General features: G+C 47.8%; 1 long non-coding RNA gene across 1 annotated transcript; it reads right to left on the bottom strand.

Moving 5' to 3' along the window:
- Window positions 1-47,300: 47,300 nt before the first annotated feature.
- On the bottom strand, window positions 47,301-63,264 carry LOC144331552 (uncharacterized). The gene is made up of 3 exons (XR_013398828.1): window positions 62,272-63,264; window positions 59,242-59,356; window positions 47,301-49,928 (listed from the first exon to the last, which is right to left on the bottom strand). It is a non-coding gene; the product is annotated as an uncharacterized LOC144331552 (long non-coding RNA).
- Window positions 63,265-72,089: the final 8,825 nt, after the last annotated feature.

The following is a 72,089-nucleotide window of genomic DNA, read 5'->3' as shown; positions in this document are numbered from 1 at the left end:
AGTCCCTTCACTGCGCTTGGCCTGCAGGACCAGAAGGCCTCGGCTATCTAAGGACTGTGGTGGAAAGGTCCTGGCTGGCTCCTAGGAGGCCTCCCTCCACCTTCCAAGGCTCCTGCTGCCTCTGAAGTAGCCAGAGGCCTCGCTTATCTCATTTCCTTGAAGTTATGTTGAGTTGAGCTCTGTGAGCCTTTCAAATTGAAGTCACATCTCACAATTATTTGGTAGAAAAACACAATTGTCCCCTGTTTGAAGATACAGATTTTTTTCCCAGAGTTATTTGGTTTCACGTCACAGGCCCCAGGTTTCATTCCTTTTTGCTTTGTAGCTAAATTCGTCTTTGTGGTTCTTTCTCTGTCTTTCCCTCTTTCTGTCTTCGTCTCTCTCAGTGTGTCTCCTTCTCTCTTAATCTCTCTCCCAGTCTTTACTCTCCTCTCTCCCTCTTTTTCTTTCTCCCTCCCTCCTTCTCTTTCTCTTGCCTTTCTTTCTCTCATTCTGTATTTCTATCAGCCGTTATCTCTCTCCACCTTCTCAGTCTTTTGTCTCTGTCTTGGCCTCTCACTCTCGCTCTTTCTCAGTCTCTGTCTCTGAATTTCTCTGTCTATCTCTCTTGCTAAGTTTGGGTGGTGCAGACAACAAGGCACTAAGTAGGACCTCAGGGTTCTGTCTCCTCCCACCACCATAATCCCATTTCCTTCCCCTCCCTCCAGCGCTGGGGAGGAGGAAGGAATGTGGTCCTGCAGGATCCAGGCTCTGGCAGTCCTTTCTGTGAAGGTCACGGGGAGAAGAGGAAGTGGCAACTTTCTTTAATATGAAAACAAGAACATTTTCCAACTAAACCATACACCTTGTACCCCAAATGGGAAGGACTGAAAGCCTTAGAAAACCACAGGCTGCCCTTTCCCCCAAAGAAAACAAACCACGTTCCATGAGTTAATGGAAGTTGACCTGCCACATACACTCACCCCATGCCCCTGCAATTCTCTCCTGGACATACCTAAGAGGAAAGCATTTTGACCAGGCACGGTGGCTCATGCCTGTAATCCTAGCACTTTGGGAGGCCAAGGCGGGTGGATGATGTGGTCAGGAGTTCAAGACCAGCCTGGCCAAGATGGTGAAACCCAGTCTCTACTAAAAATACAAAAATTAGCCAGGTGCAGTGGCAGGTGCCTGTAATCCCAGCTACTCAAGAGGCTGAGGCAGGAGAATCTCTTGAACCCGGGGGGGTGGAGGTTTCAGTGAGCCAACATCGCACCACTGCACTCCAGCCTGGGTGACAGAGTGAGACTCCGTCTCAAAAAAAAAAAAAAAAAAAAAAAAAAAAAAAAAAAAAAAAATAGAAAGCATTTATATGGTCATCAAAACATCAAAAGACATAATCAAGAAGGCTCACAGGGGCATTACTCACAATCGCCTCAAATCAGAAACTACTCAAATGTCCATGAACTATAAGATGAATAAATGCATTGAATAAATAATAATCATAGTAAACAGATCAATCAATCCTATTTGATGGAATATTCTCCAGTAATGAGAATAAGCAGCCTAAAACTTTACACAAATACTTCTGCCATTAAAGCCACGAGCCCTACTCCTGCCCTCCCAGCCATGAGGCTGGGTCGTCTGGGTAGAGTTAGGGTCTCAGGTCTCCAGGCTGTGACCAGATGGAGCATGAGCTCTGGGTGAAAATCTCCCATCAGCCCCATTTGTTCCTTCCCTGGTGGGGAAGGGACTACCTGGGGGAGAAGAAGTGCCAGGTAGGTGCCAGCTATGCAAAGACCCAGAGGGAGAACATTCAGAGAAGATGGAATGGCAGGTGCCAAGACCCTGAGGTAGGATGGAGTTTACAGAAAGAAGGCCAGTGTGGCTGGAGCAGAGTGGGGTAAGCAGGGAAGATTATGCAGTTCTTAGAGAAATGAAGGCTTTATTTTCAGAGAAGTGGGGACCTACTGGATGGGTTTTGGTTTCTTCTGTATTGAGGTATGATTAACAGACAATAAAATGCACCAGTCTTAAGTGTACAGATCAACACATTTTACACATATCTACACTCATGAAAGCACCACCAGAGCGAGACAGAACATCTTCAGCCCCCTCAAGGGCTCCCTATGCCCCCTCTTAGTCAAAAGCCCCCTCTAGTATGACCACTATTCCAATATCTATCATCGAAGGTTTGCTCTGCCTGTTTTTGAACTTCCTATAAATGGAAACATGTGGCTATGTGCTCTCTTACATCTGGCTTCTTCCTTTCAACATTGTATCTGTAAGTCACCCATTTTACCACATGTAGCAGCATGTACATCATGGAAGTGTGCATGTCATATCTTTTAATTGCTATGTAAATATCCCGTTGTGTGAATATATCCCAATGTATTTATCCAATCTCCTGTTGATAGGCAGTTGGGTTGTTCCCAGTTGGGGGCCATAGTGAAAGACGTGGCTACGAGTATTCTTGGATAAGTCTGCTGGTGGTCACGGTGCCGTCTCTGTGGGGTATATAGCCAGGAGTGGAACTGCTAGATCATAGAGTAGATTTATGGTGACCTTAGATTCCGCCAAAGAGTATTCCTGGGTGGTTTGAGAATTTGATGGAGAGTTCCCAGTGGGAGCCTGGTATGACCTGATTTATATTTAGGGAAGATCAGCTTGGCGCTTTGTAGAGAAGAGCTGTAAGGGGGTCAGAGTGGAGGTGAGGAGACCAGCTAGGAAGTGATGAAAGGGTCTGGGTAAGCCATGACGGAGCCACAGCTGTGGTTGGTAGCAATGAAAGGAAGAAAAGATGTCACCTGCCCTTCAGTGGGAAGGACCCAGGGATAAGCTGACTTGTCCACAAGGTCGAGCACAAAACCAGTCCTTGAACCCAGGGATTCTAGCATAACCAAGCATTCCTCCCCACAGATCTCTCTTGGGTTCAGGGCCCTGTCTCCTCTCTAAAACTCTTTTAACTATGGGATGGCAGCCCCCATGGCTCACAGAGCTGGTATAGGAAGCTTCAGGGAGAATAAAAGACCTACTGAAGACAAGCAAACCTCTCTTTCCCCCGAAGCCTGGAAGTCACTTGAATGTCCACTTGTTTTTACACATATTTTTCTTTTGAGACAAAATCTCGCTCCCTCACCCAGAATGGAATACAGTGGCGCTATCTTGGCTCACTGCAGCCTCGACCTCCTGGATTCAAGAAATTCTCCCACCTCAGCCTCCTGAGTAGCTGAGATTACAGGTGCCTGCCACTACACCTGGCTAATTTTTGTATTTTCAGTAGAGATAGGATTTCGCCATGTTGGCCAGGCTGGTTTTGAACTCCTGATCTCAGGTGATCCACCTGCCTCAGCCTCCATAAGTGCTGCAATTACAGGCACGAGGCACTGCACCCAGCTTTACATATTTATTGATAGCCCCTGCTCTGTTCCCAAAATGCCCCATCTCCTCTTGGCTGCCCTGGGCTCTCTCTGGGGTTGGGATCCCAGTAGCAAACACCCATAGTTTCCTTAAGTGCTGTTCACACTCTGCACCAAGGGCACGTGCTGCACACTGGGAAGGGAGGCCATCTCCTGGGCTCTTTTCTGGCACCTGTGAGCAGCCAGGTATAGTGTGGGCAGCGTAGTCCTCCTCCACCCTTAATGCACAGAGCCTGGGAGTCCAACAACATGTGGGCTTTCTCTAGGGCCTGGTCAAAATCCTCCTAACATTGGGACCGATCTGGAAATGAACTGCCCTTACTGCTCACTATGTAGTAGTGATGTCTTTCTATGTAGCTTTGTTCTTTCTTATCCTTTGGGGGTCCTCTGGAGGTGTCAGTGCAGGGTATGACCAGGGCTTTCTATGATAGGGCCAGAAATCCCATTCTAACTGGTGTAAACAGTAACACAATAAATGTGTTGGTTTATATACCCGGGAAACCGGGGTGTTGACTTCAGGAATAGCAGGCTCCAGGTCCTCAGAAATATCAGAAAGCTCCTACTCTCTCCATTTTCCTCTCTTCTTTTATCTCTTTAGGCTGCACTTTCAAGCTACTTTTCTCCATGTGATAAAAGGCATGGCCACCAACAGTACAAGCATGTCTTGCCTGCTTATTAATACTGTTGAAAAGGGAAGGGCTTCTTTCCCAAGCAGTTCCCAGGAGTAGCTTCCCTTAGTCTAACCTGGGTTGTGTGCTCAGCCTGAGCCAATCACTGTGGCCAAGGGCACCGATGTGCTGAGTTGCCACCCGGGAGCCAGAGGGTGCACTAAGAGAGAAGGAGGGGTTCCCCCAAAGGAAACTGGAGGCTGTTTCCAGACAAAGGAGAAGTGGCAAATGAACAGCCCCACACAACAGATTTTAAAAATTAAAAAAAAATAAAAATAAAAATATGGTGTGAAATGATGTGGTTAGAAAAATATAAAATAAAATAATATCGAGTGGTCTTATGCTTTCCTTTCGGGAAAGTTGCTGGTAAATCATTCGAGGCAGCTTAAGAAGAATGGATGGATCAATAAATAGATGAAAAAGGGAACAGATATGTATTGGTCAGAATATTTTAAGCTACTTGAGAGCCAGAGGGATACATTTTCCAGGGCCTAGCCCAGGGCTTGGCACAGTATTAGATCTAGGGCAACTAATGCCTGCCATTCACATGGAAGACAAGATCAGGAGATAGCGGTTCTCTGTCCTGCTGAGTCCAGACCAGCCTCAGAATCCTTCTCAACACAGCACTCCAGATGAAATTAACTGCCATCCTTTTCAAATGCATCACCTCCCCTCAGAACCTGCCGCAGTCCCCTAGCAAGAGGTCAACAAAAGCTTATTGATATGGACGAGGTATCCACCGTGGGCCACACCCTGTGACAGGCACATTTGAACACTAACAGCTTTATAATGGAAAGCTATCTGCCGCTGCATCCCTTTCCCTGTCAATCTTATCTTTGCCTAAGTTCTGATAAGTGTTGACAGCATCTATTTCCACAGTGTGTTTGCACACGTTTAAAATGGCAACTGTCTCTGTATCCTCAGAGTCCTAGGGAAGACCTTACAGCCATGGTGTGGTGGTACATGTGCAACAACCAGCTCTCAAAAAAAATTTTAATAAAAAGTCCTATTTATAGCATCTGCCAATTTCCATGATGTACATGCTCCTACCATGGTCAGTTTCAGGCTATCAACCTGATCTCGCTAAAAGCAGAGTTGAGAAAAGATGAACACAATTGGCTCTTGAGACCTGGCATGAGCTGGCTCCAGCGTGACAAAGTCTTCGAGTACATTTTGTTTGCCACATGACTCTAGAACCACATCAGAATTTTCTTCGAGGTTGTGTTACCAACAGTCACTCAGGAACACTTGCTGACAATCCAAGACAGAAACCTAAATTCTCTTGTAGAACTTAGAGCCACTTCCAAAATCAAGATAAATGCTACTTTAGGCTCTAGAGTGAAATGTGCAGAAAGAGATGTCACCTGACATTGTAAAATTTACTCCCAGGTATTGCCTGCCTTCAGCACGCCACTTGGTTCCGCTCTTATTCTGTCATGCACATTCAATCCGCTCATTGACAAAAGCAACTTTCAAAGCTTTCCCTCAACATTTTATTACAGAAAAGGTTTAGCATTTATAAAAAGAGTATACAACTAGGCTGGACACGGTGGCTCACACCTGTAATCCCGGCACTTTGGGAGGCTAAGGTGGGTGGATGACTTGAGGTCAGGAGTTTGAGACCAGCCTGCCTAACATGGTGAAATCTTGTCTCTACAAAAAATACAAAAATTAGCCGGGTGTGGTGGCCCACGCCTGTAATCCCAGCTACTCGGGAGGCTGAGGCACAAGAATTGCTTGAACCCAGGAGGCGGAGGTTGCACTGAGCCAAGGTCGTGCCACTACACTCCAGCTGGGGCGACACAGTGATACTCCGTCTCAATAAATAAAATAAAATAAAATAAAACAAAATAAAAAGTAGTGTACGACTATTGTGACCCAATTTAATTCTTATCAATCCATGACCAATCTTTCTGTATCTATACTTGACCCACTTTTCACCTCCTATATTACCTTAAAACAAATCCCAAACATCATTCATCTGTAAAGATTTCACTAAAAAGCAATAATATTTTAATCTGAAAAACTCACATAAACTGAGGTATTTTGCAACTTTTCAGTATAATAAAAAAAAGAAAAAAGTAAGCTGAGGTATAATCAACTGAGGAGGAGTAAATTGTCAGCTCTCTCTGACTTCGTGGAATTTTTATTTTTATTTTTGAGACACAGTCTCACTCTGTCACCTAGGCTGGAATGCAGTGACGTGATTTCTGCTCACTGCAACCTCTGCCTCCTGGTTTCAAGCAACTCTTATGCCTCAGTCTCCCGAGTAGCTGGGATTACAGGTATGCGCCACCACACCTAGTTAATTTTTTTGTATCTTTAGTAGATAAGGAACTTTGACATGTTGTATAGGCTAGTCTCGAACTCCTGGCCTCAAGTGATCTGCCCACCTTGGCCAAGGCAGGAGGATTGTTTGATTGAGTCCAGGAATGAGAGATCAGCCTAGGCAACATACGGAGACCCCATCTCAACAAAAATTTTAAAAATTAGCTGGGTGCGGTGGTGTATGCCTGTGGTCCCAGCTACTTAGGAGGCTGAGGCAGGAGGATCGCTTGGGCCCAGGAAGGTGAGGCTGCAGTGAGCCATGATCACACCACTGCACTCCAGCCTGGGCGAGAGAGTGAGACCTTGTTTCCAAAAAAAAAAAAAGGGAAAAGAAAACTGGGGATCATTTGTCAACACTTAGTACTTGGGAGATTTTTCTATAAAAATCCTGTGGAGGCCAACCCAACAGATTCTCTCCCCAGCTTTAAGCAGGGCTGACTGGAGACTCAACCCCCTACTCCCTCCCAAGACACCTCTGGCCAATGAGGAACGGATGTTGGTGGAATAAATACTCCAGGTTCCTTGCCCCTCAGGCAGGCTGCTGTGAAGAATGTCCCTGCCGTCTCCCAGGGCCCCTGCAGTACTGAGTCCTGCTTGTCCACGGTGCTAACTGCCCATCAATACTCTGAACAGGTTTGTCTCCCTTCCCCACTCCCCAGGGCGGGGCTTCCAGTAATGAGTTTCCAAACAGTCTTCTGAACTCCATCCTTCTCTACTTCTGGGAGAATTCAACCCAAGATCTGGTCCGCCAGCTCTCAGCCCAGGTCCTCCCAGTTACCAGCTCTACCCTTGGTGGGGCACGTTCATCCGGAGCGCTGCTGTGAGCCAGTCATTGTGCAAGGGCGCCGTGCTGCAAAGATCAAAGAAGCCTCTGCATTCTGGAAAATATTGGGTCAAATAGCATGTCATTTTAGAAAAGCTCTCAAGTATGGCATTTCCTGAGCACTGCAATTACAGCCTCTTTCTATGTTGGCTTTAAATGCCCGTGTAAGCAGCTATTTACTCTCTGGCTCAGGGCACCACTAAAGGGTTCGTTCTAAATATATCATGGCAAACTCATAACCCTCAGGCTGCCTGAATGTACATTTGTGAGAGTCAGCCACCGTGCTTGTGGTTGAGTGCGTCTACATAAAACTGTGCCCCGAGTGCAGTTCAAAGCCAAGCAGAGCCTCTTCCCTACTTTCCCCTTTGCAGCCCCCCTTCCCAGGAGAAGTCATGAGGAATTTCTATGGAGAGAAAAAAGCAGCAGGACTTTGAGATTCATTGTTAGACTGGCTCCAAGGGCAAGAGCTTCCTAGAGTTTAACAACAGGCCTGGCACTTAAAATATGTGCCAACAAATATTTGTCAAATTCTGAACTATATTGGTGGATTGCTTTCCCTACTTCCCTTCCTCCTCCCTTTTCTTTCTCTTTTTTTGTTCCTTCTTTTTCTCTTTCTTCTACTTTCTTCCTTCCTGTCTTTCTTCCCTTCTCTTTGCCTTCCCTCCTTCCTTCCTTTCAAAAGTATGCACATGTCATTGCTTGTAATAGACAAAAAACTGGATTGAACCTTCGTGCCCACAGACAATGGCAGGTTAAGTCCTGTATATCCACCTAATGGAATATTCTGTGGCCTTTTCAAAGAGGGCTCTTTACACTGTGAGGTGGAGGTGCCTCCCAGACATATTGTTAAGTGAAAGAAGCCGCATGCTGAAGAGCATGTCCGGTGCGTTATCACCTGTGAAAAGAGAAAAAAATGCCTGTGAATGCATGAAATACCTCAGGAAAGCTAAAAAAGAAACTAACAAAGCTTGCTCCTGGGGAGAAGCGGAATGTAGGGGTTCGAGGTGAGAAGGAAACTTTACTTTGTATATTTTATTGATTGTACGTATGTATTTTTCAAATGCAACATCGATAAAAAGAAAGATGAAAGAGACTGTTTTCCAGTCTGAGTGCACTCACTGGGGTGTGCATTTTCACAATGGGTTTTGGAATCCTGTGTGCACCCCCAGCAAAGTGCCTGCCTCAGCGTACGTAACAGATAGATCTGCCTCGAGTGAAGCAGGTGGTGTTCTCACCAGTGGTTCCCATCTACCAAGTTCAGGCTGGCAACTTGACCTTCTTTAGGCAGAAACATCACAAATTAGAAGAAAGCATTCTCACAAGAGCACAGTGGACACACCTTCATTCACTCTGGACACATCTGCTAAGCACCTACCGTGTGCCGCACAGTGTTCCAGGCTCTAGGGTATAGCAGAGCCAGATGGGTAAAAACCCTGCCCTTCTTGCTTTCTAGCTGGAGGTAAAAACCTTGCCCTTCTTGCCTTCTAGCTTGCCTTCTAGCTGGAGGAGGAGGGGATGTAAACAATCAACAAGTTAAGTACATCGATGGAGGCTGGGCATGATGGCTCATGCCTGTAATCCCAGCACTTTGGGAGGCCAAGGCGGGTGGATGTCTTGAGCCCAGGAGTTTGAGATCAGCCTGGGCAACATGGCAAAACCCCATCTCTACAAAAAATACAAAACTTAGCTGGGCGTGGTGGCGGGCACCTGTAGTCCTAGCCACTCACTGAGCCTGGGAGGTCGAGGCTGTGGTGAGCCGTGATCATGCCACTGCATGCCAGCCTGAGTGAGAGTGAGACCCTATCTCAAGTAAATAAATAAACAAATAAATAAATAAGAAAGTAAGTAAGTAGATGGAGTATATTAAATCCAGGTGCGGGCTCAGGAGGGGAAACAGCAGGAAAAGTGAATACGAGATGGTGGGGGTGGGGGCAAGGCTGTGACTTCAAGGTGATCAGGGAAGTCCTCACAGAGAAGGCCAAGGCCTGAGGAGGGGTGGCAGTGGCTCTGGAGATATCTGGGGGAGGAGCTGGAAGGATCCGCATGTGCAGGGACGAAGCTCCTCCACCGTTGGTAGCGGGGTCTGGGTGCCCAGGAGCTCCCGGGAACCCCCCTGAGGCCTGGTTTTGTAGGAACTTGGTTTCTTTGAACTTGGATCCATCAGCCCTGTGCTCAGAATTAGGTGGAGTCAAATGCAAAAAGAGATCCAGGGCTGCGTGGCTCACGCTGAGAACGATGCCCCACCGGCCCGACCTCCACTGCAGGCTCAGATTTGGAGGAAATAGGCTCCGGAGACTAAAACAATAATACGTGTTCCAAGAATACTTCAAAATAGTCCTCCTCACAGACTTTCCCAGTGTGGGTTCTCCAGCCCACAAAACACTGTGCCGAGAGAAAGTGGCTTCTAGGGGGCCTTTTGGAGACTGACCGAGGCTCCAACAAGTCCTGAGTAAGAAAACCTAACTCACTCTGTTCATTTGGGTGTTTCCTAAACTTCGTTGATGAAAGAAGCTTTTTTTTTTTTTTTCTAAGTTACTGCTATTAATATTCCTGGACACAAATGTCCATGGACTCCTCTGAGCGACATTGAATTAGGAGGTTTCGGAGGATTTATCCCGGGATAAATCATTTTATGAATCAAAAACAGAAGTCTTTGCTTTCTGTTATTTTCCCTGTAAGAGTCTCTTTCAAGACTGTTACCCAAAAAAGAAAAAAGGAAAAACCAAAAAGAAGGTAAGCCTTAAAAGAACAAGAGCGTGCTATTTCCAGTTCAGTGGGATGCCTGTGTCCATTTACGGACAGTGAGTGGGCATCTCGGCTGTGGACAGACCCCGTGCCCGGCAAGTGGGCAACTGTCCAGCTGTGAGATCACATTCAGCGTAAGGATGTCCCATTCCCCATTGCCCCTAAACCTTCCCTGTTGCCTAAGAATGGGGGAAGGTGGAAGAGAACTTCCTAGAAATGAAGCCTGGAAATTCTTTTCCTAGGTATATGCCTACCAGAAACCAGTGCTTGTGCTGCATGCAAGCTTCCTAAGACACGTACGAGAATACACACAGCAGCACTACTCATCATGTCCCCAAACAGGAAACAACCCAAATGCCCATCAGCAGGAGGAGATGTAAATTATGTGTGTGTGTTCATACGACGGAACGCAACACAATGAGAAAAAGCATAAACTACCGCCACGCACAGCAGCATGAGGAACCTCTGGAAGCTTGCTGTGGGATTCCTTTGTTTGAAGGTCAAGGACGGGCAAGACTGCCCTATGATGACAAAGGTCAGAACCATGGCTATAGGGGGCAGCGCGAGAGACCCTGCTGGAAGCTGAAACTATGCAAAAATCCAGTAAGTTGCCCACTTATAATTCATGCCCTTTACCCTAAGTTATATGCCAATAAAGAAGTCAACAAGTTGAGAAGTAAAAACATAAAAGTAAAGGCTGGAAAAGGGGAAGAGGTAGCCCACAGCTGCCTGCTTTTCTCGCCCTATTAGGGATCCCCTAAATGCCGTCGAGAAGCAAAGGTTGTTTTTTCTCCGGCCTCTGCTACCGTCCCCAATCCAAGCCACCATCACCTTCAGCCCCAGGTAGGTCTCCCCACTACCCCTGCTGCACCCATCCCCCTCCACGTCAGTGTTTACACAGCCATTAGAGAAATCTTTCCAATACACGAATCTGGGGGAATCTGAGGAAGCCACTCGCATGATACATTCTTCAGCATCTTACCTTTGTTCTCAAGCTAAACATCTCAATGCCTTAATAGGGTTTACAGGACCTCTCCAGAGCTGACTGCAGCCTCCTCTGTCACCACCCTTCCTCTTCTTTTCCACACCTCACTCTTCCCTATAGAATCCACTTCAGGTCCCTAAATGGGTCACGTGGGCTCCCTCTCACCTTTGCATAGATCATTTCCCCTGCCAGGAACAGTACTCTTCCCAATGCACCAGCCCACCCCTGCAGCTGCCCATCACTTCTCCCAGGTCACCCTTCACCTCTCAGCTGCAACATCTCTTCCTCCAAGAAGGCTTCCCTGTTTCCACCTGGGTGCTCCTCTAGCAACCTCCTCAGAGCATCCACGGTGCTGTTGTGCAATCACCTGTGTAAGTATCTTCATCTCCTGCCAGATCTAGCCCCAAGAGGGCAGGGGTTGCCTGTCTTGCCCACCATCAGAGCCCCAGCCACTAGCACTCGGTCCAACACAGGGATATGACCAGCATGAGGTAAATGGATGGGTGTGTAGAGCTCCTTGGAAGGTGGCTATGGCAGGTGTGGCAGACTCCATCTACTGGGGTCTGTGTCTTTTTACATTAAAGCTTTCTCTGAAGCCTCAGAAGGCTGCTCTGCCCATGCCCAGGGCACAGTGGAAGGGCCAGGGGAATCAACCTCTGCCCCCCACAACCCTCAGCCCATGACTGATGGGAGTTGGTGTATAAACACCTCAGTTCCCTCTCCTTGGGGGTAATTCTGAGGGAGGGCTCCACTGCTTCCCTGAGTTTCCCCCGCAGTTGAGCTCCCTTTGACTACAGTGGTAACCTGTGTGGGGGCCACGACCCTGGGCCCCCTAAAGGCTTGCTGAAAAATTTTTTGCTGAAAAATCACTGACACGAGGCAGATTGATTAACAATAGAACAGGGGCCAGGTGCTGTGACTCATGCCTGTAATCCCAACACTTTGGGAGGGTAAGGTGGGCTGATCACTTGAGGCCAGGAGTTTGAGACCAGCCTGGCCAACATGGCGGAACCCTGTTTTTACAAAAAATACAAAAAAATTAGCCAGGCGTGGTGGTGTGTGCCTGAAATCCCAGCTACTCAGGAGAGGATCACTTGAACCCGGGTGGCAGAGGCTGCAGTGAGCCGAGATCACACCACTGCACTTCAGCCTGGGCAACAGAGTGAGACTCTATTTCAAAAAAAAAAAAAAGAAGAAAAAATTATTTAACACATATACATGAGAGCCTTCAGAATGAGACCCCAAGCCCATGGCAGCTCAGACGCTTATATACTGGATATACCATCCTGCCAAAGTGGGAGGGGCAATGAGAAATGCTTCTGAGGGGATTTCTAGGGAGAATGACAAGTCTTACAGGGAGGGTAAGGAAAAAACAATTATTCTCATTGGTGGGTCTGGGTCTTAGGCAGATAAAGGGACTTCAGTTTCTTTGAGAGAGACAGTGGGGGTGGGGGGAAGGTCAGAGAGACCTGGAGGCCTCTTCATGTTGTTTCAAATGTTCAATTTCCCAAAAATTTCAAACATTATTTCCAACATTCAGTTGAGCATGTCAAAATGCCGTATTTTGGGGTATAGGTTTCTAAGCCCCAGAACCTACTTCCTAAGACACCTCTTTCCCTTCCTTGTCTCACTCCTATCAATATCTCCGAGGGCCACATCCCAAATAAACATCTTGCCCTTGAATCCTTGCCTCAGGGACCACTTCTGGGGCCCTGTATTCAATAGCAGGACTTCCCTTGTCCATTCCCTATCTGGCCCCAAGCTGCATGTGGGCCTCTTGGCCCAGGCCCCTTGCCAGGACACCCTCTACAGCACACACAGGGCGGGGATCAGATGGACACAGGCCAGTAAGGACCTGGGAAAGGAAAGGCAGTGCCTGCCAAACTGAGAGGAGCAGCCAGGATGCTGGGGATAAAGGAAAATATGTGGCCACAGGGACGTGGTAAAGAGTGGCTGACATAGAAATTAAGGTTGGAAATGCAACACCTTCAACAGAGGCTCGATGTGTGCCTGGAAGGGGCTGGGCTTCTGCCTTGGGTTCTGTAGGTTGAATGAAGCTCACTGCCCGAACTTATGAAATGCAGCAGAAGCCCATGTACCTCCCTCCAGTCCAGCCTCTGAAGGCCCAGGAGTCCTGCAAGGTGCCAGTAAAGCATGAAGCAATGCCCTGGAAAGCACTAGGAGCCCTGAGAGACTTGATAAAGATGTCTAAGAGATAAGGGACCCTGGGTGGACCTTCCCAGGTTCCCAGCTGGAGGATCCAAGCCTCAGACAGCCAGGGGACCACAGCCTCTATTTGAAGATGGGACCAAGGTCTGAACTTGCACATATGGGATCCCAAGTTAAAGATGGTCCCTGGCATCAGAGGTGGATGGGTGGACATGCACGGCTGATAAGGATGAGAGGTGGGCACCAGGAATACCAGCAATGGAGGCTGCGAGTCTGAGAAGCATGAGTCCTTTCTAGGATGCCTTCCCCACACCCACAGGCTATGGGATTTGGGCCCAAACCCTGAATGAAGCCGTAGGAGACCAGAGTGGGATCTATGCTCACCCCACTGGCTCAGCGTCCCTGGTTCAGTCACAGGTCTGCTGACCCTTCAGTTGGGCTACCAGACATCTATTTAAACAACTACAAGTCACATTGAATTAGCCAGATATTTACACTGCCCTGGACCCCAAAAGAAATCCCTAAGTATGGAGAAGAGGTGGGCAGAGAAACTCCCGAGGAGAGTAGAGGGGTGCCTAGGGTGAAAGATTTGAAATGTCTACTTTGAGGTAGCTCTTTGGGCTGCTCTTAACTGGTCTTAGCTTGCACCGATTTGCATGGCTATATTAACTCCATCGATACCGGTGCTGTCCAATACACACGTGACCAGTGGGCATGTGAAATGCAGCTAGTCCAACTGCCATGTGCAGTGAGGGTGGAGCACACACTGACTTCAAAACCTGGAAGGAAAAAAAAGATACAGTATCCTATTAATAGTCTTATATCAATTGCACATTGAAAGGATAATATTTCAGACAGATTGGGTAAAATGAAATATATTATTAAAATTTATCTCATTGTCTTATGTGTTGAATTGCGGTCCCCAAAAAGATATGTTGGAGTGCTGATCCCTAGTATCTCAGAATGCTACCTTATTTGAAAATAGAGTTGTTGCAGATGTAATTAGTCGAGATAAGGTTGATACGGTTTGGTCTGTGTTCCTGCCCAAATATCATGTCTAATTGGCATTCCCAATGTTGGAGGTCAGGCCTGGTGGGAGGTGACTGGATCATGGGGGTGGTTTCTTATGAATGGTTTAGCATCATCCCCTTGGTGCTGTTCTTGTGAGAGTGAGTGAATGAGTTATCACGAGATCTGGCTGTTTAAAAGTGTGTAGCACCTCTCCCCTTCTTCTCTTCCCTCTGGCCACATAAGATGTGCCTGCTTCCCCTTCACTTTCTGCTATAATTGTAAGTTTTCTGAGGCCTCCCCAGAAGCAGAAGCCACCATGCTTCCTCTCCAGCCTGCAGAACTGTGAGCCAATGAGACATCTTGTCTTTATAAATTACCCTCAGGTATTTCTTTACAGCAGTGTGAAGACGGACTCATACAAAGGTCATACTGAAATAGGGTGGGCCCTCAATCCAATATGATTGGTGTTCTTATAAAAAGAAAAGACACAGACACAGCAAAAACATAACCATGTGACGACGGAGACAGAGACTGGAGTGAGGCAGCTGCCAGCCAAGGAATCCCACGATTGCCAGCAAGCACCGTGTGTGCAGGGAGAGGAAGGAAAGGATTCTCCCCTACAGGCATCACACAGGCCACGGCTCTGCGGGCACCCTGATTTTGTCCTTCTGGTCTCCAGAGCTGCGAGACCATAAATGTCTGTTGTCTTAGGCCACCCGCTTTGTGGCATATTGTGACAGCAGCCCTAGGAAAGGAACATACCCTGTTTCGTTTTACTTATTTAACAGGGATACTAGAACCTTGTGAAGTACGCACACCATGATTTCCTCTTTCCAGAGGAGGAAGCCGAGACTCAGAGAGGCCAAATGGTGTGTGTAAAGGTGACAAAGCCCCCAGGCGACAGATACAAATTCAGACACCCCCCTTCAGACCTCAGTGTTCTTTCTGGAACTGCATCCAACCTATTGGTTTCACTTTTATGTAACAAAGTTGTGAGGTGTTTTTCAGTAGCCAAGGACCCTCAGGTCAAGTAACATAAGCATGCCCAGATGGCTTCAGTGTGCAACCTGGGAGAGAAGGGATCCTAAGTGCTGGGATGGAGGATCCAATCAGATCGAGCTCTGGCGTCACCCCGTGGCAGGATCCAGTCATATTACGCCTCCTGGCATCACCTGTTTGCAGGATCCAATCAGATCTCACCTCATTACCCTATGCTTATAAAACCTTCCCCAGCCCCCAACTCGGGGAGATGCTGCTTTGGGAACTATCCCTGGTGGTCTCCTTACTTCTTACAAGTAATAACATCCCCTTGCTAAGTCCTCCTTGGTTGTAGTCATTGGATTGATATCTCTCAAGTGACTGAACCTGCTGGTTGTGTGGGTGACACTTCCATTGCTCATTTGTTTGTTTAACATGATTTATTAAGCACCTACAATTTGCCAGGCACTGCTCTCAGCATTTCAGTTAGACAGATAAACCAAACACAGATCCCTGCCTTGTGGAGCTTACATCGCAGCAGGAAACGACAGACGTTAAATAATAAACATAAGGAATAAGTACTTTTTTTGGTATGTTAGAAAGGCTTCATGCTATAAGAAAATAAGTAGAACAGGGTAAGGGGGATTGGGAGTGAAGGGTGGTCAGTTTGCAGTATGACATAGGGGGATCGGGGTCAGCCCCGTGAGGTGGTGAAGCTCAGCAAAGATGTGAAGGAGCTGAGGGAGTGACCCCTGCTGAAATCTGGGGGGAAAGTGTCCCAGACATAGGGAACAGTCAGTGCTAAGTGGCAGCATGAAGATCTAAGACATGTCCAAGGGAAAACAAAGCAGCTTTTCAGGTGGGTTTTTGTTACTTGTTGGAATTTCTGCATCTAAGTGCTTTCTTCACGTCCCTTCATGAGGCTTGACCAAAGGCCTTTCCCAGAGAAGGGTCCTAGAAGGGTCATGTGGGTTGTCTTGCCTGGGCAGATGTCTCAGCAGCAGTGGAAACCTCTCATCTGTGGCAGAGATTCTGGGGCCCCCACCAAGCCAGGCTTCCCTGGTGGATCACCAGCCTAGTGCATGAGGAGGTCAGGACCAGCCCCACTGAATGGCATTAAACACGCTGCAGCTCTTAAATCTGGAAATGGGCTGAGCAGGGTGGGAGCCAGGGAGAGAGGGGACCATGTTCCTTAACCTGAATAACCTGGAAGTGTAATGACAAGTGTGTTATTATCAGTGGTTAGGGTGACAATAAGAGAAGATGATTTGTTTAAGGCAGTTCCAACCCCAAGTGTGTCAAGTAGGTATGATGTGGGGAGTATTTCTAAAAGATATCCCAACAAGAAAAGTCTGAGATCAAGTTAAATGTTCCTTCTCTCACAGAACAGGATGTAAATCCGATAGTCCCTGGGCTTTAGAGAAAATGATACTGCTGGATATTAAATTGTATAGCATCACTATTTATTATTTATTCCTGTAAGAATGCTATCACCCTTATCAGACGCCTACGTTTTATATTCACAAACTTCCCTGACCAGGGCCAAGAACAGAAACTCAACAGTTAGAGACTCCGCCAAGTGCAGGGGACAGGGCAGTGTTACACGGCGGTCCTCACAGGCATAGGCAGTGTAGTGGGGCATTGGCAAGATTAACTAATTATGACTTCTGGACTTGATAAATAAGATGATCTCCAATTGTCCTGGCCAGAGTGGGCAAGGCCAAGAGGTGGTTTCATTTCTAAGCAGTCAGAGAAGGGAAAAATAGCCTCTCCTCCCACCTCTGCACCACACCTGCATTCTGTTTGCTACTCATCCCTGTCCTTTTTCTGGTCCAGCATTGCTAGACAAGGTGGTGGCTGTGGAGATGACAAGATGGAGCCTTTCTCATGGCTGGATGAAACGAGGTATGGGATGGGGGTCTAGAGTCAGCGTCTTCAACTTCTCACCCCATCCCTAGGGTTCCCCACATGAGTCTAGTTTAATGCAACCCTCACTTTGCACATAGGGAGATGGAGACCCAAAGGGAGCCAGAACCTGCCCATGTCATGCTTAGGTCAAGGCAACCTGACCTCCAAGCTCATGTCCTCCCATTGCCTCACACTCCCTCACTCACTGAGCTCTGTCTCCTTAGGATGGAAAACAACTTTCAGGAAAATAAAACTCATCCAGGCCTCAAAACTTGAGAGAGGCTGGAGAACAGCCCACTTTTTTCATAAGTGGCTAGACCAAGGGACTTCAACTACATTCCAAGGAATCCCCTGAATGCCTTATAGTGGTTTCTGGAGCTGTGACATGGGGCTGTGTTTCCCCACCCCACCTCTACTCCTCCTGGCCTCACCAGATCTCAGTCCTCATCTGTTTTATGTTTTGAGGTTCTACACTGGATATCATTGCTTTTCCATATCTGAAAAGCAAGCTTGGGATAAATGCATGGTTCGGAATGCATGGAATACTCCTCAGCAACAGCACGGATGAATCCAAAATGGGTTATGCTAAATGAAAGATGCCAGGCCTGAAAGACTACATACTGTATGATTCCATCGACACAACGTTCTAGCAAAGACAAAACTAATGGGGACAAAAAGCAGCTCAGCAGTTGCCAGGATTTGGGAAGGAAGGGCTGACCACAAAGCGTCGCGGGGTTCTGTCTTAACAGGGATGTTTCATATCCTGATAGTGGCAGTGGTTACATGACTGTCAGCATTTGTCAAAACTCATAGAACTATGCACTTACCATGTATAAATTACACCTCAATAAAACTCGACTTTAACGAAAAAGCTTGGAGATCACTTCTCGAACATATTTTTATTCTAAGATCTTTATGAACAGTTAAAAAAGGAAGCAAAAGCTATCGGCCTTTGGGTGTGTAGGGTGGGAAGGAGATGGCCACCCTCTGGGGCCTCCTGCATGTCAGACAACCAGCTCATCACTTTAGCTCATCTTTTAAAATGCACACGTTCACACGTACATATAATCATCACAGTAATTCTATGGAGAAGCTGAAACCTGACAGGCTCAGTGTGGCGGATAATATTTTCCAGAACAGCAGGAGATAATATTAAAAATAAATAAAATAACACAATGCAGTGTTTTAAGCCACCAGGTTTTGGGGATGATTTGCTGCACAGCAATAGATAAATGGAACACCAGGTAACCCACCCGAGGCATCTCCGCAGCCAGATAGACGCGGTTCTCTATCCCAGGTCTGCCCCTTCTCTCTGCTCTGCCTTGTTCCTGAATCAGGCAGCGCAATCCAAGCCCCACACACAGCTACAGAAAGAAACTCTAAATGCATCCCTTTCCAGAGCAGTGGGACCCAGCCCCTCTCTGGGAGCCAGGTGCCCGGCCTACAATAGGACAGTCTAAGGAAGATTCTAAAATGCTGAGACCCCCAGGCCTGAGGTAGTGCCTGTCATACAATAGGTGCTCAATAGATCTTTGGGAAATAAAGGAAGCAATTCCAGGCCTGTCCTAGGAGCTGACAGGACAATGAAGCAGACATAGTTCCTTGTTCATGGTGGGGTTGGTGGGGGGTGGGGAGGAGATTGCTCTTTAGGGAGGAGACGGCAATAAGCAAGCAATTCAGATGACTTTAGACACTAAGTGTGGTGAATGAACAGGGCTCTGTGATGGGGAGTGGCTGGATGTATAGGGAGGCCAGGGAAGTCCTCTTTAGGAGATGATACGGGAATGTGTGAATGAGACCTGAAAGACAGAAAGATGCCAGCTTTGGGCAGATGAGAACGTGTCCTCCTGACAAAGGGGTGGCCAAATGAAAAGCTAAAAGAGGTACAAACACACATGTGCACGTGTTCATATTCTAGAGCAGAGCAAATAAAACAAACAATATGAGAACATGGAATAAACTGTAGGGCATCAGTTAGGAGTTCAACTTTGCCACCAGTTCCCCAAGTGACCTTGGAGCGGCTGTTTTCTCACCCTGGGCCTCTGTGTTTCCTGCTATAGGACGACGAGGTTGGGTGTAATCAATGACAGGCTGGACCGGCACACCCCCGCCTGTGACAGCAGACTGTGCGCGTCTCCTCCCAGCTCCATATTCCGTAGTGTCACCTTGGTAGGTGGAAACTGGCCATAGTGGAAGCAGTTATACCATGGCAATTGGCAAATGCCACCAATCTGATTTTTTTTCTTTTTTTGAGAGTTAGTTGATAAATATTTACCAGCACACCACTAGACTAGATGGGTGCTTCTCAAACTCTTTTGCTAATGTTTCCTAGTGGCAGAGAACAGCTGATACATAACCCCAGAGGCCTGGGGTCTCAGCATTTTAGAATCTTCCTTAGACTGTCCTATTGTAGGCCGGGCACAGTGACTGATGCCTGTAATCCCAACTGAGGCAGGCAGATCACTTGAGGTCAGAAGTTCAAGACCAGCCTGGCTGACATGGTGAAATCCCATCTCTACTAAAAATACAAAAATTAGCCAGATGTGGTGGCACACGCTTGTAATCTCAGCTACTCAGGAGGCTGAGGCACGAGAATCCCCTGAACCCGGGAGGCGGAGGTTGCAGTGAGCCAAGATTAGATCACTGCACTTCAGCCTGGGCGACAGAGCGAGACTCTGTCTCAAAATCAAAAAAGAAAGAATCTCCTGTTGTAGTTTTTAAAGCTACAGTTAATTTAACCTTCTGCACCTCAATGTGCCTGCGTATCTTGCTTCCTCATACACTCAAAATATAAAATTTTACTTTCGTAACTTCTGGAAGATGTATCTTGTTGGTCCTATGGGTTTTTAAAATCATGCTCACACACACACACACACACACACGCAGCCCTTCTCAGGTCAGTGTGGCCCTGTGTCATTAGTCCTCCAGGTGGAAGGCCTCCTCCTCTCCCATCCCTCTTCTTTCCTTTCCCCTTCTCCTTTCAAACCCATGGCCCGCCCTGACTTGGAATTGAAATGGGCATTGGGTGAGGAGAAAACCAGAGCTTGCAGCTGATTCATGAGGCCCTGGGACCCGGAACAGAGGTTCACAGGGCCTGCTCTTGACGGTGGGCCCAGGCCTGGTCAGAGATACTTCCCACCCTCTCACGACAGAGCAGCTGCTGGCTCCTTGCAGGTGTCTCCACCGGCCCTGCCAGCACCCAGGGGCGATTTCCCTGCAGACAGAAAGGAATGAGAGTTTCCTTTTCCTGCTCCTTGTCTGAAAGCGAGTGGGCTTAGATCATCACACTGGGAGACTTGAAGCTACCACAGACTTCCTGGCTGACCTTGGACAAACAGTTCTGTTTTTTTTTCTGTGCCTCTTTTTCCACCACCAGCTGCTGCAAACTTCACTGCTGGGGATGGCTGAGTGGATGTCTGAGACCGCCTTGGGAAGGGGCCAACAGTGTTTCCAAACACAGAGCTGGGCCCATGGCCCGTGGTTCCACAGCACCGAGAGAAGGGCAGAGACCCAGCCTCTCCAGGATGCCAGACTCTGGGGTGCTAGAACACTCATTGTGGAAAATTCCAGAAAAAAGTACAAAGCAACAGCATCCCCCAAAGGAGACTTGAGAGCTCTGTGGAGGGGAGGAGGCAGTGTGTGATGGGAACCGGTATGGGGACATGGGGGAGGGGACAATCTGATATTGAAGGGACCCTCTCCTCCGCTTCTCCTCTAAGGTTCTCAAAACACCTCCTGGGTCTGCACTGGCACCTTGGCCCTTTGGGACTGCCCACCCCACAAGTATTCCACCAAATTTCCACTGAGGGCCTCTTCAACACTCAATTCAATGACGATTTTCCAGAACTGAGCTCACTGTCTGCTCCGTCCTGTGTGAAACAACCTCTCACTCTCTTTCACTTAAAACCCTCTAATCTCACGGTGTATTTGTATTTGTATTGTATTCTCCCAAAGCAGAGACCTGAGACAAAGCCCTGCATGTAGCCAGTGTATGTAGGGGGTGATCCTGGGAAGCGGTGGGGAGATGCCAGGAAAGCAAGCCCAGAAAAAAGTGTGTGTTACTGGGCTGGGCACTGCTGTGGACACCCGGGGCTGGAAGCCTGCTGGGACCCTCCGAGGGGCTGTGTAGAATGCACCTGAGAACTGTCCCTCCAAAGGCTGCAGGGCAGGAGCATTGGTCTGGACCCCATGAGTTGAAGGTCACTTCCCAGGGATATTAACTCCTGAGGCAGAAAAACAGAGAGCCACGGGGATGCGTAAGGTGGGAAGCCCTTCGCATGCACAGGAACTGTCCACACCGCATCTGCGGCCAGTGTGGCCCTGAGGATGAGACCAGCCTGTCTTCCGGACATGGCCTCCATGACAGCCAGCTCCTGGGCTTCTCCTCCTGCTCATGGAGCCACACTCTCCACCTGCTTCCAGGGCCTCTTCCCTCCACCCCGCGGCACCGAGCCTCCCTTAACCTGCGACGCTTCTCACCGACACCTGCTTGCCTCCCTCCACACCCAATGTCTTTGGCTTCTCTCCATCACTGCACAGAACACACTCGGTTCACATTTCTTTATGTTTTTTCTCCTCTAGGAAACTTCTTGTCGGCAGGAACAAGTATTGTTCTGTGGGCCTGTGGCCTAACACCGTGTCTGATACATAGCAGGAGCTCAGAAAGCTCAGGAGGAGGGAGGAAGCTCCTCTCTCTGGCCTGTATAATGCCTGTCAATGGTGGCTTTAGGAATCCACCTTCATGGCCCTTAAGAGCCCACATGAAGGCTGCCTACTGGTTTCTACTCGCCCCTGATTTCTGAAGAACACAGGACCCTGGGATGGTGCAAGCTGCCACTTTTTCTCTCAGGAATTCCAACCCGGCAGGTGATCTCCATCTGGCTGGGACATGGCCCCCCGAAAATCCCCCATTCCAGAACTCCACCACCCTGCCCCTCCCCACCCCTTACATTTTCATAAGGCTTGGCAAATGTGCAATTCCGTGTGCCTTCCCAGCAAGTTAGGGCTAGCTGGAACCCTGTACCCCATAAAGCAGTTCTTCCCCATCCCCCCTCTCCCAGCCCCTGGAACCCACCAATCTGCCTTCTGTCTCTATGAATTTTACCTATTCTGGATTTTTTTTTTTTTTTGGAAATAAAGTTGTATGATATGTGACTGGCTTCTTTCACTGAGCATAATGTTTCCAAGGTTCATCCATGTTAGCACGTATCAGTACTTCATTTCTTTTTCATGACTGAATAATGTTCTAGATATACCACAATTAGTTTATCCAATCATCCACTGAGGTACATTTGGGTTATTTCTACCTTTTAGCTATTGTGAATAGTCCTGCTATAAGCACACATGTGGGTGTATTTGTTTGAGCACCAGTTTTCAATTCTTTTGAGTATACAGGCAAGGGTGGAATCACTGGGTCGTATGATAATTCCATGTTTAACTTTTGAGGAACCATCAAACCATTTTCCACTGAGGCTGACCCATGAGGCTGGGTTCCAACCAGCCCTAACCTATATTCCCCCCAGCGATATACAAAGGGTCCAATTTTTCCACACCCTTGCTAACACTTCTTATTTTCCATTTTTTTTTAAACATCATTCTACTGGATGTGAAGTGCTAACTTACTGTGGTTTTGATTTGGATTTCCCTAATAATGAATAATCTTAAGCATCTTTTCACGCGCTTGCTGGCCATTTGTATATCTTCTCTGGAGGAATGTCTATTTGATTAGTTTACCCAAGTCCTTTTCAAAATCAGGCTGTTTGTCCTTTTGTTATTGAGTTGTAAGAGTTCTTTACATATTCTGGGATGGGAGCGGTGGCTCACGCCTGTAATCCCAGCACTTTGGGAGGCCAAGGCAGGCGGATCACGAGATCGGGAGATCAAGACCATCCTGGCTAACATGGTGAAACCCTGTCTCTACTAAAAAAAAAAAAAAAAAAAAAAAAAATTAGCCGGGCATGGTGGTGGGCACCTGTAGTCCCAGCTACTTGGGAGGCTGAGGCAGGAGAATGGCATGAACCTGGGAGGCGGAGGTTGCAGTGAGCCAAGATTGCACCACTGCACTCCAGCCTGGGCGACAGAGCAAGAGAGACTCCATCTCAAAAGAAAAAAGGAAAAAGAAAAAAGATTCTTTACGTATTCTGAATACCAGACTCTTACCAAAAATACGACTTGCAAATACTCTCTCTCATGTTGTTAGCTGTCTTTACAATTTCTAGAAAATGTCCTTTGGTGCACAAAAGTGTTTAATTTTGAAGCCCATTTATCTAGCTTTTCTTTTGTCACACATGTTTTGGTGTCATATCTAAGAATTTATTGCTAAATCCAAGGTCAAAGATTTCCCATGTTTTCTTCTAAGAGTCTTATGGTTGGTTCATTTTGAGTAAATTTTTTGCACATGGTGTGAGGTAGGGGTGCAACTTTATTCTTTTGCATGTAGATATACAACTGAATATTCTCTTTGACTTCCCACATCAACCCACGAAAGAAGCAGTGTTATTAACTCCATTTTACAGATGGGAAAACTGAGGTTTTCCAAGGTAAAAAAGCTACCCAAAACAGCAGAGATAGCACATGGTACCACTGAGATCTGGTCTTGGGCCTAAGTAAGAACCAGCACATCTGACCATTTTGACTGATGCTCTGGAACCTGGCCCTGGCCCTTTCACACCCTGATTTTGGCCTGGCTGTAGGGGGTCAGTGCATGTGCACAGCCGACATCCCTTCTCAGCTGTGCTGCAGCATCTCTCTGCTCTCCCATTGTGGGGTTTTTCCTGAAGCCTTGAGAGGCAGCAAAGTCCACATACAGGCACAGTTCTGGGAGGTGACACCCTTCCAGTGGGAGAATTCTACATGCTTTCTCTGTGGATGGAGCTGCCACGCTCACCTCATGAAGCCTCTCAATGAAGCATCCTCCCCCTCTCAGCCTCTCCACACTGCACCCTTGCCTGCTGGGATCCCCACCCAGATAAACCACCTGCATCTAAGTCCTTGCTCAGCTCTGCTTTTGAGGAATCCAACTAAGGTATCCACCCAAATTTGCGGGAAAGGCCTCTGACACTTGCCAACTCCCCTTCCATCAGAGCACTCCAAGCCTCAGCCTGGCCACAAAACAGAAGTCCTCTGTCGCCCAGCCCAGGCCACAGCTCCTGCTGACCCCATATCTGACCTGGAGGCCAGAAGGAGTAATTTTACCACAGCTCTGAGCTCATCTACAAGAAAGGATGCAAATCCTGTTTGGGCTGATGTTGCCAAAACCCAAACAAGAATTCTGCCTCAAGGCGCTTCTTTTTTCAAGAACACATGCACAGCTGGGCTTCCCCGCAAAATCATAGCTCTCAGCACTCAACATTTGTCCACCCGGCACCCTCCCCGGAAAGGCCTCCTGGCAAAAAGGAAGCCACTAGGAAGGAATAGGGATAAGACAAGTGTCCAGGAGCCTGCATAACTTTTGTTCCAGAGTTTCATTGCCTCACAGTTTTTCCAGATATAAATGACCTTTCCTAATAGAGGGGCTTGGACCAAGAGACTACTCTGAGCTCTGCCTCCAGAAATCAGGAGAGTCCCACAGCAGCCTTCTGATAGCCTGGAGATATGAGTGGTCACCCACTGTGCTCCCCTCTCTGCCAGTAGCACAGGGTACAGGGGCTTCCCCTCTAGTGGGCAGGAGAGCAAATTCCTGACATATCTCCCAGGCCCTAACTCCCAACTCTTAAAAGTGTGCTCAGCCTGCAAGGGGTCGGGGACAGTGTGATTGTGGGTTATGAACCAGAGAGCCACATTCAGGTTTATGATTTGGGGTTATCCAAATAGTTACTGGACCCATCCTAAGCACTCAGGGTCAGGCTGACATCCTGCATTCCCAAATGGGAAGGCAGGATATGAGGATGCTGACCTCTCGGAAGCTGCAACTTCCTCAACTTTTTTTTTTTTAAGATGGAGTCTCACTCTGTCACCCAAGCTGGAGTGCAGTGGTGCAATCTCAGCTCACTGCAACCTCCGCCTCCCGAGTTCAAGCGATTCTCCTGCCTCAGCCTCTTGAGTAGCTGGTATTACAGGTGTGCGACACCACACCCGGCTAATTTTTTGTATTTTTATTAGAGATAGGGTTTCACTACGTTGGTCAGGCTAGTCTCGAACTCCTGACCTCTTGATCCACCTGCGTTGGCCTCCCAAAGTGCTGGGAATACAGGCATGAGCCACTGCGCCCAGCCCAACTTCCTCAACTTTTAATGGCTTCTCTTTAAAGTCTGTCTTGGGTGTTGTTCTCCTCCCATACCTTTTCTCCCTCTGCACAGATGGCAACACACACAGAGCTGTAGTCCCTTGTCCACATGCCAAAACCCCTGGGAGACACAGCTCTGCATTCGCATGGCCCACCCGACTCCGTGTGGAGCATGTTGTCAGGGCTCGATGGATGTCTGTGGAATGGATTGTGTGCCAGCCACACACACAGGCCACTCGCCACAGATACAGCAGCTCTCAATCTTGGCTGCACATCTGAATCACTTGAGAAGCTCAAAAAAGCACTGAAGCCCGGTCCTACCCCAGAGATCCTGATTTGATCGGTCTGGGTTGGGACCCAGGTAATGAGATTTTCAAAAGAATTACCCAGATGATTCCAGGGTGTGTACAACAGGAGTTCTCAAACTTGAGCCACATCAGGATCCCTTGGTCCCAGGGGGGCTTGTTAAAACACAAATTGCTGCTCCTCCAACCTCCGCCCAGAGATTCAGTAGATCAGCAGTGGGATTCCAGAATCCATGCTTTGGATTTGTGTGTGTGTGTGTGTGTGTGTGTGTTTTAAAAGGCAATGTCCCACTCTGTTGCCCAGGCTGGAATGCAGTGGTACGGTGACAGCTCACTGCAGTCTCCAACTCCTGGGCTAAGTGATTCTCCCACCTCAGCTTCTGGAGTAGGGGAAGCTACAGGTATGCCCCACCATACCTGGCTAATAGAATCTGCACTTCTAACAAGTGATGCAGGAGAGTTCCTGAAAACAGGGGCAATCTGTTCTTTGGGGAGAGAGCTGGGAATAGAAATGCAGAGTACAGAGGGATTTGGGGAGATGCCAGGGCAGGGTGTGCCTCAGGTAAAGCATGAAGGACATGGTCAAGGGGGAAGGACATGGGAAAGGAGGTGGGCAGGGGAGGAAACGGTGGACCCTGTGGGATTTGAGAACCCAGGAGGTGAGGTGGGCAGCTGAGCTGAGGTCTCTGCTCTGCTCGCTGAGAGCATTCCTTCTGGGATCCTGAGAACATGAGTGGTGCAGGCCCACCCACTACCTTTACCTGTCCCCTGGACGATGGCTTAGCCTCCCCTCTGGCCTTCCTGTCCCCTCTCAGGCCCCACCACATCCATTCTCTCCTCTGCAACCAGAGTGACCATTCAATATGGTCAATCTGGCCGTGTCATGTTGTCCCTCTGCTTAAATCCTCCTAGGAGTTTCCCAGCCTACCAGTGATGAAGTTCAAATTCTATGTCCTGTTTACCCCACCATTCTCTAGGGGCCATAAGGCTTCCGAGTTCAGGGAGCGTACCACATTTGCACAGAGGCTGTGCCACAGGCTGCACCTGCCAGTGACCAAACATGGTGGGGATACTGGGGCAGGCTCACTTCTCAGAGACATGGGGCTCCCAAAAAGCCCTGCTGAGTCTTCCTTAGACTGCATAAGGGTCTGGGGCACTTCCACTCAACCTCTCCTCTCTCAGAGGCAGCCTTACCTAAAACCTCTGAAATTTCATCCAGGCTTCTCCGTAACTAAGGGAGGAGCTGGACTCACAGCCTGCAATCCTAGGTAAGGGGTTCAGAGGAAGCACCAGCCACTTAAGTGATCCTTTCTTGCACATGGGGACCCCCACTGTCTCAGGGCAGGTTCCTAAGAGTCCATGCAGATGTTTGTGAAGGAAATACCCTCAAGGGAAACCAGTTTGGGCAGGAGAGAAGCAGGACAGGGAAAGGGAAGGGGTTAAAGAGGCGTCTGTTTCCGCTGAGGTCTGCATGGGAACGACTCCTCTGTGGTGCCCTGGATATCTCACATGTGTCCGAATAGGCCATGGAGGCAAAAGTTTGACCCACGCCCAATCTGAATGTGGTGGGTGAAATAATGCCCCATGCCCCTACATCTGTGTCTTAATCCATGGAATCTGTGAATATGTTACCTTATATGCAAAAAGGATGTGAGTAAATTAAAGATATTGAGATGGGGAGATTATCCTGGATTTCCCAGAGGGGCCCAATGTAATCACAAGCGGCAGTGAGAGGGAGATGTGAGGACAGAAGCAGAGTTTGGAGGGATGTGCTTGCTGGGGCCATGAGCCAAGGAATGCAGGCGTCCTCTAGAAACTGGAAAAGGCAAGAAAAAGGATTCTTCCCTAGATCCTTCAGAAGGAACCAGCCTTGCTGACACCTTGATTTTAGCCCAGGGAAGCTCATTTTGGGCTTCTGACCTCCAGCACTATAAGATAACTTTGTGTTAAGCCACTAATCTGTGACAGCTTGTTGGAGCAGCAACAAGAATTGAACACACTGAGTGCTGGCTGAATGCTTCGTGGTCCTCCTGGAACAGAAGTGGGTGGGAGGCAGAGGTTGCAGAGTTCCAGGCCATCTCCCCATCACCTCCCAGTCCCTGGAGAGCCGCCATGGGTCTGTTTGTCATCCCTCCTGGGTTCTGCTGAGTGATGGGGCTCCCTGTCCCACCTCCACTCAGCCTCAGTCTAGAATTGGCATCTCAGCCAAGGGGCGGCCCCAGCTCACATGACAGTCACCCGGCCTCTCTTGTTTGGGTGCCCTCCTTTTTGGTGTGCCAAATGAGGACCCGGGGCACTGGCACCTTTGGCTTACTCTTCATTGTCTATGTAGGTAATAAACAGTCTGAATCGATTATAAAAGCCCTGAATCAGGGCTTGGGGTTGCCCTGAATTATATGCACCTGAGCTTGACAAAGCCCCAGTGCCTAATCCTGCAGGGAGCCTTGGAGTCGGGGTGACAGCAAAGGAGCTTGGCTTTTGTCCTCATGACCACCAGTCATGGCCATGGGCTGCCCGGGAGCCCCAGTGCCCACAGGCAGGTCCCTGAAGGTTTTAGGGGTGAGCCATTCACAGCAAAGCACACAAACTTTGGAAAAGGATCCCAGTGGACCTGGAAGTGGGAGAGGAGATGAGGGCATACAGTTCATTGCATTCACCAATAATTCATATAAGATGCTGCAGCATTCATTGCTGGGGCACTGGATTTTGACCCCACAGAGAGAAAATGGATATGGTAGCCCAGCATACATAGCTGTAGGGACATTGCCTAGACCCCAGCTTCTAGGGCAGCCATCAAGGGTGCAATTTAACATTCCTGCCAATGTCCAGGCAGGCAGCAGTGATTGTCCATGGACCAGGAAAAGGCAATTGTTTTCTTCATGAAAAATGCAAGGCCCCAAGCCAGCACTTTTCATGCCAAACTACGGGCAGAAGCCAGCGGGCAGCCAGCCATGCCAGGGTTCTTGGAGCACAGAACCAAGCAAGGTGGCTCAGCCCCCAGCTGGATGCCAGGATAGGCTGGCTGGCGGAGGTCTCTAAGTACCACCATGGCCATTCAGTGACAGCACAAAAGGATGCCTCGGTCCTCTCCTCTGGGTGCCCCTTGACCTTTTCTTTGAGAACCCCGGTTCCCCACTCGTCTGCCTCCTCCCACCTCTACCTCTGTCACGATGTCTTCATTCCTTATATTTTCCTCCTGGCTTTTCTCCTGCTCTTCTCCCGCCTTAGGGATGCAGAAGGCCCACCGGCAGTTGGAGCATTGCTCAGCCACACAGGCCCCTCAGGGACAAAGAGAAATTTCTCTCATGACCTGGAAGACAAGATGGAGGGAAGGAGGGAAATTTAATCACAAGGTGGCAAGAATGTTTTTCTATTAAGAACCTGACAGAAAATATTTTAGACTTTGCAGGCCATATGGTCTCTATTACAACTACCCAGTTCCACCATTGTAGCATGAAAGCAGCCATAGACAATGCATAAATGAACAGGCCTTTGAATGGCAGTGTTCTAATAAAACTTCATTGACACAAACAGGCAGAGGGCCAGCTTTGACCTTTGGATGTAGTTTGCAGGCACTTGGTTTACATGTTCTCAGAATCCGACATGTTAGAATTAAAAGGAACTTTAGAGCTCGTCCAGGCCAGGGACAGCAGACAGGTTTCAAACCCATGTGCCAACTCTGAGTGCTCAGTGATGATTCCCTGGTTTGCTGTATTGAGGATTCTGAGGCCAACATCTAGCTTGGAGGGAAAGTGCCATAATAGTACCCTATGCGTGCCGTGGGCAGGGAGAGAGGAGTGGCAGCACCAGTGCCCCAGATTAGCTGCTTGATTAACCAAACCCTTTCGTTTCACATACAAACAGCTGGATCCCAGAGACGTTAAGCGACTTGCCCAAGGCCACGGAACTGGCCAGGGAGTTGCTTGTCAACCGGCTTCTTCATGTTACTCTAGAGCAAAATGGAAAGTTGCATTTATTCCATTGCCTCATCACCACACATCTAAGCCAAATAATTTGCCCTGGTCCCTTGAGAGCAAAGGGCCAGAAGCCAGGGCCCCAGTCAGTCCTTGATTTGCGAGAATTGATGTTTTGGGGGCTTTCACAACTGTTAAAAAAAAAAAAAAAAAAAAAAGTCGCATTTGTGATGTCTGAAAAATTAGGAGACTGGCTTCAGAGAGTGCTGCCTGACAGATCCTGGTCATGGTCGGGCATGAAGTAGCCCCAGCATAAAGCTGTCGCTTCCCTTTTCAGCAAGAAATGCTTTGCAAGCACCACAGTCACTGTCTTATGAACCCCGTAAGGCTAATGCCAATCAGGCATCACGTTCTGGTATTTCTCACCCATGTGTCTATTTCCTAAGATTCGCAACAGTTGTGACTATCAGATAATAACTGCCATGGTCTTTATTAACCTTGATTAATAAGCAACTGTAGTAACAACTCTGAAAACAGGATGCAGGTTGAGGTTTTGGAAGAAACTTTGAAAACCCTGGACTCTGTAAACTAGGTCATTTTTTAAAAATCAGACTGTCTACTGTTAGAGTACGTCTGGTGGCAGAGCTTTGAAATTGTTTGGGCGTCAGTTACTTGGCTCTTAAATGGAGTAATGCTTACCTCATGGGCTGTTGCAACGTTCAATTAAATAACAGATGACAGCCAAAGCCCACGTGCCCAGGCCCCCTCTGGAGGTCACTTACAGCTGCTGTTGGCAGTCCAGACCATGCCAAGGGCTGTTTCCAGCACCTGCATCTATCTCTTCAGGTGTTCTCTACGCCCCTGCCTCAGTACCTCCCACCCCACAGTGTTCAGCTCACACTCAGCACAGGCTAGAGAAACAGGACAAGACTGCTCCCAGGCGCAGCCTCCAAGCAAGGAGGGCTGCTAGGAGGTGGTGAAAAGGACTCTAGTGTCCTTGCCTCTCTGGGTACAGTTTTGAGGGATAGTTTGGTTTGATAAAACTTTATACAGCGTCTTAGAAGGTCCACAGGGATACCTGAGCCCTATTTCCTTCTCTTACACACCGCTTTCTTGATTTTCTTTCCTTCCCTGCCTCACTTCTTCCCTCCCAGTGCATCCTGAGGTCATCTCTCAGATAAATGATCTAAGCTCAAGTATTTGTGTCAGGGGCATCCTGAGATACATTTAATTGTAATTTTTATTTTTTAGAGATGGGGCCTCACTGTGTTGTCCTGTCTGGTCTTGAACTCCTAGCCTCCAGTGATCTTCCTGCATCAGCCTCTCAAGTTGCTGGGATCACAGGCATGTACCACTGCATCTAGGTCGGAGATACATTTACATTTAGGAAAGGGAGTGGCTGGAAAGGAAGCAAGAACATGCGTGTGTCCCCCACCCCAACACTGTGGAAGAGGATGAGAGGGTTAAAGCTGCCAGCAGCTACAGGGCATCTGATAATGCAATACAGGAACTATCCCTGTCAATGAGCCAGGAAGCTGACAGGGCTAATAGCAGCCAAGCAACTGTCTTTCCAGGCTGCTATCTATTCCTCTTCTGCTGGTTCCTCTGGGTAGCTCCCATTCATAACACAGTCCTGGTGGGTTTGAAAATCACGACACCCAACTCCACCACATCAAACACTCTGAAGCTGATATGGCAGAGACTGTAAAGGAAGCTTGTACACCTGGGTTATACACTGGGAGGGTGGAGCTGCAAATGCCCGGCATTTTGTCTGCCACGTGAACAGAGCTTGCATGCAGAATGAAGGTAAATAGAGATAAGATGAGACCAGAGAGAGAGCCCATATCATCAGAGCCACTGAATCCAGCTGTGACTTTGGAATCTGGTGGTTACTAGAGTCAACACAAACACATTCCCTTTACGTTTATTTGAGTTGCATTTCTGTCACTTGCAACCGAAAGTGTCCTGACCAAAGAAAGACATTTCAGTTGTGCCTACCTGGAATTATTTCTTTTCCTGAAAAAGCCACGCTGTTCGGCATAACTGCTTTCCTCCTGCACCAGCTCTCTACTGATGGGTAGTAAAGGAAAACAATGTCACTTAATTTCCAGGACTGCACAGAGCTAAGCAGAAGCTAGTAGAAGCCAAAATAGCTACAACTATTAATAAATTAGCCCAGACTTTATTAGTGACCTTGAACAATTACAGAATAGCAGACGGAAGAGCTGAGAAGTCAACAATTAGTGTGAAGTGGCTTTCTAATGTGGAGTCAGAAGGTAAAAGAAGAGAATCTAGGAAAACCCAAAATAGATATTAGCCACAAGGGATAAGAATTTAATCAATTACTTAACATGGAGAGATTGAAGCTTTACCCATCCACGTTTCCATTCAGTGACCCATCCATCTGTTTCTTATTTAAAGGTCTTATCAAGCGTGTGTTTTAATTTGTGTTCTCTCAAAACAAACCCTGGTGCAAGGATTCAGTTCTGAGAGTAGTGAACTGCTCAGGCAGACTTGCCTGGGACCTCCTCATCCACTCATCCTGTAGTGCTGTACCAGATGAAATTTACTTAACTACAAAGAACAGGACATCTCAGTAACACTGGCTGAAAAAAATGAAAACACAATTATTTCATAAAATAAGAAGGCTGTGCAAGGAGATTTTGCAGTAGCAGCCCAATGACAAGGAAAAGGACCCTGGGTTTTTCCATCATTTCTCCACTGCTGACCTCAGTGTGCTGGTTTGTCAGCCTCTTGCTTATCACCTTCTGGTCACAAGATGGCTGCTGCAGCCCCAGACATCACAACCACATACAAGGTCAGGAAGCATAGTGGGGCAGGGGCATTATAGCAGATATTGTTGGAGTTCCTCCCCTATCCCTCCATTGTATTATTTCAGTAGGCTCCACTCAATTCCAAATTGCCTTAACCTGAGGGCTGTTCCCTAAAACCTCAGAAAACTGCTCTGCCCGTGAACATCAGGTGAAAAGTGCCCCCAAAAAATTCATATCCCTCCAGAGAAAGTCCTAACCAATGATTGAGAGGGAGTAGCTATATAAGTACCTTAGTTCCCTCATTGGTCCAAGGGATAACCCCAAGGCATGTGACTTACACCTTTTCCAAAAATGTCCCTGCATGATTAAGCTTAGTTCTCCACAGTAAAACCTGCTCTATAATGCACACTTTGTTAAATATTTTTCCTTCTCTGTCTCACTTCCCTACTCCCTTGCTAGTGTTTCCTGGGATTATGTTCCCAGAAAACCACTTACCCTATAATTCTTGTTTCAGGGAATGCTGTGGTGAGGGTTTGGGGATGGAGACAAAGTAACACAGCTCTTCCTTTTATCAAGGAGGGAAAATGTTGCCAGAAATTCCCCAGTAGACTTCCTCTTGACCATACCTGAGTTACCTGCCCCACCCCTGCCTCCAGCTGTCCTGGAGGAGCTGAAACAATGAGCATCTGCAAAGTGCAGCAGCGCAGTTACCTCTTCGGAAGTTGAGCTCACTCTCCAGTCCCCCGCCCCCAAATCAGGGTTTAGTCAGCAAAATGAACGAAATGGGCAATGACTGTTGAGTGGGCAACTTATGGAATGCCAGGTTCTGTTCAATCATTTTAAATCAGTGACTGAGATAATAAGGTAAAGTTCATTCTTGGCAAGTATGCAGTAGTCAGGAAACCATGGGGAGTAGCAAGTGTGCTGAGCAACAGAGTGAGGAGCCTCAATAAACTCTGCAGAGCAGTGGACTGAAGGATCCTGCTGCAGGCCAGTGGAAGTTAGTGTAACAGCCTGCAGCTAGGGCCCAAAAGGAAAACAAAAACAACACAAGCACAAGATGGACAAGTGAAGGCTTATCAAGAACACACTGATGGGCTGGGCACAGTGGCTAAAATCTGTAATCCCAGCACTCTGGGAAGCTGAGACAGGCGGATTGCTTGAGGTCAAGAGTCTGAGACCAGCCTGGCCAACATGGTGAAACGCCGTCTCTACTGAAAATACAAAAATTAGCCAAGCGTGATGGCTTGCACCTGTAATCCCAACTACTCATGAGCCGAGATGGCACCACGGCACTCCAACTTGGGTGTATTTTGAGAAGAGTAAGACTCCTTCTCAAAATACAAAAACAAAACAAAACAAAACACTGACAAAGACATATGGGGTAGCTTCAAGTGTCTGCAATGTGGTGTACCTGCTGACTTCCAGTAGCATCACAGGTGCTGTGAACTAAATATCTGTATCCCTTCAAATTCATGTGTTGATCCCTAATCCCCAATGCAATGATGCTTGGAGGTAAGGCCTTTGGGAGGTCCTTTGGGTTAGATTAGGTCGTGAGAGTAGGTCCCTTATAATGGAATTAATATTAATACCATTATAAAAAGAGGAGGCGACAAGAGATATCTCTCTCTCCACCATGTGAGGACAATGCAAGAAGGTGGTCCCTCTGTAAACTAAGTGAGCCCTCAACCAAATTGACTGGCAGCTTGATTTTGAACTTCCCATCCTCCAGAACCATGAAAGATAAATGTCTGTGGTTTAAGCCACCTAGTCCATGGCATGGAGTCCCAGATGAACTAAGACAATAGGTTAATCCCATGAAGGCTGGTGTGAAGGTGGAGGAAGGTGAAAGTTCCCTTGTGCTTGTCCTTGTCCTGGATGGATCACAGCTGGGGCCCATCCAACTGTGGGTGCCACTTGAAACAAGCAGTAGCCAAATGAAGTGTGCTCAGAGGAAAGTAGCTAGGATGGAGGCAGACCTGGAAGCCACAAGATAAGAGAAGAGGCATTTGATGCAGGGCTGAGGAAATGTGACATGATAAAGATAAAACTGGAAGAGAACAGTATAGCCATGCTCAAATATTTGCTGTTACCTGGAAGATACATAAATCTTTATACAACTCTAGTAATTCCCTAATAGTGTGTCAATCAGTGTCCAGTCAGGGAAATAGGAACCTTTTAGATATCTCAAACAGAAGGAATTGAATATAGGGAACTGGATACGAAAGTATTGAGAGAGTTGGAAAGGTAAAGATAGCCAAAGATTAATAACTGGAGGAAGTCACAGGCAACCTTGGGGCTAGAAGAGCAACAGGAAAAATAGAATACCCAGAGCTATCAGTTCAGTAGACTGCTGGAGCTGCCAGAGCAGGAACCCAGGGACTTGTGTTCATTGCTGCTTCTGCTGGAGGGTCAGTCTGAAACAGAGAGAACAACATTAGCTTCCCCTTCTTCTGCCTTCCAGTATCTCTCCAGTGCCTCCCATTGACTAAGCCGAAGCCGAAGCCAGCTGGCAAGATAATCTGGGAAATGCAGGGTTCCAGCCCCTTTGGCAGAGAGCAGAGCACAGAGGACAGGAATGGAGCCAAAAGCCAATGAGTGAGTGCTTCACGGTACAGGGTGGCAGGTGTAGAGAGAGTATGTGGATGAATGTAAGGAAGGCCTATCAAACCACCAGACTGGACAAAGATGAGAGAGAGGAAACAGTTCCCCTCTTCTGAGCCATTTCAGCAGAAGTGTAACAGGGAAGTTCCAATGTATGATAGGTCACTAGACAAGATATCTTATAGGGTTCCTTTAATACTCGAGAGCCTTAGATGCCAATTATCTACTGCCCACATTCACATTTCTGCAACTGTCTTCTGTTGCACGGTTTTATGCATTTCACAGGGGGGTTGATTATGTGGTCCCCATTAGACATGAATCTCCCTGGGAACTGGGCTCACAGCTAACTTCTCATCCTCTTGCCTCCCAACCACTTTGTGCAGCCTTGGTTAATGTTATCACCAGGCTGGTGGGCTTCTCTGTGTGGGAAATTATTTACAATTCCACTCGGCTCTTGAAATGTGCCCAGAGTTTTAAAGGAAAGAGCCCTTCCAGAAAATGGACAGACACCGAAAATAAACTACCCAGAAAAATAAAACCTCTTTCCTCAGCACAAAGGAAATTTAAAAGCTCATTAGCCTTAGGAATAAATGGTATTTTCTAATGTGTGAAACCACCAGCAGGCAGAACATGAATATTCATAAGCATGCTCCTGAAATGAAGGTATTTGAAACTTTCCTTTAGGTACTGCCCATTTGGGGGAAAGTATGTTTACTATTCATAGTCTGATTGATTCAAAATGCTCTTAAAATAGGACTTCTGGCATTTTTGTTGGAACTTGTGTTCTGACACAAAATTCCTAGTGAAAGCAATGGGAAAAACTGGCCAAACTACCAACTATGGATCAAAAGTCTGGGATTAAGGAGACATCCAGGCAGTTTTATGAACTCTACTGTCCCTAACCACATTTAATAACTCTTTCCACCTTGGCTTCCACACTGTTCTATTCCCCGACCACAGGAGCTAACTAGATGCAGAAAGTCCCATGGGACCAAACCAGCAAGGGGACGGGGTGCAGCAGAGCATACTGAATGTCTGATTAAGAACCTCCTGGGTCTCATTGACTAAGCCTTGAGTTATTTCCCTTCCTGGGTCTGGGTCTTTTTTTTTTAGGAGGTGGGCAGGGTGGAGTTGGAGTAAGCCAATGGTTCTAAACCTTGACAGCACATTAGAATCACCTTTGGAGCTTTGAAATATCATAATAACCAGGCCACACTCCAGATCATCGATCGCTGCAGTCTCTGGGGATGCACCTGGCCTCTGTTTTATCACTCAGGTGAAATCACTCAGGGGATTTCAATGTTCAGCCGAGGTAGATGTGGTAGCCAGTCTCTAAGACAATGCCATCAGTTCCCACCCTTCCTGACAGGCATGCTATTCTCCCATAAAGAAAGGGAGTGTGTTTTCTACCTTCTTGAATCTGGGCAGACATGACACATGCCAGTTCTAGTCTAGCTTGTAAGAGAAGTGACAGTTTCTGCTCTCTTCCTTTTGAAAGATTTGCTCTTGGAATATTCCTTCTCAGATGCCAGCTGTTATGCTTTGAGGCCCAAGCCATGTGCAGAGACCACATGAAGAGGGGTTGAGTGTATAGCTCAGCTACACTCCCAGCATTAACTGCTGACCATGTTGGGGGGCCCTCCTGGAGGTCCGGCCCAGTTGAGCCTTCAGATGACTGCAACCCCCATTGACATCTGACAGTAACTATATGAGAGACTCTAAGTGAAAACTGCCCTGCTGAGCCCAGTCAACTGGAAAGATGACAAATTATTGTTTTAAGCCAGTAGGCTTTGAGGTTAGTGTCTATTATACAGCATAGTCAACTGGAGCAGTTGGAAACCACTGGATCAAGACTAACCATCCACAAGTAAACATTCTCCTAAGGTACTTACTGTCCATAAGGAACTAAGATACAATCTGCCTCAACAGGGTCAACTCCATCCACATACTTAGTCTTGCACCACTCCTACCCTCCAGCTATGCACTGTGAGAGCACAACAGCCTGCTTGGTAGGGACAGCAGTGGGCCAAAGGGCCCTTCTAGTCCAAACTGGAATCTATTATTAATTTTTAAATATCAGGTTAAAATTCATAGAGTTCTTGGTCTTATTTGGTTATTTTGATAACACTGGAAAGAAAGATGATAAATGGTACCTTTTGCAGAAGAGGAACCTGAAGCCTCAGAGAGATTATATGACTTTGCCCTGTTGATGTATCCAGTAATAGAGAAATAGGAAAATAAGTCTATGGGTCTTAAGTTTAATACAGGATTCTTTCTGCTAAATTCTGTCCCTCCGAGGGAACACACACACACACATGCACTTAGAGGGCGTGGTAGAAACTACTGGTTGCTCCTTAATATTTATTTTCCCTTTGTGGCTTGATAACAGAATGTTGATTTTACTCAGGGAAGCAATGTATCTAGCCAAAACCAAATTTCCCAATCTCTCTTGCAGCTAGTGTGGGCATGTGACTAGTGAGATGTAAACCTTTATGTTGTGTGGGGTTTCCAGGAAGCCTGCTTTAGAGAAACCTGTCTCAATTGAGAAAAATACCCCTTTTTCCTTACCTCGTTCTCGCCTATATCTCATCGAATGGCTGGAGCTCCAGCAGCTATATTGGACCATGAGGTCAGCCTGAGGATAGAAGCTACATGTTGCAGACAATGGAGCAGAAAGACATAACAAGCTTGGGTCCTGCCCTGGATTGCCTATCTCCAAACTTCCTAACAAATTAGAGAATAAATACTTGGGGATTTAAGCCACTATTTTTCAGGTCTCTATTTTAGCCAACTACAATTTTAAATTCATAAAGTGTACATAATTGATTATTCTGAAATTCCCGTGGAAATTATATTTGATGGTACAACTAACCCTTAGGACACCAGAAACCTATTTTCCATGACACAGCTTTAAACTTAGGCCTTGATTCCAGCCGCCATGCCTACCTCACAGGAGGAAATGGTCCATCTGGTGTGTAGTGGATGTACATCCAATATTTATTGGAGGGACAAAGACTTTTATTGTACCTATTTCTGATAACCACATCTCTGTTCCCTGGCATCCTTTTAAAGACTTGAGAAATACATCACAACTTTGACCTCGGTTGGCCCAAGGATAAGAGGAAGCTCAGACAGATATTCCAGCCAGCAGCCCCAGCCCTCAGTCCCTAGTGACCTTATCTCCTCTTTCCTCTGGTGGCCTTGATTTACCTCTGCACTGGATGTGATGCAAAATGAGATTTTAAAGATGCTTGTGTGATCTCCCTCCCATGATTTTCCACCAGATAGTTACTGCCCTTTGGCTTAGGCTCCAGAATGAGGTCATGTAGAACATCCTGAACCCAATCAGAAGTCTGACCCAGACAAGCCCAGATAAGCCCATTCAAGATCAGCCAACGGCAGCCAGCCTTCAGTCTCATGGATGTGAAATAAAATCTTCGTTGATGTAAACCACTGAGACTGTGGGCTTACTGGTTATGCAGCATTATCACAGAGGTAACTGACAGAACACCATCCATTGAGAGGACCACACTAGAAACTGGATGTCATCCTTTACTCATCATGACTTTCCCTCATGCCTCACTTCCAAGCCCCAAATCCTAAATATCCCTTGAAGCCGCTCCCTCCTCTCCAGCCCAAATTCAGACCTGCCTCATCTCTCTGGATTAGAATGGCCTTCCTCCCTTTAGACTGGTACCCCACCATTCTACTTTCCCCACTGTAGCCAGGATGAGTTTTCTGAAGTATAAATCTGATCATGAGCCTCCCTTACTTAAGACCATGTTGTGGGTTTTAGTGAGGGGAGCATCCATGGGTCTTAAGAAGGGGCATGTCCACAGCTTCCGTGGGCAGATGCCACTCTCCACCCTGAACATGACTTAGTGCCAGCATTCCCTGCACTGAGTTGATCACTTTTCCCCCTTACATAACACACAGCCAGGATAGGCTCTTGCTGGGTGCTACCTGACCAAGTGCCCCGTTCTTAGCCCTAGGCCGCCCTTTAGGGCGCTATTTAAATAGCCTATGGTTCTGTTGGTGGGAATTGAATTAGGACAGTCACACGAAGGTTGCTTTAAAAACTGAAAGATAGAGTTACCGTATCCAGCAGTCCCGTCACTGAGCATAAAGCCAAAGGAAATGAAGTCAGTGTGTCTGAGATGTTTGGTTCCCATGCTCATCGAGCGCTATTCTCAGTAGCCAATATATGGAACCAACCTGTGTCTATCGACAGAGGAAGAGATAGGGAAAAGGTGATTATATGCACAATGGAGCACTATTAACCCTTTAAAAAGAATAATATCCTGTCATTTGTGACAACATGGGTGAACCTGGAAGGCACTGTGCTTAGTGAAATAAGCCAGGCACAGGGAGACAAATAGCACAAGATTTCACTAATCTGAGTATCTAAAACGGTTGAATTTATAACAGCAGAGCATGGAATGGTGGTTAGCAGGAGCTGGGGGAAGGGGAGGAGGGGTTGACCAAATAATATGAATTTCCAGTTAGACTGAAGGAATAAGTTTTTAAGAGCTATTGCACAGCATGAAGACCACAGTTAATAATAAAGGACTGTGTATTTCAAAATTACTAAAATAATAGATTTTAAATGTTTTCACTACAAAAATAATGATATTATGTGATGTGATAGATATGCTAATTAGCTTGATATAATCATTGCACAATGTATACGCATAGCAAAACATCACATCATAACCCATACATATATACAATTATTGTTTTTCAATTAAAGAAAAATTTTAAAAGCAACACATGGTCGGGTGCAGTGGCTCACACCTGTAATCCTAGCACTATGGGAGGCTGAAGCAGGGAGACTGCTTGATGCCAAGAGTTCAAAACCTGCCTGGGCAACATAGCGAGACCCTATCTCAACAAAAAAAATTAAAAATTAGCCCGGTGTGGCGGGGTGTGCCTGTTGTCCCTGCTACTTGGGAGGCTGAAGCAGGAGAATCGCTTTAGCCCAGGAAGTTGAGGCTGCAGTGAGCCAAGAGTGCCACTGCACTCCAGCCTGAGCCACAGAGCAAGACCCTGTCTCAAACAAACAATCAAACAAATAGCACATATGTACACATAAAATTGCTTGCGGCTTGTCTGGCTCTCTCATAAACCGTGAGCTCTCTGAGAACAGCACCTGAACACATTTTCCCTGAATAAAGTGAGCACATTTCCAGCCCCAAAACCTGAGCCACTGTTCCACATCCCATTCAGGAAGAGGGGGTTGGCCTAGAAGTAGCAGATCTGACTCAAAAACTCAAGGCAGGAGGGACAAGAATGCCAGAGAGAGAAGTAGTAGGGTAAGGAGGAGAAAGAAAGAGAGAAGGAGAGGGAATGGAGCGAGGAGGAAAGGAATGAGAAATGTAAAAATGGAGGAGTGAGGAAGGAATTCAGGAAAGACAAGGAATCGGCACAGGCAGACGTGGCTTTATCAGCTCTCTCCCTTCCAGCTCACTCCTCTCCACTCCCCCACAGAACTGCTCAGGCCATGTGTGCATTTGGCTCAGGACTCCAGTTCTGGTGCCAGAAGCATAAACCAGAGGGTGGGAGCTGCGTGGGGCCCAGACGAGGCGAGCCCTGTGGCCGGGCCCTCAGGACATGGGGCCAGGCTGTTCCTCCCAGCCGCCCCAGGGTGCAGACCAAGAATTCTAGAAACCCTCTGCGGGGGAGAGCCCGAGGAGGCCCTGGCTGGGGTGACATCCCGAAAGCCCAGAGGGCCTGCTGCAGGCAGCGAGGAAGAAGGAGGCCGAGGTCAAGGTTGTGGTGCAGAGGGCTGAGGAGGAAGTGAACCCCAGCTACAGGGTGCCTGGGGAAGGGCTGGAGACACGGGGAATGTTGTGGCGGGGACTACATTTGAAGCAGCTCAGAACACAAGGGGTTTTGTCCCAAAGGAGTCTCTGAACAGAGCTGCAGGCCCCGTCCTGGGAAAGCTGCTTGAGGGCACACCTGGCTGCTGTGTCCCAGAGCTGCTGACGTCACCGTCACCTGGGGCAGAGAGGGGACTGACGAGCTGTACTGTTTTTTTTAAGTTTCCAATGATTATAAAAAGCAGCAAATGTGGGAACCATTGAACTGGATCAGGGTCAGCAAAACTTTTCTGTAAAGAGCCAGATGGTAAATATTTCAGACTTTGCAGGCCAGGATGGTCGGTCCCTGTCTCGGCGACTTGATTCCGTCGTTGCACTGAGAAAGCAGTCACATATGTGCAAAGTAATGAGCATGGCTCTATCTCGAAGAAACTTTTCAAAGTTGAATTTCGTTGATTTTTGAGATTTGAATTTCATGGAATTTTCATGTCATGAAACATTGTTCTGATTTTTTCTCCCATCCATTTAAAACATAAAAACCATCCTTAGCTCACATCTAGTGGTAGGCAGGATTTGGCCCAAGGGCTGTAGTTTGGTGATCATGATCAGGCCAGTTCTGCTATAAAGAAATCAGTGTGGAAGCAGAGTAATTGCTTAGAAACTTTTAGAGCCATCTGACATTGCTCTGGCACCCAAGCAAGTGTCTGCTGGACTCGACATGACCCAGGTGGGGTGACAGTGAACCCACAAGGTCAGTGACGCTGCTTCATATGTGGTCAGGGATGGGTTGGAAATTTTAAAAACCAGGTCCTTTACTCCAGAAGATTTGAAAAGTAGGGATCTCAAATCATTCCTTTGACCCCAGGGAGGGTTTGAATCTTCCCACCCTGATCATACAATCACCCTAAAATATATAGTTATAACTATAGCAGGCAAACAAAAATATACATTTTTTTGTGCATAGGAAAAAAGAATTGAAAAGGACTATAGCAAACGTTTAGTGAAGATTCTTTGAGTAGAATGACAATGCATTTTTCCTTCTTTATATTCATCTGTGTTTTCCAAGTTTTCTTTAAGGAATGTGTGAATTTTATAATTAAGAGTTTTATGTGTTTTCTTAAAAATAAGTGGCTTTTAAGAAATTCTCTGGAGAATAATTTCTCCATTGGACAATCCTTCCCAGTGTCTCCCAAGCGTTCAGGAAGTGTTTTTTCATATTTAATCCACTTTTAGAGAAGCAGGGAAGAGAAAGAAGAAAATGGAAAACATATGTTGTCCTTCTGACTGCAGAGCCCCAGTTCTTGTCGTTCATTGTTATTTTTAACATGAGACTCATGGGCAGTAGTGGGGGTGGGGGATCAAGGCTGGAGATGTCATGAATGGTCATGAGTCCATCGTCACGGGACCAGAGCGAGCAGAGCCTCCTACGCTGACCTCTCAACTCCGGTGTCCCAGCAACCAGAGCCCAGTGTATGTCCGGTTACTCAGGAACTGCGAGAAAAAGTGTGGGAGAAAGTTCACGGCCGCAGCACTTACTTCCAAGGAAAAAGCTCAACTCTGAGTGCTGGGGATCATGGGCCTCAGTGGACCTGGGTTCGAATCCTGACTTGACCACTTTTTCACTGAGAAGCCCAGGCAGAGCACTGACATTTGCTGAGCCTCAGTTTCCTCCCCAAGATAAGGCCAGGCGGGGGGTAAATACACAGCCCCCAAGCCGAGTGTCCCGGAAGAGAAGACTGCTTGCATGAAAGCTCTTGATACTAGCAGACATTAAATCGTGAGCTCTTCCTGGCTGCTCTGATGACCAGGGTCAAGGTCATCACCCCAGGCCAAGGGCAGGGCATAAACCTCTGCAACTTGGGCTCAATCCTAGAAAAGACTTCAGCCAGAGGAGAAGCCACTGCTGCTTTCTTTCTGGACTCCAGCCGTGTGTGACACACACCTGGGCACCCATGTAACAGTGCATATACCTACGTCCCAAACTCAGCCCCATCCAGAGGCAGCCCAAGTTCAGGGTGTCCTTTGCTCATAAGCTGCACTGCCCAAGTCAGTACCCATATGTGGCTTCGTGTAAAGATTTACATTAATTTGATTTAAATGAAATTAAACATTTAATTTCTTGGTCACAGTACCCACATGTTGCGTGCTCAGCGACCACACGTGGCTGCTGTAGTGAACAGTGTAGATGTGCAAGAACATTGCCATCATTGCAGAAGGTTCTATCAGACGGCGCTGCTCGGTGGCTCAGTGCGGCCCCGGAAGACACCCCTAGGAAGTGCAGACTTCTGGCCATTTGCAAAAGTGTCCTCTCATTTCTGCAATAACAACTTCGCTATATAGGGAAACAGAAACCTATAAAAATGTCATCTAGTGTCTGGAGTGTTTGCAGGATGTGCCTATGAGAAAGCAGCTCCCTGGGTGGGTGAGGTCTGAGGGTCCCCCTGCAAGTCTCAGGCCCTGAAGCTGAAAGAAGCTTCTGCTCACTGGCTGACTGCTGTTAAAATATAGTCGATAAAGAGATGGTACTTCTTGTTTCTTTAAACAAAAACTATTTTAAGGAATTCTTGTTTCAAAATGGCTTGGTGCTATTCACAGGAAGGAAAGAAAAAGGGCAGCCTTATGCAGTGAGGCTTTCTGGGATCCACAGCCAGGACAGCTCTGTGGGGGCTGAAACAAACTCAGGAGTCCCAGGTCCTACAGAGTGGGGCTCCACATCCTCTAAGCTCCAGCCCAGGCTCTTGGTGCCCAGAGGCCTGCTGTGGCTTGGCCGCGTGGCAGGACAACCTGTCTCCACAGGGTGGATTTGCCTGGAATGTGGATGGGATGGGCTTGTGCTGAGTTATAATAAACCTTCTCTCACTTTGCATCCAGCTTTGCTTGCCCAGCCTTCTCTCGAGAGCCTTTTGGAATCTTCTTTTCAATTGCAGCCCTGGCTCCTGCCACATGGAACAGTTTGAACAATCTATTCCAGCCTTAGATAGGCTGTGTTCCTCCCCCAGGACGTGTAGCGGCTGCTGCAGTGCCTACCCATGCCCTCAGGCCATGCCACATCAGGGAGTATGAACTCACCTTGGCTGCCACCACCTGTGTCTCTTCTCCTGAGCTCTCCTCACCCACATGCAGATACGGCCGGCCAGTGGTGTCCAAATTGTGTGCAACAGCGGATGATAACACATGTGGCTACCCCCTCGCTCCTTAGGGGAATAACTCAGGCATTGCCCCAGAGTCCCCAGCGCTGGAGCCTCAGTTGTCCACGGTGGTCATGTGATCAATCCCGGTCTTTATACCATTACTTCCTGGGATCACCTCCCGAATCAAATGTTTATCTTCAACATTCTTGTTACAGGGCCTGCTTCTGGGAAAATCCCACCGACCACTAAAGCTCCAAACAATTAACCTTAGGTTGGGTTCTGGGAGAAGCTAAGACTGAAGCGCACCAGAAAGTTCTAGAATCAAGTGAGAAATGTGTGATTGAAATGGGAGGAGATGGCATGTCTTTTGAAATCCACAGAGAAGAGGATCTGAGGGATTTCTCAGTGAAGGAGACCAGCTGCTTCTCTGTGGAGTTTGGAGTCGCTTATTCGGGGGTCCCCAAGACTCAAGAGGATCCCCAAGTTTCAAATATGCTCTTCCAGACACTCAGACTGGTAATCATGTAGTGGAATCTGCCTATACTTCTTCCAAATAATAGTCCTGGGGGGTTGAAAGGAACAAGAAAGAGGCACAAACTTCTCCCCGGTGAGGTCAATTTCAAGTCCTCACCTAAGCGGGGCCTGGACTCCTAGCAGAGGCTCAGCCCACAGTGGTGCCGAGCCCAGGGTGGTGCCGAGCTCACAGGGGTGCCCAGTCGACAGGGGTGCCCGGCCCAGGGGGGTGCCCAGCCCTTGGGCCCCAGGTCCAACCATTGCTCCTCTGCCGTATGTCAAGCAAGGGAGGCCCCTCAGGAGGCCTGGCGAGCACCAGAACTCACTGGAAACCAGAAGGCTTGGGTGCCTGAACACTGTGGTCCCAGGTGGGGATGGGGGGATGGGGGTCACAGGGAGGGAAGAGGCAGGCACATCGAGTCCATCGCTAGTCCCTGTGCAGGAGGAGACAGCAGGCTGCCATTACCCCATCTCTTCGCCACAGAGAGATGATCCTCTTTCTGCCTTCCTCCTCTTTTTGGCGAGGCTGACACCCTCCCTGGGCTCAGTCAGAGCGCCCCCCATCCTTTCATCCCTCCAGCACACCAGGAAGGCAACTCACAAAGAGGCCACAGCGCCTGGGCACGTTCACACCCCAGCCCAGTGCCCTCCTGAAACCAGGGAGCGCAGCCGTCCTCTGGTGAAAGAGTGAGAACTTAAAAATGTCCTCATTGGCTGCAATTCAATGTCTCTGGAAAAGCATTCACAACCAGCCCATTCCTGTGTGGAAGCTTTCATCCATAAATGCTAATAACAGCCTGAAGGCTGAATCCCAGGACCAAGGGTTTCCTCTCCCTGCAGAACCAAATTGTTATGTCTAATTCTCGGTTGACTTTTCCAGGCGGCTCCGCGGCTCCTTCAGTGTGGTGGCACTGGTGGCCCATGGGAGGCAGCTGGCTGACAGCACAGACTGTCTTTGAGCTGGAAGAGTCAGATGAGTTGCTTGGTGTCTGGGAAAGGGGCTAGGTCTGTTCAGAGAAGCAAGTCCTACCTGTGTTTACCTGCCTGGCCCAGGATCACGCTCCCTCCTTTCCAGGGTCCACTGAGCACAGAGGAAAAGGAGCCAGGTAGCTCACTGCCTGGCTTATTGGGTTGTTTTGGCTTTTAACTTTTAATTTTAAATTAGTTTAATTCTAGATTTAGAGAAAAGCTACAAAAAATAGTACAGAGAGTTCCCTTATATTCTTCAGCCTGCTTCCCCTAGCATCTGACATAAACACAGCACGATTACAAGAACATTATCACGGGTGAATTTAAGTTAATGTTAGTTCACTAAATAGCAGGCCTTACTTAAATTTCACCAATTTTTCTAAAAATGTCCTTTTTCTGTTGCAGAATTTTATTCATGATCCCATACTGCATTTGTAGTTAGTTTTTCTTTGTCTCCTGTGGTCTGTGACAGTTCCTCAGTCTTTTCTTGTCTCTAATGACTTTGACACTTTTGAAGAGTACTGGTCAGTAATTTTGTAGAATATCCCTCAGTTTGGGTTTGTTCAGTGTTTTCTCATGATTGGAGTGAGAGTATGCATTTTCGGCAAGAATACCATTAAAATGACGTATGTACTTATATCAAAGAGCTCACAATGTTGATATGTCTTATTACTAATGATGTTAACCTGATCATGTGGCTAACTTGGTGTCTACCAGGTTTCTCCACTATTAATGGAGTAATACAATATGTACTCTTTGGCGCCTTTTTTCTCAATAATAGTTTTTAGATTCATTCATCCATAATGTTGTGTGTATTGTTTGTTCCTTTTTATTGCTGTAAAGTGTCCCATTGTGTGACTATACCAGCACCTCTCTCTACCTCCCGGACAGGTGAGGAACATCAGCTATCTTTCTCTCCATTGCCTACAGCAGTATTTACAATGGTACCACTGAGTACAATTGTATGGTGCACAAGTAGTGCAGCTAAACATGGCAAGCTGAAATCCAAGGACTGCCTGAATCACCATGCAAGTTCTCAGATTTCTTTACCCCCAGAGGATTGATTCTATTGCATGCTGTCATTTGGGAAACTCAGGGTAAAGTCCATACTCCAGTATGGCAGTATGGTAAAGTGGTTCATGAACATGAGTCCTGGCTCTGGGTTCAAATCTTGTTCTTGCCACTCATGAGCTAGGTGACCTTGAGCAAGTTACTTCCTCTCTGTGATTGTTCCATCAGTAAAACAGGTTTAATGACGATAGTACCTGTGCCATAAGGCTACTCCAAGGATTAAATTTAATTTAATTTTTAAAAAGCCTTGGCCAGGTGTGGTGGCTCACATCTGTAATTCCAGCACTTTGGGAGGCCGAGGTGGGCGGATCACCCAAGGTCAGGAGTTTGAGACCAGCCTGGCCAACATGGTGAAACCCCATCTCTACTAAAAATACAAAAATAGCTGGGAGTGGTGGCGAGCACCTGTAATCCTAGCTACTCAGGAGGCTCAGGCAAGAGAATCACTTGAACCTGGGAGGTGGAGGTTGCAATGAGTCGAGATTGTGCCACTGCACTCCAGCCTGGGTGGCAGAGCAAGACTCTATCTCAAAAAAAAAAAAAAGAAACAAAGAAAAAAAGAAAAAAAAGCATTTAGTATGGTGTCTGGCATAGAATAAACACTCAACGAACAGCATTATTGTTAATAAACATTATTGTTGGCCGGGCGTGGTGGCTTACAGCTGTAATCTCAGCACTTTGGGAGGCCGAGGTGGGCAGATCACCTGAGGTCGGCGGTTCGAGATCACTCTGACCAACAGGGAGAAACTCCATCTGTACTAAAAATATAAAATTAGCCAGGCATGGTGGCACATGCCTATAATCCCAGCTACTCAGGAGTCTGAGGCAGGAGAATCACTTGAACCTGGGAGGCGGAGATCGCGCCATTGCACTCCAGCCTGGGCAACAAGAGCAAAACTCCATCTCAAAAATAAATAAATAAATAAATAAATAAACATCATTGTTGATTTTTATGGATTATTTGTTTCTTGTTATTAATATTATACTACTACTCATTAGCTTTGCAGCTTCCATCTCTGACGGCATGGTTTGAATAAGAATGTATCCCTAAGAGCTGCCAGCAAACAGAAGAAGAGTTCCTCTACCTCTTGGTACCTGAATGGTCCAGGGTCACCAACAAATAATAATACTCACAGTGTGGGGTGTTCATCAGGGTTCTACAGAGACATAGAACCATTGGGGTGTGTGTGTCTGCGTGTGTGTGCGCGCACATATGCATGTGTGGAGAGAGGAGGAAAGAGAGAGACAGGGGCTTATGTTAAGGAATTGGCTCATGTGACTGTGGAGGCTGGTGGAACTCCCTCCTCCTGCAGGGAGTTAGTTAGTCTTTGTTCTCTGAAGACCTTCAACTGATTGGATGAGGCCCACCCACATTATGGAGGGCGATCTGCTTTCATCAAAGTCCACTGACATAGCTGTTACTCTCACCTAAAAGAAATTAACTTCACAACATCTAGACTAGTGTTTGACCAAATATTTGGATGCCGTGGCCTAGCCAAGCTGACGTATAACATTAACCATCACAGCAGGCGACAGTTTGTGATGTAGTGGTGAAGTGGCCCCCCTTCACATATAGAGGTTGACAACTCGAAAGCCCTACAGCAGTCAGTGCAGATAAAAATGGGGGGGGCTCACCAGGCGGACTTGCCTTGGGGCATGGGGGGACTTGGGCTGCCTGGCAGTCCCTGCATTGAATCATGGTGGCCCATGCTTGGACCCAGGCCAAGACATATCAGGAGTGCCAGACAGTATTATTTCAAATAATAACAAAATCTGAATTTCTAGGTGGCATTTTCTATTTATTTAATACTGACAACTAGTTAAATGTTTTTAAATGTGTGCAGGACAAATGTACAAACCCAAGAGAAAGAAACGCCCTTGGGCAGCCCATTTGCAATCATGTCCTGCATGATCTTACCAAGTCTGTCAGCTTCCTTGTTTTAGGTATTCATAGAGCTTCTAGTCATAAAAATTGTAGTTTTATAGGGGTGTTAGTGAGTTCTTTGAAAGCAGGGTTTCTCTGCAGATCCGGAGCAGTGCTTCCCACGCTTTAGCATAGAATCCCGGGAGGGCTGTGAAACAGCCACCACACCTCACCCTCATTTCTGATTCAGTGGGTAGGGGGTGGGCACAGAAAATCTGCTTTTCTAACAAGCTCCCAGGAGGTACTGATGTTGCTTGTCCAGGGACCAGGCTTTAAGAACTGCTGGTCTAGAGGGGAAAAAAGAACATGGGTGGACTGCATGGAGAAGACATGGTGACAAGACAGGGCAGATCCTGCAAGAGGAGGAGCTGGGAGTATTGCTTTGGATTCATCACTGTTCTCAGTCCTGTCTGCCTCCTTTTCTGACATCCTGATCCTCACATCTCCACCAGGATAGTGAACTCTGTGGTAGAGGCCTCTTCCGTAAGACGCTTTACCCGTGAAGGACACTCTGAGGCCCGAGGGGCCTAAGAATGAGTCTTCTTGTTTCGTCTTCGTGAAAGATGATACGGATAACGCACAACCATCTGAGTGTGCTTAACGCCACTGAAGTCCACATTTAAAAATGGCTAAAGTGGGGCCAGGCACGGTGGCTCACACCTGTCATCCCACTTTGGGAGGCTGAGGCAGGTGGATTGCTTGAGCCCAGGAGTTTGAGACCAACCTGGGCAACATAATGAGACTCCATCTCTACAAAAAAAATACAAGACTCAGCTGGGTGTGGTGGCACACACCTGTGGTCCTAGCTTCTCAGGAGGCTGAGGCGGGTTGAGGCTGCAGTGAGCCGTGATGATGCCGCTGCAGTGAGCCTGGGTGACAGAGAGAGAGACCCTGGCTCAAAACAAAACAAAAAGGTTAAAATATTGAATTTTATGTTATGTGTATTTTACTACAATAAAATATGTGTTCTATGCATAGAGATATGTATATTTGTAAAGCCCTGGAGTAGACCCAAATCAGCAGCATAGATGCCGAGGGACCGACAGGATTTGCGCTGGGAATGTGCCAGAAGGAAGAAACCCTTGAGCTCACCTAGCCATTCTGCAGAGGAGCTGACAGGTCCAGGGTGGTCACTTTGCTGTCAGGACTGGAACCTCAGGTGCATCCTCACTGAGCATCTGAGGACATTGCCAGGTACCTGTTCGTAAGAACCCTCCAGAAAGCGCTAAATAGTGCTCCCTTCCCAAACACAAGGGATATGTTCATGTTCTAAAGCCCAGAACCTGTGAGTGTGACCTTATTTGCAAAACAAGGACTCTGCAGATATAATTCAGTGAAGGTGCCAGGATGAGATCATCTTGGATTATCCAGGTGGGCCCTAAATCTAACAACAAATGTCCTCATTAGAGCTACGCAGAGGAGAGACTCATAAGTGAGAGGGGAGAGGCCTTGGGAAGATGGAGGCAGAGAACAGACTGATGCAGCGACAAGCCAAGGAGCATCCGGGGCCACCGGAAGCTGGAAGAGAAAAGGAAGATCCTCCCCGGAGTCCTGTGGAGCGGCACGGCCTAGCCAACACCTTGACGCTGGACTCCTGGCGCCCAGAGCCGTGAGGGGATGAATTTCTCTGTTGTTGGCCACGTGACTTGTGGTGGTTTGTCACAGCAGTCCTGGAAAACAAATGACCTCCATAAATGGCTGAAAACTGAAGGGAGGAGAAGGGGAAGGTGCTGGTGGAGGTGGCAAGTACTGTGGAAATAGATTCATCCTGTCTGGGCTTCTCAAACCTGAGCTGGCCTCTCCAACAACGGCAAGGTAGTCACTGTATTCCCAGGGCGTCATCTCGACACTCCTTCAAGCCGTTGCCCCCAAGTCACTTGACTCAACCTCCACGTGGCTTGCTGGAAAGCCAGCTGGGAGCAGAACTCTTACCTCCAAGCAGCTACCTCATACATACCACCCCAGGCCCTCAAGAGGCTGAAGCCGGAATCCCCAAGTCACCCTGGGTGGGCTCCGTGACACCCATAGGAAAAAGAGTGGAAAATCCTACAGAATTCCTGTGCGATCACAGTGGGGTGAAGTCCTGCCTCCACTGGCCCACCCAACCCAAAAGGAAGTCAAGTGATGGCAGTAAGGGACACCCCAGCTCGCCTGCAGGAAACAGGATTTGCCCTGCTGAAATGCCCGGCCCTGCCCTGCCCGGCTGGGGTCTACCAGAGGCTTTCCTGCAAGGCCGAGAGTCAGAAGTCCAGCACTGCTCTCTGCCACTCTAGGCTGCGGTGCCAGCAGGTGTCCCCAGCATCCTGCCGAGTCTCTGCCCTCCTCCGGGCACAAACCAGGGTCTCCACAGCTAAGCCAACGTGGGATTGGTCCTCTCCAGCCTAATCCAGCTGAACCGCCCCCTCTGAATTAGAAAGGGCCCCAGGGCGCACATCTAATTGGACACTCACAGTGACCAGAAAATCAGGAAGAATGGACCCCAAACTGCTCACAAATGCCCCATTCTCCACTCTCAAGGAGGCCCTGTCCACAAACAAATGGACAAGCAGCAGGCCCTTTCCCCAACCTCCTGGTGGGATGATGCCCTGGCGACGCCACACATTCCTTCTTGCCCAGACGCAGTTACCTCATGTGCCCAGCATTTCCTATGAAGAGGAAAAAGCCATCCCAAGCCCATCTCAGGAAACATGATCTCTGGCCAGAGAGGCAACAGTCTGAGAGGACCAGCCTCCTGCCACGTGGCCCCCAGAAGGCCAGGGAAACTCTGGGCTCTCAATCCACAGCCCTCACCTGAAAACAAAAGTCAAAACCCACTGATTTCAAAAAGAATTTCATATCCTCAGAGTTTCTGTCTCTGTTTGATTCTTTACACTTTAACCAAATATCTTTTGCATTTATCCTTTGACTGGGAGACACATGCTTCCCAGGGAAGCACCCACCAATATCCGGTCTCCTGGCCTGTGCGCCAGCCGGTGCCATCCACACCCTTTGCCAGCCAGCAAGGGGGCAAACAGATCGCCCAGGCGTGGACTTGAAGCTGCCGCCTGCGGTGTGAGATGTGGTTCTTGGATCCAGAGAAAGCTACGGATGCGCCCAAGGCAGGCATCTGGTCTCCTCCTCCTGCCACTTGTCTCAGCCTGTCAGTGGCTTGTCATGAAGGGGGTCAGGAGGGGGCCCTGAAGGCATGCTCTCTCCCACGTGGATGGTCCCACGAGCAGCTGGAGTCCCTAAATCCAGCATCCTAGTGGTCACCAGGTTCTGCAGCCACTTGTCTTTGGTCCAAGTTAGAAATGAGTTTGAGATGCTACAGTACTGGTAGCAGAACTCTTATTTTTTTATTTTTATTTTTTGTTTTGAGACAGGGTCTCACTCTGCAGTGGTGCAATCATAGCTCACTGGAGCCTGGAACTCCTGGATTCAAGTGATCCCCTTGCTTTAGCCTCCCAAGTAGCTGGGACTATAGGTGTACACCACCACACCTGGCTAATAGTGTACTTAAAAGCACTAATATCTACATCTCCTCTTAGCCCATCCACCCCACTATCTCCACTCTTCTCTGGGCAATAAGCTTGGAGGGATCCCGTGTGGTGGCCCTGGGCTCCAGCCCTGGCTCAGTCATGGTAGCTGTGCAGGGAGGCCTGGGTCACGGGTCCAAACGGCGGCCCATGTACCATATGTCTGAGTGTTTAAACACTATAAATCAAGCAAACAAACTGTTCAATAAATTATGTTCCGTGCTCCTACTTTGACATATATGACCCGTGAGGCTGGATTTGAGTTCAGGATTCTAGGGCTCTGCACAGTTCTACTCCAGAGTGTGGCAGTCTAAGAAGAGTTCACCCTGGCCACGGCCTGGCCTCTTGCCTGTCCCACAACAATTCTGTCTGGTATTGCAGGGGGTCTTGTGTGCATGCACACAGACACTCAGCCTGAAATCCAAGGCCCATCCACACGTCCACAAAGAGCTACCATTTGATAGCTCCTGCACCTACATACTCTATAGGTCTCAGTTCACTTTTGGGGAGACACACCTAGAAAGGAGACCAACATGGGTCCTGGGAGGAGGCTCCATGCCATGTGGGCAGAAAATGCAGGGTCGGGCTGGGCGTGGTGGCTCCTGACTATAATCCCAGAACTTTGTGAGGCCAAGGCGGGAGGATTGCTTCAGCCCAGGAGTTCCAGACCAGTCTGGGCAACATAATGGGACTTAGCTCTGCAAAAAAAAAAATTTTTAATTTAGCTGGGCATGGTGACACGTGTCTGTGGTCCCAGCTACTCAGAAGGTTGAAGTGGGAGGATCGCTTGAGCCCAGGAGGTCAAGGCTGAAGTGAGCTATGATCACACCACTGCACTCCAGCCCAGGCAACAGAACAAGATTGTATCTTAAAAAACAAACAAACAAAAAATCCAGGGCCCCAGGTACACGAAATATGGCCCAGAAGGTCTCAGGCCCTGAGTAGACATGATCCCACAGCTCCAGACTCCTCAGTCTACAGGTAGGGGCAAGGCCAGAGCAGGGCCAGAGAAGGGCCCTCTACAATACTGGGCGCAGGGTAGGGCCCCCTACTTGTGAGGGTCTCGGGCTGTATTGGTATGACCTTGGGATGCTCTCAATGTGTGAGTCTGCTCAGGCTGCCATCACAAACATCACGGACTGGATGGCTTAAACAGAAACGTATTCTTATAGTTCTGGAGGCTGGAAGTTCAAGATCAAGGTGTCAGCAGGGCTGGTTTATCCTATGCCCTCCCTCTTTGGCTCGGCTTCTTACTGTGTCTTCGTGGCTTTTTCTCTGTGCATATGAACCCCACATCCCAACAAGAAGAGTAGCAAAGAATGTGTGGCCATCTTTAACCTACCACAGCACCCAGGAAATATTAACTATTATCATTTTTCAAACATGGAAGGTAAAAAGCAGGAGGCCACAAGAGTGGTGGGGTCCTTGGTGGTCTTTGACACCTGGAATAGAAAAGGGTTAGTTTTGGGTACATTTAGTGTTCAGAGCCTCTCTCCTCTCTCATGACTCCACTACCTTACCCATCTCATGTCCAGTTTCAGGGACCCTTGCATCACACGAGTTAAACTTCAGCTTAAAGTTCCTGTTGAGTGTGGTGCTTGTCAAGAGCTGTTGGTGGGAGACACATGGGCTTGCAGAGCAGCCCCGCCCTCCCTCATGAAGCTCGCGTCCAGCCCAGGGAATAGGAAGATAAGCAGTGCTGTGCTGGTAGCCAGCTTTCTGGGGGATGGGAGGACCCCGATTTGTAACATTTGCTGATTTTCCCGGCATAAGTAAACCAGGACTGATTTCAAACTGCCAAAATGACTTCAATGAACCCAGAGTTGAGAAGAGATGCCCAAAACTGGCTCTTGCAAGCTGATGCGTGCTTGTTCCAAAGACGGAAACAAGGCAGGGTCTGGTGAATGCCAAGCATAAACTGCAGGAGAGAGCGGGTCCAATTGGGGGTAGGATGATGGGGAGGAGGCATTCGGGATGAGGCTTGGAGGATGGGTAGAAATTACTGAAGGAGGACGTTGCAAACAGGAGGAACAGCTTTAAAAAAGACCTAAAGGGCCAGGTGCAGTAGCTCACGCCTGTAATCTCAACACTTTGGGAGGCCAACGCAGGTGGATCACGAGGTCAGATCGAGAACATCGTGGCTAACACGGTGAAACCTCGTCTCTACTAAAAATACAAAAAATTAGCCAGGTGTGGTGGCGGGCACCAGCTACTTGGGAGGCTGAGGCAGGAGAATTGCTTGAACCTGGGAGGCAGAGGTTGCAGTGAGCCAAGATTGCACCACTGCACTCCAGCCTGGGCAACAGAGCAAGACTCTGTCTCAAAAAAACAAAACAAAACAAAACAAAAAACCCAGAGGCAGGAAAACCCAAGGTACACCAAAGAACATCGAGAGGCAGGGTTTGGAGTGTACAGCACATGAAGGAAGGTTAAAGATCTGGGTAGAAGGCCAGGTGTGGTGGCTCATGCCTGTAATCCCAGCACTGTGGGAAGCCAAGGCGTGTGAATCACTTGAGGCCAGGAGTTCTAGACCAGCCTGGCCAACATGGCAAAACCTGGCTCCACTAAAAATACAAAAAATCCTCTGGGCGTGGTGGCGGGCACCTGTAATCTCAGCTACTCAGGAGGCTGAGGCAGGAGAATCACTTGAACCCAAGAGGCAGAGGTTGCAGTGAGCTGAGATCTTGCCACTACACTCCAGCCTGGGTGATAAAGTGGGGGGAAAAAAAGATCTTGCTGGAAAAGGTGAGGTGGGCTGTAATGATGAAGGGACTTGAGAGCAAAGCCGGGGGGTTAATATTGTTAAAAGAAAAACTTTAGACACGTTTAATAAAGTTTAATTGAGCAAGGAAGAATTCTTGAATCAGGCAGCCCCCCAAACCAGAGTAGGTTCAGAGAGACTCCAGTGCTGCCACACGGTCAGTGAGGATTTATGGACAGAAAAAAAGAAAGCTGCAGCCAGAAGAAGGAAGTGTGGTACAGAAACAGCTGGACTGGTTACAACTGGGAGTTTGCCTTATTTAACAGTTGGCTGCTTGTGATTGGCTGAAGCTGGGTGATTGGCACAAGAGTAGGTTACAGTCTGTTTACACATCCAGCTAGGTTACGGTTCACTGTGTCTGGAGAAACCTTTAGGCTCAACTTAAGAGATGCAGCTTTAGGCCTAACCTAGCATACTTAATTTATTAGGAAGGGCGTCAGAAGGCTTTTGAGCAGGGATTGACATGATCTAGAAAGATGAAGCAGGCGGCGGGCTGGAGGGTGCATTGGAAGTGGGGTGAACTTGGAAAGGGGGACCCCCTGAAAGGAGACGAGAAGATGGGACTGCGGGTAGAGCAGAGGAGAGAGGGCCCAGCTGCATAGACTGGCTCTACCATGGAGATGCCAAAGGCCATGGGCTGCGAGGCTGAAAGCCAGGATGGGGGATGATTTGCCCCGAGGAGCTGTTCTCCAGGGAAATCAGAAATCTTCATGGTCAAGTCTTGAAAAGTTTTGGTCTCCAGACAAAGGTTTCCAGTGGCAGCTCCTGGGGAAAATCTGGAAGCTGGGGACTTCCCCAAGGCTGTAAGCAGCCCCCTGCAGCCACCACACAGCCCCCCTCAGGCCTCAGGTCCCTCTTGGGCCCGTCTCCACTGTGACAAGGGGAAGCCAGGACAGGGAAAGCTCAGGGCGAGTTTGAACTTGAGGTGCCTGGGGCTGGCAGGTCAGTGCTTTGTTTCTCTGTCCTGTAGTATTCCACTACCTCCTGGCACTGTCCTGAATGACACGTGTGTTCCTTACACGCGTGCCGTGCTCTACAGCCCACCTAATGCCTCTGGAGGCAGCATCCCATTTAATCCGTGCACATCCTGTCTGACAGCCAATATTTATAAGCCCATTTCATAGGTGAAGGAGCTGAGGCCCAAAGAGGTGAGGGGCTTCAACAGGCAGTATGTGGCAGAACGAGGGCTCACAGGGCCTAACGCTTGTGCCTCGGAAGGTTCAGCCTATCCAGGGACACAAAACTTGCACTCACGAAATAACTGGAGAGAAATAAAGAAGAGCTCTTTCCAACTCAGCAACCCTGACAACCCTGGCTCTAAAAGCCCCTTGGGGAACCCTGCCAGGACACCCTGTTTCATCGATAAGTGTTTATTACACAAACAGATCTCTTATCCTTGATCCAAATGAAATCACTGCCATTCATATGTAACCAGGATATAACTGGGCCGTGCTGGGGCCCATCTAAACACAGTGGCCTTTGAATAAACACAGACCTCTCCCAAAGCCCCGAAAACCTTTTTTTTTTTCTCAAGTCCCTTGAGCAGGCAAACATAGGAGGAGAGGAAAGAGTTGGGGGTGGGGAGCCATGTGCCAAACCCAACGCTGCCCACTGCAAACTTCTCACAGAGTCCCTTTGTCTGTCTCTGTCTCCAAAGCCCATGCCACAGGGCAGGGGCCCGCCTGGCCCTGTCACCCTCAAACTCTCTGCCCTGCTAGCGTCCTGTCTCACTCCCCCTTCTCCCTCCTCCCACTCCTACAAGCCCTCTTCCAGAGCTTTCCCTTCTGAGAGCAGTTCTAGGGGCTTTTTTTTTTGAAAAATCGAGGTAACCTGTTACCCCAGTTAGCACAACGAAGGGCTGGGTTAGGAAGCGGGTGCAGAGCCCTCCAGAGGCCAAGGGAGAGGGGAAGTGTCTGTGAAAGTCCCTTCTTTTACCAGGTGTGGTGAAAAAGATGCTCAGTGGCAGCTAAGGGTACCTGGACTTAGCTCAGTCATTAAGTGTGCGACCTTGAGTAGGTGATTTCACCCTTGGACCTAAGAATAGAAACTGGGTATAGTGGCTCCTCCCTGAGGAGGGTAGAGGGAAGAGAGACGCTGTGAACTCTGAACCCGCTAGGTTTGGAGATGAAGAGTGGTTCCTGCCAGTGGCAGAGCTTTAATCTGATCATAAGGAAACAGACAGACCGGAACTCGAGAGCATTTCCCAAAGCAATGGGTCCTTTAAAATGCCAGGGTCATGAAGGACAAAGAAAAAAGACCAAGAGACAAGCCAGTGGAGGGCAAGGTGTAATCCGGGATCGAATCCTTGACTTGGGGAGGGAGTTTCTATAAGGGACTGCACATGAGATAGCAGCTATGAGTCAGTGTTCTATCTCTTGAATTTGATAAATTGCACCACGGGTATGTAAAAAGATGCCTTAGTGTTTAGGAGATAGACACTGAAATATTTAAGGATAGAGGGGCAGGAGGTCTCCAACTTTCTAAAGTAGTTTCAGAAATTAATAACAGTTTGAGTATATATATGTGAGTGTGCGTATATATACACATATATGAGAGAGAGAGGCAAATGTTAACAGTTGGGAAATCTGGATGATTTTTGTCTCATTTTTATAAGTTTTTTCTAAGCGTGAAAGTATTTCAAAACAAAAAGTTAAAAACTAAAAATTGAAAAAAGCAGCCATACATAAGTGCTCTGAGTTTTATGAATTTTAATCAATTAAGGAAGCTTGTTGTTACTCCATTCATTCATTCAACAAATATTGACTGAGCTCCTACTCTGTGTGGGATACTGTGCTAGGTGTCAGGATGCAGGAACAAAAGGCCTGGCCTAGCAACCAGACCAAGGTTGGGTCTGCAGTGCATTCCAGGGGCCTCCGCATAATCCCCAACCCCTCCCGCTTTGAGACCCAGGCTCTCCTTGCCCTAGAGGCCAGGCTTTCACTGCTGCCAGGGAGCCCTTCCTGAGAACTGCCCTCACCTGAAGAGACCCACTTTGACCAAGCTTATGTCCCCTCTTGGCTTCCAATGTCTGGTCATTTGGGCCCCCTTGCCTGGACAGGAATAACTCCAAAGACTATCTCAGCTTCAGATCTCCCACAGGGCCAGCTCCAGCCCTCATGGTGACACCATCACAGTTCAACTCCTCCCTTTGCCCAAGAGCACTGTCCGAAAACTTCCTGCACATAACCTCTGTCTCGGAGTTTGTGTCCGAGGAACACGGTCATTACAGAGTCCCAACAGGAAACAAATGTCACAATCAAATTAAGAGAATTCCAGATGACGTATTAAAAGGACTGTTTACAAAGGTATGGGCAGGGTGTAGTAGGACCACCAAGAATGATGCAGTGACCTGGGTCTAGGAACAATTAAGCCTTTACCAAAGGAGACAGCCACCGTCAGGGGAGTAAGGTCCTTCAGCTGAGACTCAGCCAGCCTGAGATGACCCAGCAGAGATGGAGCCACGGGAATAAACAAATGCCCTTCCTCACTGTCCTCTTCCCCCTCCCGCTACTCCTGCCCCGGCCCCGCATTGGCCACACCCAGCCGGAAGTCTGAAGAAGGATGAGGGTGGCTCTGGTGGAGGACGGAAGATCTCAGTACGGAGTCCCTTACAGCACCCAAGCTTGACCCCTCTGGGAGTATCTGATGAAAGCTCTGGACTTGCCCCAGGAAATGGATCATAAATACACACACGCAATTTTACACTTAATTTTAAGGAATTCATGGCTGCTTTCCCAGGAAGCCCAGGCACCTGAGATTAAACACCGCAGTGCTATGAAGTGGTAGAAGCAGAGCCACAAAACATGGGTGATTGAAGGGAAGAGAAAAGCAGAAAGAAAAGGAGGGGCACTGATATCCTCATCTTACAGAGCTGGGGATCAGCAACTGCTGTCAGAAGAGGAAATGCTCATGCAGGAGTCAAAAATAGTCATGAAAGTTCAGACATTGGGAGTAGTGAGCTAAATGCTCATCTTAGATATTGGGGAGTGAATAGCTGTTGTCTAAAGATGGTAACTGAGGGATGGAGGTATAAGTATGTGATTTGGAGTCTGGAGAAAATCCATAAACAGCAACTGGCAAAAGATGTTGTCTTGGAGGAGTAGGACTGGGAGGCAACAGGGGCAAGTACAGCAGGAGAGACATGATTGCTTTTCATTGTAAGCCTTTCTGATGTAACTGAGTTGTTGCCACTATATATATATACAACTTTGATAAATATATTTTTTGTAAGGAAACCTTTCCCTATTAGGATCTTCCAGCATGTCTAACCTTACAAGGCCTCAGAGCCAGGTCAACCCACATACCCTTCCAACAGACTGGTCTGTGCCCACCTGCAGAGCAGAAGTGGCCCTGCTTCAGCCACCTATTTCTGAGTCACAAAATACCCTGAAACTTGGTGACTCAAAACAACAAAAATGTATCATTTCTCTCCATTCTGTGGGTTGACCAGGTGGTTCCTCTGCTTCACCTAGTGTCAGCTGGGACCCTGGATGACTAGAAGGTGCAGAATGGCCTCACTCACATGGCTCCACCAGGCTACTGGCTGGGGATCTGTGGAATTGTTGACTGGCAGCCTTGGTTCCTCTCTGTGTGGGCCTCTCCACTTGGCTGCTTGGGCTTCCTCACAGAATGGCAGTGAGGGTCCAAGAAGGAGCCGTTGAAGAAGCAAAGGCAGAGGCTGAAAATGACTGAAACCATGATACTTACATAGCATCCCTTGCACTGCATTGTAGTCATCAAAAGAAGTCAAAGGCCTCCTTAGGTCCAAGAGCACGGAATTAGATTCAATCTCTGAATGACAGCAGTGGCAGAAACAGGAAGGCTTCATGGCAGAGGAAAAAGACTCCACATGACCCTCCCATTGCTCCAACGATTCTCCCACCAGCCACACCTCCACGCACTGCCTGCTGGAGGCTTCCCATCCAAACTTGTGCTTCTGCACACATCCCAGCCCTCTCAGATGCATCCTCTCAGTCTTCTCTGTCCAGTGCAACCCATGGTTCCAGACTGACATGATCACCTTGGCTTTTGGTGTTTTTATTGTTATCTTAGTCTTCATCAGATTTTATTTATTTATTTTTTAAATTTATAATCATCCTTTTGAGAATGATTTGCCAGATTTTAAAATCCCAGGTGATATAAAGTAAGTCTTCTAAAACACTCTGTATATCCTAGTGAACATCATTTCCATCCCTCCCACTGAGAATTATAGTGAACAGATGCAATCAATGTTTAAAGTATGTATCTATGAATATGTAATGTATATATCCATACTTACAAGGCTGCCACATTGCATAACTCCAGGGAGGCACTTCTGTGTTATAGGCTATGCCAATGGTGTCCCCTGGAGGTATGCAGTGTGCAGCTCATACAACCGAATATGGCCTTCCTGGATATGGATGTTTGGGAAGAGTATGTCTTTTATTCGACCTCTCTAATGCATACTCATTTTAGGGTAGTGGCTCTCAATCTGCATATTATAATCACCTGGGCAGGTCACACTGCCAAGCACTTAAATCTGAATCACCTCATGGTGGGACCCAGGCATTTGGTGTGTTTAAAGTTCCCTAGGTGATTTTAACATGTAGTCAAGGTTTAGAACCGGTACTCTCAGGGGATGCATACAGAATCCTTGAAAAGGATTTTGTCTTTGGTAAAAGTGTAAAAATAATTGGCATTCATGTATAGAAAAAAATAGAAAGTTGCAGGAAACTAAAAAACAAAATAAAACAAAATCAGTTCCATGCACTGAAGAAAAACCCTGTTGTGGTTTTTCTTTCTTTTCTCCATGAATATCCTTTGCCCCCTGCAGTCACACAGTACAGAAAGCTTTGCTGGGCTTCACCCTGCCTCTCACTTCAGGTGAGAAGTGGGGAGGGAGCTTGGGGCTTTTGTCAGTGAACTTTGCTTTTCCCTCTGGACTTAGGCCAAAAATGTGAAACTTTTTTGTTTGCAGAGATTGTCCTGTTCCTCCCTTAAACAACCTTTCCTGGCCCAACGGACACTGTAGGACTTAGCTGGGTCAATGTCATGGTCTATACTTTCTGCGGCCTGAGCTGGCTCCAGACATTGGAGAGAGAATTGTATTAGTTTTGCTGGGCCTTGGCCCTGCCCTCTCCGTGGGGCATCTCCAGTGCAGGACCCTGGCTGATGGCCAGGCCTCTACACATCCATTCTGTCATTATCCAGAGCAACCGCCCGCACCCCAGCCCCAGGTCTCCCTCCTCATTTGGTTGGGTCCCTTGTTCCTGACCGGATGCCTGGTCTGGTTCTCCTCTTCCTCTCCTAGGAACTCGCTTGCTCCTTTAGGAACTCTGAGCCTCAGACCTGGCAGAGCAGGAGCGTTACCCACTGGCAACATCCAGCTGGCCCCATCGCAGACCACCTACCACCTTTGGGACATTTGGCTCCTTATCTTGACCCTGGGTTTGACCTGCTAGTGCTGCACCATCAGAGAGAACCTTCCTCAGCAGCCAGCCCTGGGGTTCCTCTACTCCCACCTCCAACCCTGGCTCCGGCCCCGCCTTCTGTGATGCAAGGGATTCATGAGCGCATTTGCTTTCTCCACAAATGTTCACTGAAAGCCAATTATGCACCAGGCACAGCACTTGGTGCCCACATTAGAAAAAGTTCCTCCCTCCTACAGCAGAGAGGGAATACAGTGTCCCTGAGAGGGACACTACCGGGTGATAGGACCCTGCCTGGGATTTGGAGACCACTTCCCAGAGGAAAAGGGGCTGGGAGCCGAGACATGCAGGATGATGAGAAGCTGATGGGGTAAGGGAGCAAAAGCCTTCCAGAGAGAGAGAATGGCATATCCTAGGGTCTGTGCGGAGGCTGGAGGGAGGCCATCGTGGTGGGGTCTCTCCAAGCTCTCCAACGCAGAGAGTAGAACCGAGTGAGGCTGTGAGGTGGGCTGGGCCAGAGCACCAGATTCTGCGGGCCAAGCAAGATCTTAGCCGGCCTTCCAAGACCCTTCCACGGTTTCTAGGCAAGAGAGTGACACAATCAGACACACCCACCCATCAAAATATCCAGCTGCAGATGCAGGAACCACCATTAAACACTCCCCTTGTGTCATCTGTGGAAGGAGACAGACACTGGGAATGTGATTTGCCTGCCAAGATGGGAACTGGGTCACCCACTGGGGGGCAAGAGAAGAAGAAAGACTCTAGTATGTGTATGTTTGTACACCTTCTTGGCCAGGCATGGTGGCTTACTCCTGTAATTCCACTGCTTTGGGAGGCTGAGATGGGAGGACTGCTTGAGGCCAGGAGTTCAAAACTAGCCTGGGCAACATAGTGAGACCCCACCTCTAAAAAAATAAAAAGTAATTAGCTGAGTGCATTGGCAGACATCTGTCGTCCCAGGTACTCAGGAAGCTGAGGTAGGAGGATCACTTGAGCCCAGCAGTTCAAGGCTGCAGTGAACTATGACTGAGCCACTGCACTCCAGCCTAGAGGACAGAGTGAGACCCACCTCTAAAAAGGATACACACGCACACAAATAGAACAAAAATTATGACTAATCCTGTCCCTTCAAAAAGCTTAACTTTGCTATGGTTTGAAGGTTTGTCTCCTTTGATATTCATCTTAAAACTTAATTCCTAATATGGCAGCATTGAGAGGTGGGGCCTTTAAAAAGGGACTGGATCGTCAGGGCCATTCATGTATTAATAGGTTCTTGGGTTATCACGGCAGTCGGTCATTAAAAAGCCAGCTTGACTCTTGCTCCTACCTCTGCCACAAGATCCCCTGCAGCACCTCAGGACTCAGCAGAGAGGCCCCACCAGCAAGAAGGCCCTCACCAGATGCAGCTCCTCAGCCTTGAACTTCCCAGCTCCAGAACTGTAAGAAATAAATTTCATTTCTTTACAAATTACCCAGGCCCAGATATTCAGTTATAGCAAGAGAAAACAGACTAACACAAGCCCGAATCTCTCCCTGAAGACCAATCAGTCAAATCCAAATTGAGGCACAGTCTGCCAAACAAATGACCAAATGCTTTGAAATATCAGGGTCATGAAAGACAAGACAGGCCCAGAGGTGGCTCCAGGTGAGAGAAGCTTGAGCGGAGGCACAACGTAGGGAGGCGGGTCCTGGCTGGGTCCTGGATAAAGAGGGACACAGGCATGACAAGGACAACTTGCAACATTTGGACGTGGGCCATGTAAAGAGACCAGGCTTGTATCCACATTAAATTCATTGAGGGTGGTCATGGTTTCGTTGTTACGTGAGAAAATGCCTACTATCTTAGAAGAGACATGTGGAAATATCTGGATAAAATCTCAAAGTATCTGCAACTATTCTCAAATATATGAAGAAACTAAAAGGCCTGGTGCAGTGGCTCACACATGTCATCCCAGCATTTTGCTAGGCCAAGACAGGGCGATTGCTTGAGGCCAGGAGTTTGAGACCAGCATAGGCAACATAGTGAGATCCCATCTCTATAAAGAATAAAAAAATTAGCCAGCTGTGGTAGTGCACATCTGTAGTCCTGGCTACTCAGGAGGCTGAGGCAGGAGGATTGCTTGAACCAGGAGTTCAAAGTTGCAGTGAGCTATGATCATGCCACTGTACTCCAGCCTGGGAAACAGGGTGAGACCCTGTCTCTAAAAATATAAGTAAATAAAAAGAAGAGGAAAGGATAAAAAAGGAAACAAAGAAGGTGGGGTAGGAGGCGAAAGAGAAAGGTGATGGGGGAGAGGAGAGAAGGGAAGGAAAGATACTTTTTTTTTTTTTTTTTGACCAATGACTATGTTTATAGAGAGAGAGATATAGCAAATGTGGCAAAATATTAACTGCCGGTAAATTTCATAGTTACTATTCTTGCAAATTTTCTATGGCTTAAAATTTTTCAAGATGAAAAGTCTGGGAATATTAAGATGAACACAAAATAAAAACACTTTTTAAACAATTGTTCATGATTGGAAAAAAAAAAAAAAAAGAATCTGACTGTTGACAGATTCCAGGACCACTGCAACTCTTCATATTTTAAGAAAAAACAAATCTCTCCCATTAAGCCTGGTGGCTGGGCGATCTATCCCAACCCCTACGGATGACAGGATGTAAAAATCACTCACTTTGGACTCCATGAAATGGGTGAAACACCCTACTGTGAAGAGGTTGGGGAAGCTACAGATTCAGAGGACTCTTGGTTCTTTTCATGCACGTAGACGTTTCCAGCAGTGTAATGTCCTGACCTTTCTCACATGCCAAGCTAAAGTCATTTTTCTTTGAATAAGCTGAGATTTAGAAAAAGAAAACAATGATCCAGGTGGCCTTTAAAGAGTGAATGTTGTAAAGGGCATTTCCCGCACTGGGGCTGGGGGCCAGGGTGAGGGCTGGTGGTCTGGGTCACATGGGTTCCAATGACGCTGCTCCCATCACGTGCAGCAGCAGTTGGCCTCACCCGGGAGCCTGGGACTGGCCACTGTGTTGCCTTCACTCGTAGAACTGGAGATAATGAAAACTAGAACTCATTACATCTGTAGGTGCCCAACATCAAGTGTGCCATGTGGGCATGGGTCTGGGGAGAGGAGCATGTTGACAGTGCTCCTAAGAACCCAAAGGAAGACAGTGGCCCAGGGAGTGGCGTTCTGGTTGGCTGGTAGGGCCTGCGGTGGGTGTGCACACAGCCATGGCTTCCAGGGGAGCCCTGAGATGCAATGAGAACGGGGGACACTGACAACAATACTCTTGTTCCTGCCCTCTCAGGCCACCCGACTGCTCTTAGTGCTGCCGGAGCATCTGAGACACGTGCAGGTTCTGCTTTCTGATGACAGCATCCTAGGGAGCCAAGAGTTCAGGCTCTGGAATTGAGAGCTAGTTCAAATACTGCACTTGTTACCCGTAGGCTGGGACTTGGGAAGGCTGAACCTCTCCAAGCCTGTCTTCGTCATCCGTGAGATGGGGTAGAATGAGGAGTGCGCTGATGATTAAACGAGACGAAGCCTCTTACTCTCACACACGGTGCAGATCAGAGCCCCCAGCGGGCGCCCCATAGGTGGTAGCCCAGCCAGGAAGCTGACCAGGGCAGCAACCCAGAAATATGACAAGATGGAGCAAATCACACTCTCCAGAGATTGGAAGGAGCGCTTCGTCCAACTGTGGGGATGAAGCACCAAGCATCCCCACAGTGCGGGGGATGTGGGACAGAGCAGTACCAAGCATCACTAGGCTGCCTTCTGGGGAGAGAAGGACTCTGTAACTGGAGGGCCTTTCCTTTTCTGAATAGAGTTTCCAAGTTTGGCTTCTGAACTGAACCATCTGAGAAGATAATGCTGAGGCAAAGGCACATTCAGCCATTCTCCTCCTCTCCGCCTCCCTTCTAAATACCATCAGGTGCTGCATACGCTATGGTGGTCCCACAAGATGACCACGGAGCTGAAAAATTCCTGCCAAGGAAGTCGAGGCTGCAATCAGCCATGTTTGCATCTCTGCACTCCAGCTTGAGCAACAGGGCGAGACCCTGTCTCAAAAAAAAAATTCCTGTCCCCTGATGACGTCATAGCTGTCATCATGTTGTAGTACAATGCGTTACTCGTGTGTTTGTGGGGATGCTGGTGTAAACAAATCTACTGCAGTGCCAGTCATATAAAAGTCCAGCATATATAAATACTGTATGTGCAGTGCATATTTGATAATGATGATAAACTATGTTACTGGTTTATGTATTTGCTATAATTTTAATCACTATTTAGAGTGTATACCTTCTACTAATTTAAAAAAAATCGTTAATTGTAAAACAGCCTCAGGCAGGTCCTTTGGGAGGTGCTCCAGAAGAAGGAAGGCATTGTTATCCTAGGAGATGACAGCTCCATGCATGTTACTGCACCAGAAGCCCTTCCAGTGGGACAAGATGTGGAGGTGGAAGACAGTGATATTGATGACCCTGACCCTAGATCTAGGCTAATGTGTGAGTCTGTGTCTTTGTTTTTAACAAAAAAGTTCAAACTGTTAAAAAAATTAAAAATGAGAAAAACTCATAGACTAAGGATGTAAAGAAAGTATTTTTGTACAGATGTACGAATGCACTTGTGTTTTAAGATAAGGGTTATTACGAAAGAGTCAAAAGTTAAAACAAATTAAAAAGTTTATAAGATGGAAAAGTTACAGTAAGCTAAGGTTAATTTATTATTGACAAAAGAAAAACATATTTTCCAAATTAGCCTCAGTGTACAGTGTTTCTGAAGTCTACCGTAGTGTACAGTAATGTCCGAGGACTTCACATTCACTCACCACTCAGCCACATACTCACCCAGAGCAACTTCCAGTCCTGCAAGCTCCATTCACGGCCAGTGCTCCACAGAAGAGGACACTTTTCATCTTTTATACCATATTCTCACCGTACCTTTTCTCTGTGTAGATATATAAACACTTACATTGTGTTACAACTGCTTGCAGTATTCAGGACAAAGACATACTGTGCAGGTCTGTAACCTGGGAGCAACAGACTACACCACATAGCCTAGGTGTGTAGCAGGCTGTACAGTCCAGGTTTGTGTAAGTCACTCTGTGATATTCACACAAGGAAATTGCCTAATAATGCATTTCCCAGAACATATCCCCCCAGTAAAGGGACACATGACTGTACATGCTAAGGAAACATTTAAGGAGCATCCGTTTCAAAATTTACATCAGTGGAGAAAAGAAAGATTATTCAAAAGATGCCAATTCAGCTGGGTGCAGTGGCTCATGCCTGTAATCCCAGCACTTTAGGAGGCCAAGGCAGGCAAATTACTTGAGGCCAAGAGTTCAAGACCAGCCTGACCAACATGGTGAAATCCCATCTCTACTAAAAATACAAACATTAGCCGGATGTGGAGGTGGGTGCCTGTAATCACAGCTACTTGGGAGGGAGAGGGAGGAGAATCGCTTGAACCCAGGAGGTGGAGGTTGCCATGAGCCGAGATCGCACCACTGCACTCCAGCCTGGGCAACAGAGTGAGACTCCAACTCAAAACAAACACACAAACAAACAAATAAAAGATCCCAATTCGATGGGACAACCAGTGGTCAACTGCGAAAAATTAAAGCTGAATCCCTACCTTACTCCTCACACCAAAATGAATTCCAGATGGATCAGAAATTTAATCCCTGAAACTAAAACCAAAAAAGCATTAAAAATCGAATACTTAAAAAAAAAATCTCAGAGTAAGAAAGATCTTTCTTAACGTAACACAAAATCTGGAACACATTTTAAAAAATAATAATACATTTGATTACATTTAAAAAATGTAATTCAAATGTCAAATGAAAGTCGAAACACAACCAACAAAGCAAAAAAGGTGTTTACAACACATGCAGTTGGCAAAGGTCAATTTCCTTAATATATAAAGCACTTCTAGAATCAGTAAGAAAAAGAACAACCACCCAACAGGAAAGAAATGGCAAAGGATGGAGCAAAGCTCATAGAAATGGACCCACAAGTGACCTTTTTTTTTTTGGAGACCAAGTCTCACTCTGTTGCCCAGGCTGGAGTGCAGTGGTGCAATCTTGGCTCATTGCAACCTCCACCTCCCGGGCTCAAGCAATTCTCCTGCCTCAGCCTCCAGAGTAGCTGGGATTAGAGGTGCACGCCACCACACTCGGTTAATTTTTATATTTTAGTAGAGACGGGTTTCATCATGCTGGCCAGGCTGGTCTCGAACTCTTGACCTCAGGTGATCCACCCCCCCTGGGCCTCTCAAAGTGCTGGGATTACAGGAGTGAGCCACCTTACCCGGCCTCACAACTGACTTTTAAACATAGGAGAAGATGCTTGACCACACTTGTATTAAAAGCAAAAATTAGAAATATGATTGTGTCCCAATTGCTTTTAGCTAATAGACTGGCAAAAAGTTTCATAGCACCATGTGTTGATGAGAGTATAGAGAGACAGACAGTCTCAAATATTATTACCGGGAGTAAAAAATCAGTACTATTACTCTAGAGGGCATTTTGACAACATTTATAAAAATTTAAAATGAACGTATCTTTTGGCTAAGCAATCCTGCTTCTGGGATTTATCCTACAGACACATGGGCACACATGCCAAACAATCTAGTTACAAAGCTTTCTGAGAGAGCAACATTGGAAGCAATCCAAGTCCTTGGCAATAAGAAATTGGTTAAATAAATGTACCATCCTGCAAGGGAATACTAGCAACCATTTTTTGAACGAAGCAGTACTTTATGTGCTGATATGAAATTATCTTCAAAATATATTAACATATATATATGCTCTTGCTTGCATAAAATATCTCTGGAAAATGCACAGGGCACTGGTTGCCTCTGCAGGGGGGAAATGGAAGCAGGGAGAGAGGCCACTTATATTCATGTTTGATTGCATTAACATGCACATGTATTACCTATTTTTAAAAATAACATTTCTATAGCTATTGCACTTGGGTAGGTCAGCCATGGCTTCCCTAAGGATAAGGTTAGTCTCTTGATTCAGGAGCCAAATGCCAAAGGGACTCCAACAGTGATTCAGGTTTGGAAACAGGGAGCCCGTGGGAGTCTGTGCTGACCCATCAGAGAGCCCAGTGGAACATGGCAGCTCCAAGGCAGAGCCAGCCTGAAACCCTGTGAATGTGCTTTAGGCCAACCAGACGGGTAGAGCGAGATGGGGTGGGGGTGGGGGGCACCTTGAGCCAAGGAGCCAGTGACTTCCAGGAGAAGAGTGAGGAGAAAATTCAAGGCTCTCCTCATGAAAGGAGGCAGAGCCGGGACAACATTCAAGGAGGCCAGGGGGATGCTGAGGGGGCCTGGCCGGGGTCCTGGCAGGAGCATGGAGAGCCCCTTCCCAGACAAAGACCTGGGCCCAGTCTCTGAGAAGCACTGAGGTACCCACCAGGCTGGAAGCAGAGCCCTTCCTGCCTCTGCCCCGGCCACACCCACAGTTTGGGGGCATTTGCTGGCCTCCAGCATAGGCCCAGCTGAGTCAAGGAATTCCAGGGAACAGCCACCTCTTCCCACGCCCACCAAGCCGACCTTCCATGGTTTCCATGGGACGTTTGGTCACACTGGGCTCAGAAATCTGCACTCTGTAAACTCACCGATTTCTCCGTGACTGGGGTTTCCCTTCGTGCCTAAGTGTTCCTTTGGGAAATGTTCAACCTTTTTTTGGCCTAGTTAAGGAGAAAGGAATTTTTCCAGACTCAGTCAAAGATGTTGGCTCAGCTTGATTGGGAGGGAAAGGTGATTTTAATAAGGCTGGGGGTGGTGGTGGGGACAATGTGTGACCCCCCCCCAAAAAGTGGGACCGCACACGGCCCTGGGGTGGGCAGTTCTGGCTACTCCTGACCTGGTCATCCCTCCCCAGTGCCATGAGTGCTGAGCCTGGTTGCCTTGGTGACCCGTTGTCAGTCCTTGCTCACCCCCTAACCACCTCATGTTCTCTCGAGCCTCCTTCCATCCCCAGCACAGTTCACACACAGTGTAAGTGCTCAAAAGCCTGTAGCAATGAGTTGAGGGGCCCTCGGCCGCCGCGGTGAGCCCTGGTGTCTCATCACCGTTTCCCCACGGCTGTCTCCACCCCTCTTCCAGAAAAGCTATTGAGAAATAGAACTCTTTGACATCACCTCTAGCTAAAGTAGCTGAAACAGCTCAAAGGAGTGAATTCCACAGAGTCCTATGCCCCGCCTAGATTCCTGGGGCTTCTTGTCTCATGGGGTCTGCAGAGCCAGCGTCCAGACCCCTCATCCTGGACCCCTACCCGGCATCGGCCTCCTCCACGTAGTCTTCTTGCTCCCACTGCACGCTGACTTTCTGCCAAACCATCTCCCTCCTGGCTTCAAACTTTTGTCGGGAAAGAGATGAAATCAGCACTTGGAGAGCTGGAAAGGGAAAAAACAGCTGCTTTTCACAAAATGGGCTGGGGCAGGGAAGGGGGAGCAGCACAGCTGGATCTTGGTGGGAAAGCCAGAGTCTGGTGGGAACGTACAGCTCACAGCAGGAGAGACAAACACACACACCTAGAGGGGCCCAGCGGCACCAGCTCAGGGGCTTGCTCGCCAATGGCACCTTGTGCCGTATTCTTCAGATACAGACACATCTCATATCCACATTAACCGTCCTAGGGCTGTAGAGATTTTCTCCATTTTGGAGACGTAGGCACACACAAAAAAGATTTCTCTTTCCCTTAGTTCTCCTATAAGGATAATTACAGTGCACGTGCTTGGAACACAACAGAGAGTGGTTGGGGCCTGTGGCATCAAGGCTGCCAGGTAAAATTGCTCAGGTTGGGCAGACTCTGTGGCATCTTGCAACTGCGGCCGTGTGACTTTGTGGGCCTCTGATAACAACTATGATTTTTCAAGAGGAGCCAGGGATCTGGATTTCTGTGTAAAAATCACCTGAGATTCAAACACTGGCAACTAATTCAGAAGCTTTACGGTATTAAGCAGTCAGTAGTACATTGTGGGCCAAGCAAAGCATGTCTGTGGGTAGAGTTGGGGTTGAGGGCTAGAGTTTGAGGCCTCATTTATGGACGAGAACTGACACGTGTACCCCAGCCAGGAGCAGGCATTGTCGACACTCTACCCATCCCCCAAATCCCTTCCTCCCCTTTTTGTGTCCGTGACCCCTCCAGCTCCTAAGTGCTTTCGCTTCCTGCAGTGTGCACCTCACTTAGCTCATGGTATAACCTGTTTCTTACCATTCCACTTTTCACCTGCCTTCCTCAATGATAACTCTAATATAATAGTTGTTTTCTGGGGTTTTTTTGTTTTGTTTTGTTTTGAGACAGAGGCTCACTGTCGCCCAGGCTGGAGTGCAGTGGTACAATCTCAGCTTACTGCAATTCTCCTGCCTCAGCCTCCCGAGTAACTGGGACTAAGGCGCCCGCCACTCCATCCAGCTAATTTTTTGTATTTTTAGTAGAAATGGGGTTTTGCCATGTTGGCCAGGCCGGTCTTGAACTCCTGACCTCAAGTGATTCGCCCACCTCGGCCTCTCAAAGTGCTGGGATTATAGATGTGAGCCACTGTGCCCGGTCTAATATAAGAGTATTTTAAAATATCAGTGGCTTATCACGCATGATGCTAGGTGCTTGACATAAATATTTGTTTAAAATCAACATATCTAAAGGAGATCACATTAATGGCTTCATTTACTAAATGTCTAATGGCTTTTGAGTTGTAAGGCAAGGTTTCAAAAGCCTAATCTATATATATATATATTTATGTTTTTTATATATATAAATATAAATATAAAGTTAACATATCCACATCCTTATGATGCAGGTAATGGGATTATTCACTTTTTTTTTCTTTTTTTCCAAACGGGGTGTGGCACTATCACCCGGGCTGGAGGGCAATGGCGCAATCTTGCCTCACTGCAACCTACACCTTCCAGGTTCACGCAATTCTCCTGCCTCAGCCTCCCAAGTAGCTAGGATTTCAGGTGCCCACCACCACACTCAGCTAATTGTTTTTATTTTTAGTAGAGACTGGGTTTCACTATGTTGGCCAGGCTGGTCTTGAACTCCTGATCTCGTGATCTGCCTGCCTCAGCCTCCCAAAGTGCTGGGATTACAGGCGTGAGCCACCATGCCCGGCCTATTCACATTTTATGTATAAGGAAAGTGAGGCCCAAAGAGATCTGAACACAGCTTATAAGCAGCATTTCCTGGGGGCCTTCTTCAGAGGGCTCCCTTCACCTTGCTTGGAGGGACAGAGAGCCCAAGGTGCCTAGAAATTTGCATTCTCCTCCCACACCTGCAACCCTTGTCCAATGACTAATGGGCACAAGAATTTGAAAGTCCAGCTCCCTTTCTTTGGGTTAAGATAACTGAAGTGTCCCCTGCACTCAGAGTTCCCCCTCAGGATCAGGCTGAAGCCGTCATCTGTAGGACGTCATCTGTAGGCCAGCCCTGTGATCACCCTTGGCTTGGTTTCCTCTCTACCCCATCCTGCTTCCTTCAGCCCCTTCCCAGTTTGCCCTGGGAGCACTACCTTAATAAATCACAGGTACACGAGTCCTTGTCCCAGATCTGTTCTGGAAGAATCAACACTTAGGCACAGCCAAGGCTAGTGGGCAACTCCTCTTACAGTAGAAAAAGAATCACTCTGCCAGGGGCTGGTACAATTGTTTGAGAGCCTCAGAGGACACAGGCTATAAAAGGACATTGCTTTCTCTGAGAACCAAGTAGCATGCTGGGACCCCTCCTGCAGCCTCTCTGCTCTGCCACCCCACCCCTTCCTCCACACATCACCCCTCCATATAGATGTATGGTTGCTGCCAAGCATCCTTCCACCCCTCCCCCTGCCCTGGCAACCATGAAGATGGTGTGTGTCTGACCCTGCCCCAGCCCCAGAGTCCTGACTGGAGTAAGTCCTAGCTACCTTGTCATAGTGGTTGGTACAAATAACCCAGACTGAAGTCACTTCGCATATGAGATTCCCATGGAACACCACAGGGAGTGGCCCAGAGGCTGGGAACACAAATTCAATCTCGAGGGTGTACAGGCTTGGAACGTGGGGAACGCCAGCAGAAAATCAAGTGGATCTACAGAAATGGGCAGACGAGAAGAGTAAAAGGAAAGGACACCAGAGCGCAAATCTGGCTTCTG

This window comes from Macaca mulatta, chromosome 10 (assembly GCF_049350105.2).
Source record: "Macaca mulatta isolate MMU2019108-1 chromosome 10, T2T-MMU8v2.0, whole genome shotgun sequence".
Taxonomy (NCBI): Eukaryota; Metazoa; Chordata; class Mammalia; order Primates; family Cercopithecidae; genus Macaca; species Macaca mulatta.
The sequence above is the reverse complement of the archived record's forward strand: the minus strand, read 5'-3'. Positions and strand labels throughout refer to the sequence as shown.